The 72,089-nt window shown below is 44.5% G+C and overlaps 1 protein-coding gene across 1 annotated transcript; it reads left to right on the top strand.

The window, feature by feature from the left end:
- Positions 1–46,837: 46,837 nt before the first annotated feature.
- On the top strand, positions 46,838–67,712 carry LOC133823338 (protein STRICTOSIDINE SYNTHASE-LIKE 2-like). The gene is made up of 3 exons (XM_062256010.1): positions 46,838–47,222; positions 66,240–66,506; positions 66,975–67,712. The coding sequence occupies exons 1-3, from the start codon at positions 46,936–46,938 to the stop codon at positions 67,564–67,566; spliced, it is 1,146 nt and encodes a 381-aa protein (XP_062111994.1). The 5' UTR covers positions 46,838–46,935; the 3' UTR covers positions 67,567–67,712.
- The last annotated feature ends 4,377 nt before the right edge of the window (positions 67,713–72,089 follow it).

Raw genomic sequence — 72,089 nt, 5'->3', positions numbered from 1 at the left:
AAGCCTGCCACCTTTGGGGAGGCCAAAACTTTGGGCCTGGTACTAGTAGAATTCTTGGAAAGACCAAGCATATAGGAAGCCGAGGCAGAGGTCGAGATGATCGACACCAGGCCGACCTAGATGACTCCCATAGTCGAGTACCTCACAACAGGGAAGTTACCTGAGGAGTGAAACGACGCGAGGAGGGTACTTTACCAAGCTCCGAGGTATATAATGATAGACAAGACATTGTACCAGCGTGGCCTCTCTTTACCTCTTCTGCGGTGTGTTCTGCCAGGTGAAGCAAAAACCATTCTGCAGGAGGTGCGTGAGGGATTTTGAGGAGATCACGTTGGGGGGGCAAACCCTGGCCTTGAAGGTGTTGAGGCAAGGGTATTATTGGCCCACTCTATCGAAGGACTCGATCTCTTATGTCAAAAAGTGCGACAGGTGCCCAAGATTCGCCACGGTCGCCCGAGCCCCTCCAGTCGAGCAAAAGATGATCTCATCCCCGTGACCATTCGCGGTCTGGGGGATTGATTTAGTTGGTGCCCTTCCCACGGGAAAGGGAGGAGTTCGCTATGCTGTGGTGGCTATAGACTACTTCACAAAATGGGCAGAAGCAGAAGCCCTGGCGACGATTACTTCAAAGAGGGTCCTCGACTTCGTGGTCAAGAGTATTGTCTGCTGATTCGGGCTGCCAAAGAAGAACGTGTCGGATAATGAAACACAGTTCGATAGTGATCTCTTCACCGAATTCTGCGAGAGGCACGGCATAGTTAAAAGCTTCTCCTACGTGGCCTACCCCCAGGCTAATGGGTAGGTCGAGGCTGTAAACAAGACACTAAAAGCGAGCCTTAAGAAGAGGTTGGATGAAGCCAAGGGAGTTTGGCCCGAACAGCTCCCCAGGTGCTGTGGCCATACCGGACCTCTCACCGAACTTCGATGGGTCACACTCCTTTCTCCCTGGCTTTCGAGAGTGAGGTCGTCCTTCCTATAGAAACAAAGATAGCCTCACATAGGGTCTAGACATTTGGCCAAGACCAGAACGACAAATTGCTCTGCATGTCCCTCGACCTAATTGATGAAAAACGAGAAGCTTCCCAGCTACAGCTCGCGCCTTATCAACAGAAGATCACTCGTTATTTCAACTCAAAGGTCAAGAAACGCAGCTTTAGCGTAGGCGACCTGGTGCTCCGAAGATTCTTCTTAGCCGGTAAGGATCCCAAGGACGGAGTGTTGGGACCAAATTGGGAAGGACCCTCAAATAATAGAGGTTGTGAAAGAATGAACCTTTAAACTAGCTCGGCTTAATGGAGAAGCAGTCCCACGGACTTGGAACGCTGTACACCTGAAAAAATATTATCAGTAATACTTTTGTAAGGCTTAGTTAGGAAAGCCACCTTGTTTTATTAAATAATGAGAAGTAGTTTCTTCATATCATGGTGTATCTTCATGAGCATAAAGTTAGAAAAGCATGTTCCAAATAACCACAAAAGGTCCTTTCCTGGTTACTTGGGGGGCATATATCCTCGATACAACCAGGTCCTAAAACTTAGAAGTTTATTCAAATTGGTTAATCGATGTTTTTCTTAAAAAGCACGAGATATCAATAAAGAATTAACGCGAACTAAGTTTCTAAAAACAATGTCCTAGATACAACCAGGTCCTAAAACTTAGAAGTTGTTTCAAATTGGTTAATTGATGTTTTTCTTAAAAAGCACAAGATGTCAATAAAGAATTAACGCGAAATAAGTTTCTAAAATCAATGTCCTGGATACAACCAGGTCCTAAAAAATAGAAGTTGATTCAAATTGGCTAATCGATGTTTTTCTTAAAAAGCACGAAATATCAGTATAGAATTAACGCGAACTAAGTTTTTAAAAGTTAAGCGTCCTGGATACAACCAGGTCTAGAAACTTAGAAATTAGTTAATTGACTGAGTGCTTTGTGGTTTTAAGGAAAAAGTCAGTGAACTAACGCGAACTAAGTTTTTACCAATTGTGCTGAAAATGAATAACAATAATGATAAAAATAGATTAAAATGAAATTCGGGGAAACCAATTGTCTCGAGGAGAAAAAACCTCGTGGTAAAAGATTACAAGTAAATAAAAAAAAAAAAGAACAAAAGTCTTAGGCCCCCCCCAAGCCGCTCCGATGAGGTCACCCCTTCGGTCTCCTGCTCGCCTGCAGCGGAAGTCTCCCCAGTCTCACAGGGCACCTCCTGTTGAAGACGAGCCTTGAACTTCTCGAGGAAGGGCTCCCACACCTCCAGCGCCAGGAAGGAGAAATCGCCATCCTGGTTGAAGGCCCAGCAATGATAAAGCATGGCCTCCATGGAGGAGTTGGAAAATGCCCTCTCTGCCACAAGGGCGGCCTTGGCCTCCTCAAGCTCGACCTTCACGACAGCCAAGGTAACCTGTGTAGCCTCGGCCTCCATTTGCTTAGCCCAGATCACCTCCAGATCGGCCTTCCCAGCGACCAAGGTGACCTGCGCGGCCTTTTCACTTTCCTTGACGGCCATCAGGGCAGCCTTGGCATCACGCTCTTGCTGTTGTGCAGACGCGAGAGCGGCCTGAGCAGTCTGGAACTCGCCCTTGATCTCTTCAAACCTGGCCCTGGACCAAGCTATGCTGTGGTGTAGAGCCAAAGCCGCCTGCAAAGGCAAAGATAATAAGTCATGTGCTATAGAGAAAGCAAAGATAGTTAACTAAGTTAACTAAGTAAACTTACTGTGAGGGTCATCCCTAGTGAAGACTCCATAACATTCTCGGGGCTCCTCGTCTCGATCTCCCGCAAGTCCCTTGGGGTGGCATTGTAATAATGATCCACTGTATAGCTCGTGGTCTCGTAAACCGTCCCTCGAAAGGGCTCAGGGATTTTTCTCCAGGGCCTGAGTGTTAACCGGGATGCGCACGATGGGAGTGGGAGATGGTGGGGTTCCAGCTGGTGCCTCCAGTTCCCGAGTAGGGACCAGAGGTCGCGGGGGTGGTGGGGGCATGTTCTCTGCGGCGGCAGGGACCTGGCCCCTCCCCTTTGCGGGAGACTTGGAGGTGGTCCCAGGAGGAGGAGCCTTCTTAGTCAGCCAGAGTTTCTTGACCAATGGCCCGGACGACCCGGAGGGAGGATTCTCCCCATGGAAGATGGACTGCAGAGCGTTGTCTCCGGGCTGTGCCATCTCTTCGCCTGAAAAAAAAATAAGGGAGCTTTATTATACATGTAAGAATACGTTATCACAATAAAATTCTAAGGGTGTATTGAAAAGGTCCTACCTTCCAAGCTAGAGGAGGAATCTATTGCCACGACCTTCGACCGCGGAGCTTCTATGGGGGAGTCTAAGTTTATAACTTCGCGAATGAGAGGGGGCTCTGGGTCCGGATCCGCCTCAGGACTGGAGTCATCTACATACTGCCTAAGCCCCGGGGCGACTACACCTTCCAGAAGGGAGGGCCACAACCTAAGGTTGGTCCCATACTCCTCAAAAAAGGCTGACCTAAAAGCCAGGGTGGTGTCTACTACTATAGTGCCCCTAGGGCAGCCCATGTCATGGCGCAAGACTAGTTGATCAATGCACTGGAGTAGAGTTATGTTAAGGTCTGCGTCATCTTGGTGACGATGTACGAGCTGGCTTGGGTTAAACCTAGCAAGCCCTAGGTCTGTGGTTGCCCTGTCTAAGTCCCTAATAGGTATGGGTTACCTTGGCCACAAGGGCCGGCTGCTGCCCCGGACTGGGTTCGATCCGCGTCAAGCCCCTGGGAAATCACAAGAGCCCACTTCCAATGCACGATCAGTACCTCGTCTTCCTCCTCCTGCTTGTCATTGTCCGCAGCACCCCCCTCAGGGATGGGCACCAACTCGCGAGCTACTGGGATAGCCCGCGACCTCCTCAAGGACAAGGTCTGGCCCAGAGAAATTAACTGGCACGCCAGCATCGTCTCATCAGATACGAGCTGGCGGTTGTAACGCCCTACTACCTTAGATTTGTTACTAAGTGAGTTTAAAAACGTGCAATCACTTGCTAATCGAGGCTTTTAAAGCAAAAGTGTAATTAAATCATTAACGGAGTAGAAACTTTAGAAATAACTCTATTTCATTGAAAATCATAAAAGTTTAACACTTGGGATCCCAAAATACTGTTTAGAAATATTTACGACATATAAGTACAACCAAGTCGGCTAAACGACAAAATCTAGGTTTTATTACATTCATCTCCCAAAATCCACTGGCTGTGGTAGCCAGGCAGGCCAAACATGTACACACCGCTTCATGCTTGCTATACTCATGGTTGGTTGGCTTTCTCCTTGCTCTTACCTGCACCACAGAGCACCTGTGAGCCAAAGCCCAGCAAGAAAACCCACAAACAGATAACATATGCAAAACAAACACATAGCATACAAACAGGCCATCAATAGGCTAAACGCATACGGCCTAGCCGTCCCAGGCGCTTTACCAGGGGGTGGGTTTGCGGTCCACGCCGTGAGAATATCCCAGGTATCCTTTAGGGTCTTGCCCTGACAGCTCGAACTCCACGTGCTCAACGCTGCTGCTGGCCCCTTGTCGTACTCAGCCTCGCACTCAACGTACCCAACGCCGTTCCCGGCCCCTGTCGACCTCGGCCTGCGTCGTTCCCGGCTCTTGCCGAACATTCACATAATCGCATTAATAGCATAGTAAACATAAACTGAACACTAACAAATTCAATCAAAGGGCTACGTCCTGCAGTTCAAACATATTAGGGCTCAGCCCTGCATACAAGCTCTATGGGAATAGGGGTTTTCTTACCTGCATCCCGAGCTCTCCGAGCACCGATATCCCGAGCACAGTCCTCTAACTTGAGCATCGCCGAAAACCTAGTCACAACATGTTAACAATATTCATCCACGAAGTTCTAATCCATTAAGTAACTTTGAGACATATCTCTAATCTCTGGAACCTTGAATTCTATCAATCCGGGTGATAAAATCCACCCTAAGCCTTAACCTTTGAGTTCCCAAGCCTAAACACACTTAAAAACTCAAAATGTCACTAAGAGTCGTGGCCCTACCCACAAGTTCCATGGCACGCTTGGTCAAGTGCCGCGGCGCGCATTAAACACCATGTCCTCCCATGGCCGCGCACACACACGGGTCGTGGCATGCCCCTCATAGGGCCGCGACCCTCACCTCCAAACCTAGAAATCTCCATCTTTTCCTGCATTTTCTTCAGACCAACTCACCCAAAACCAAACTAGCAATTCCAGATTCTCATCACAAAGGTTCTAACCCAGTTTAAACATCAAAACCTATCAAAAACCTACTCCAAAAACTCAGCTAAACACCCTAGAACAGAACAAATCCTACTCACATGCATTACCTAAGAAAACATTAGAAATCAACCATAATTTCTCAAAGTTAAAGCTTACCCTTTCTGAGTTATGATTCAGAGTTGATCCCCTAAGTTCCAACTTTAATTCCCCAAGCTCCAAGCCCTGGTTTTCTGGTTAGAGTCTCCCAAGCTCAGCTCCTATCCTTAGTTCTTGACTATTTCCTTCCCTTTGCTTGTTTCAATGAGTTTATCTTAGAGAGTGAAAATGAGAGAGATTATAAACTATCTTCAGCTGGGAAGGGAAAGTGAATGTTGGTTTCTAAGTCTCCAAAAGCTTCCTAAACTTTGTTTTATTTAACTAAAGCTTTAAGGTTACCTCAAGGCTCGGGGTACCAAAATGTCCCCGAGGGGAAAATGGTAAATTTCCCCATTATTCCCTCCTAAACATTCTATCCTCAAATATATCTCCAAATATTTATTTCCATAACCCGATAACCCCATAATACATCTAATACCCAAAGTACCCCTCGACTTGCCCTAAGTTGGATTCTCAACCCCGTTGTGACTTTCTGGCTAACCGATCACTAGGATTGTCTCGGATCGTGCTACACAGAAATATATCACATGCATATCATATTTATCACATTTACGCCCTCAACAGGCTAAAATCACAAACATACCCCTAATATTCAAGCGGGGCCCACATGCACATTTAACTCAACTAAACATGCATCTCTATCACATACTCACATAAATTCACATATTAACATATTAGATCATTTGTTGCCTTCCAGGCACGCTAATCAAGTACCTAACCCCTATTAGCAAATTCGGGTCATTACAACTATCCCCTCCTTACTGAAATTTCGTCCTCGAAATTACCTGAACAACTCGGGATACCGCACCCTTATCTCTGACTCAAGTTCCCACGTCGCCTCCTCAACCTAGTTGTTCCTCCACAGCACCTTCACCAAGGCGATTGTTTTGCTCCGCAAGACTTTATCTTTCGGGTCAAGAACCTGAACCGGCTTCTCCTCATAGGACAAATCTTGATCATGTTCCAGATCTTTATAACTTAGAACATGCGTCGAATCTGACACATACTTCCGGAGCATGGACACATGGAAAACATCATGAACCCCTGATAAAGCTGGAGGCATCGCTAGTCTGTAAGCTACCTCTCCAACCCGTTCCAGAACCTCGAAGGGACCAACAAACCTAGGGCTCAACTTGCCCCGAACACCAAACCATTTCACTCCCCTCAAATGTGAAATCCTAAGAAACACATGATCACAAACCTAAAATTCCACGCCCCTGCGTTCCACGTCTGAATAGCTCTTTTGACGACTCTGGGAGGCGAGCATTCACGCTCTAATCTTCTCAATTGCCTCATTAGTCCTCTGAACCATCTCTGGACCCAGATATCTCCTCTCACCTATCTCATCCCAATGAACAAGTGATCTACACTTCCTTCCATAAAGCATCTCGTACGGAGCCACTCTGATGGTCGCCTGATAACTGTTGTTGTACGAGAACTCGATCATAGGGAGATACTTACTCCAAGATCCCCCAAAATCTAGCACAGAGGCTCGCAACATGTCCTCCAATATCTGAATCATCCTCTCAGACTGTCCATCTGTCTGAGGATGATAAGCGGTACTAAACCGTAACTGCGTGCCCATAGCCTTTTGCAGGCTCTCCCAAAACTTGGAAGTGTAGGTGGGGTCTCTGTCGAATACTATCGACCTCGGGGCCCCATGAAGTCGAACAATCTCCTTCACATACAACTCAGCATACTGCTCCACAGTATAAGTTGTCCTAACAGGCAAAAAGTGGGCAAACTTGGTATACCTATCCATAATCTCCCACACCGAGTCATGCTGTCCCACGGTCCTCAGCAAACCAACCACAAAGTCCATAGTGATATCTTCCCACTTCCATTCTGGGATCCCCAGAGGCTGCAGCAACCCCGCAGGCCTCTGATGCTCAGCCTTAATTTGCTGACAAGTTAAGCATTTGGCCACATAATCCACCACATCCCTCTTCATGCCTGACCACCAATACAAAGCTCTCAAATCCTGGTACATTATCGTTGTACTCGGGTGCAAGGAATAGGGAGTGGTATGCAATTCATCTAAGATCTCCCGTCGGATACCAGAATCCATCGGAACACAGATCCGACCCTTGTACTTCAGTAATCCCATCTCTGAAATAGAAAAGTCCTTAGTCGCTCCGACTAAGACATTCTCTCTATGACCTCTGAACTGGGAATCTTTTCCCTGCACCTCCTCGATCCTCTCAAGGAGTGTAGACTGAAGAGTGATGTTGGCCAACTGACCAACCACCAACTCTATACATGCTCTGGTCATCTCCTCAACTAGCTTATCAGATATCTGTCTCGAACTAAACAACTGTCCTGGGCCTTTCCGACTCAATGCATCAGCCACCACATTAGCCTTCCCAGGATGGTATAGGATATCACAATCATAATCCTTAACCAATTCCAGCCACCGCCTCTGGCGCATATTCAGGTCCTTCTAAGTAAAGAAATATTTTAGAATCTTATGGTCGGTGTATATCTCGCACTTCTCACCATAAAGATAATGTCTCCAATTCTTAAGTGCGAACACCACCGCAGTCAACTCCAAATCATGCGTGGGATACCTTTGCTCATACTCCTTTAACTATCTCGATGCATAGTCTATCACCTTACCAGCTTGCATCAACACGCACCCCAAACCCTGTCTGGATGCATCACAACAAACCACAAACTTTTCATTATCTGTCGGCAAGCTTAACACTGGCACGGTGACCAATCGCCGCTTCAACTCCTTGAAACTGTTCTCACATCTGTCCGTCCAAACATACCTTGTCTTCTTCTTTGTCAGTTCTGTCAATGGCGTAGCTATTCTGGTGAACCCCTCAACAAAGCGCTGATAGTTCCCCGCTAAGCTGAAAAAGCTTCTCACTTCAGGAACATTGCTCAATCTAGGCCAATCTCTTACCGCCTCAATCTTACTCGGGTCAACCAAAATCCCCTCTTTACTAACAATATGGCCCAGAAATGTAACTTATGGTAACCAGAACTCACATTTACTGAACTTATCATATAACTTCAGCTAGGAAGGGAAAGTGAATGTCAGTTTCTAAGTCTCCAAAAGCTTCCTAAACTTTTTTTTATTTAACATAAGCTTTACGGTTACCTCAAGGCTCGGGGTACCAAAACGTCCCCGTGGGCAAAATCCTAAATTTCCCCATTATTCCCTCCTAGAAATTCTATCTTCAAATATATCTCCAAATATTTATTTCCATAACCCGATAACCCCATAATACATCTAATACCCAAAGTACCCCTCGACTCGCCCTGAGTCGGATTCTCAACCCCGTTGTGAATTTCTAGCTAACCGCTCCCCAGGACTGTCTCGGATCGTGCTACACAAAAATATATCACATGCATATCATATTTATCACATTTACGCCCTCAATGGGCTAAAATCACAAACATACCCCTAATATCCAAGCGGGGCCCACATGCACATTTAACTCAACTAAACATGCATCTCTATCACATACTCACATAAATTCACATATTAACATATTAGATCATTTATTGCCTTCCAGGCACGCTAATCAAGGCCCTAAGCCCTATTAGCAAATTCGGGTCGTTACACGGTAGTCTTTTTCACTTGGTGGGAGCCCCGCCAAGGTCTCATATTGACCCCTGAGGGTCACCGATTTGGCCGTCCTCACAAAAATGGTTGCACGATGGTATTCAAGTCAATACACATGAAAAGAAATAAAGCAAACATGGCGATTTTGCGAGCTGAGGATAGAAGAAACTTACAAGGACAGTTGAATAGTGGTGATCGCAGTTGCGAAACCCCGTCAACATAAAGAACTGGTCCTTGAAGTCGTTGGGGTGGGTGGGCAGCTCGATGACTGCAGGAGAATTGGAAAACGGGTCAGGTTGTAGAACCTGTCGCCTCGCCCCCGTTGATCCGGGCTGGCTTTAAGGCAGAAGAAATAAAGGATGTCTGCTAGTGCAGGGACCTCCCACTCATGCTTCAGGAAGAGGTCCCTCAGCCCCGCTAGCAGACGGTAGGAGTTAGGGGAAGTTGGAAGGGAGGAAGGCCATGAAGTACTGGTCCAAAGGTAGGAAGGCCCCAGCCTAGAAGTGTTCATCGCTCCAGGCCGCGAACTCCTCGTCGAGGGGCATGCAGCTCCTCTCGCCCTCAAGGGGAGGTCGGGCAACAAGAGCGCCTGTCCCAATTTCGATGTTATGGGACAGTAGGATCTTGTTGACCCTCCCTTGGGTCGTAATCTTCGAGACTATCCTCTCTGCCTCGAAGAAGGCATCAGGTCCCACCTCGACCTCTTTCTCCACTGTGGGACCGAAGTGGGGGATTGGAGATTTCGCGACTATCTCTTTCCCCTTGCTAGCCTACTGGGATGATGAATCGACAGCACTCTTTTTAGGTATGTTCTTCCTGGGCCCCATCTGGTCGCCTAACGAACAAACATGAAGAAAGTTTAAAAAGGCGACCTAAAAATAGAAAATGGAATCTAGCGCGAGAAGTAATTTTCGCACACGGGCTGAGGTAATCTCAGCTCGCGGTGCGTGAGGCCACGCGATGCCATGATCACACACCCGTGTTTCCAACGGATCCCCGATTTCTCGGGATCTGTGTCAAGAGGGTTAGGATAATGCTTGCCTTGGAGGGAAAGTTTCATAAAGCAAAACTGCCTAGGAGGCGTGACCCCTAAGCTACTCGGTTTTGCACCCCAGAAACCTATCGCCTTCCCCTCTCCAAACAGGCATTCCATAAAGCTACCCAGAAAAGTTACCCATAAATTATTTTGTCCTATACGACAAGTTCCTAGACATATTCTCATATAGTCGACATACCTAGGATCAAAACCTATGCACCAAAAATCAGCCAAAAACAACCTACAGTGTGCGACTAAGAAAGAGGCTTACCTAACAAAAAAATAGAAAGATCAAAGCATGCAACAGGCAAAGGACTTACAGTGTATTTTCCGTATGGAAGCCGTAAAAAGTGTAGGAATCGGAATCCTAGTGGAGTCTTTAAAGCTGAACTGGTGCAGAAACTCTTATGGCAAGAGCGTAGGGATCTTTGGGATGATAACCGGAAGAAGAAAGACTTCTGAGGATAAAGAGGAAAGAAGATGAGGAAACAATTTCAAATAAAGGGTGGATAATGCGGAAGGTGGCCAACCTTATATATACGTAAGAGGTAAAAGAACGAGGACCGTTCGATCGCATTAATGCGATATATGAGGGTCATAACTCGAGAGGCGAAACGATGACCGAAGATAGGCTAGGCCATTTAATGCAATTCTCAGAAGCCGGACAGTCGCCAACCACGGCTTTCCACGTGTCTGATACCTGCGCAGTGGACAAGACATGGAGAGTCAAAAAGGAAACTCAAAAGTCCCCGCTGTGAAGGTCGCAGATGACGTCATGGATCACGAGCAGGGGTTTGGGGGGCAAATGTACGTCCTAAATATCCGCGAGCCATCGGCGAGCTGGAAAAGGGCCTAATTCGATCCGCCACGTGTAAATCGTCCACCCGGAGATGTTATTACGGGTTTCCACCTGACCAGCCCGAGCTGATTAGAGAGTTAGCAGTTCACTCGAAGGTAGCGGGTCAACGGTATGGATATCACGAGCTGGCGCTACATCAAGCTTGTGATGCGGCATAGGTCTGACATCCGAACCCTTGTAAAGACAACCACGCAATGTAAACGTGTATATATCAGACATCACGTGTCTTCCATTCCTGAATTCTCGGGCACGCAGTATAAACGTACGTATTCAGACATCCCACGACTGGTTTGGGCCATGTGGCCCATTATCCCTCCTTACCTATTGATTAGACCACACATCACTGTCAGGTTTTAGGAATTAATCATCAGTGTCACAGAGATGACGTGAAGGGAAAAGAAGTCACGGGATGACCCCCTTGCCAACCCAGGTATCCTCTCCCTATAAATACCAAGACCCTGGGCATTGCAAGGGGTTGGAGATATTGTTGCAAAGAAACACTCTGTAAGAAATAGTCAAGAGATATCAATAATATCGACTGGTGGACTAGAGGGATTTTAACCTTCGAACCACCTAAAAAGAAAGGAGTGATCACCTTCCCATGTTATTAACTTCCCAAGTCTAGAATTAAACTGTTATCCAGATTTTCGGATAGCGTTTAGATGGATAGCCTTCGGGAAGAAAAATTGTCACAGTCCTTCGCGGAGGGTGACCAGGGGTCGCGGATGGACAGGAAGGCTTCGCCTCTCCCGTTCAGTGCCTAGCACACGCTTTCAAGTAGTCGTAACCCGGAAGTTCGTCGATTCTCCCGGACTCCCGAAGGGATATCCTTCGGGGAAGGTCCTTCCAGGAGAAGCTCTTCAGGTTATCTTCGCAGATACGGTTCCGTGCTTCGCACGGAAGAAGACCTAGTGGTCGAGTCACGGAGGAGGCATAGTTGGGATGATATTCACCTGACACAGGATCCCGCCTAACACGCCTGACAGGTCAAGGCCGCACACATCCCAGCACGCCTAAGGGTACCTTTTCGCCTACTGTTCCGCTAACTGCCTGGAAGTGACGGCTGCCTTTTGCTATTTCCCATACTTTCATGTAATTATACCTGCGTACAGTCTGGTAGCCATGCTACTACAGTAATTGTATCCCCTATTTATGGCTGGTGTAATTAAGACTAAGGGGACAGAGTAAAACCCTAATAAAAAACCCTAGCTATAAAGACCCCCTCATTTTACGATAGGAGGGACGGCCAACAAATCACATAGCAAGAACTCTGCTAAAATCTCTCTAGCTTCATCTTCTCCAAGAGAACCCGAGAGAAACACTGTGAGGTTGTGAGGTTCTTGTACACCAGCTGTTTAACTGTAATTCTCTACAAGTATAATAACATCGACTCGTGGACTAGGGCTTGTTAACGCCTGAACCATGTAAAAACACTGTTTGTTTATTTACATTTCTGCACTTCTATAGTTCTTATCTTTTTATTATTCCGTTCGTATCCGTTTCCGAAAAACTCAGTAAACATTTTGGTGCTTTCATTGAGAGCTGTAGGAAGTTTTTAGTCAGCTCTTTTTCTGTGTACGTTTTTTGTATTCACTCCATGCTAAAAAGATGGTGACTACGAGAAAATCCACGGTTGACAAAAATGCTAGGGTCAACCCCGATACTATGATGGAAGACGCGGTACAAAATGAACCCTCGGACTACCAAGGTGAAGACCCGACATCCCGCCAGGATCGGGTCAGTACTGAAGATACGACATACTTAGAAGACGAAGAAGAGTATGTCCAAGACGGTTACTACAAAGACGGCTGCTACTACGAGAAGGATCCAGAACTGGTCCAAGTAGTCGAAGAACTGGCGGTCACTAAGGCTAAGCTTGCTGAGCAGGAGCGCGTCTCCGAAAAAATGCAACGCATGATGGAGCGCCTCCAAAGCAAGTTCGGAGATCTAGGCAACTCGGACGAGGATGCCTCTGTTCTAGGTGGTGCTGATGCCCCCATGTCGGATCCATCCGCTGCTAAACCATCCAAAGCCGCCCCTAACAAGGGCAAAGAAAAAGTTGGGGAGCCTGTGCGCACTAACGCCCCTGCACCTCCTAAAGGCATGAATCACCAGGCCGACTGCCCCCCCCCCCCCCGCGCGCAGAAGGTCTCTGGCGCTCCTAAGCCCAGACGTCCTTCAGCCCCAAGGGGGCACTCTGTGCCTAAAGGGCCCGGTGCTAAGGCACCCAGGCCTTGGGGAAGGAACAACCGCCCCAGTGATTCCGTCAACCAGGACGGTCGGGCTGCGGACACGCACTCCGAAGATAGCTGGTCCACGGTGGACCTAAGAAGAAGGTTGGAGGCCAAGTATGAATAGGCCAAAGGAGAAAAGGCCCGACCTCGCGGAGATGACCTGCGAAATCATCTCAATGACAAGCTCCGGGGACGTGACCTCCCGGAGAGCGATACAAAGAGGCTCGAGGAACAGATCGCTGCCTTGACCAAGCTGGTCCAGAAGCAAAGTGGGGCCCTGTCAGACTCTGAGGAGGAAGACCCGGAACCATGTATTCGGAGGATCGCGAAAACGCCCCTCCCGGAGAATTTCAAAATGCCTCACATAGAATTGTATGAGGGGAGGACAGACCCGCGCACCCATCTAGCTAAATATAACAAAATGATGCAAGTGGCGCGCGTCAGTGAGGATGCCAAATGCATGTGCTTCTCACTCACCCTTACCAAGTCCGCGGAGGACTGGTGGAAAAGATTAGCTCCCGGATCAATCTACAGTTGGAAGGAGCTACAGTCCGCATTCAGGAGGCAGTTCATTGCTGCCCGTGACCACGACATGGAGGTTGGTTCCTTAACCAACATCAAGCAGCTACCCAATGAGAACCTCAAAGCTTTCATTCAAAGAATGATGGAAGCTGCTGCTAAGACCAAGGTCAGCGATGATATGAAGCTGATCACCCTTCAATCGGGGCTTACCGTCGGCTCCCTACTGTGGGGGGAAATGCAAAGGAGACGGGCAGAAACCCTGTCCGAATTCATGTCAAAAGCTCAGGGAATCATCAACCTTGAGGATGCCTACCAACATGCCTTTCGAGTTCCTCCAGCTCCGACACCTTCCGTGACTGGGCCGAGCTTTGATCCGCAAGCTCCCGCACCAGCCCTCACGCTTCCAGGAGCCCAGTTCACTCCAAGCGTGTATGGGCCTTCCGCGTCTACTCAAACGCCGAGTCAAACCCATTTCTCTGGGTACAGAGCTGTACAAACCGAATGTAGTATTTCTCCTGGCCCGCCGCAGCCGCAAGCGGAAGGCCCAGAACGAAATCTGAGCCAATCGCGGAATAAACGAGGCGGAAGAAACTCCAACCGGGGAGACCATTCAAAGAAACCGCGGAAGGACTATGAACCCAAGTTCACGGAGTACACCAGTTTGATAGATTCACGAGAGAATGTCTATCGGGCGACCTGTAATATGGTCAACTACAGGAAACCCCCGAAAGTGTCTCACGGAGGAAGGCGTCCGCGAGACTCCAATAAGAGGTGTGAGTTCCACGGAGACGTGGGGCACACCACAAACGAATGTCTTCAGCTGAAGGATGAGATCGAGTCCCTAGCAAGAGCAGGACACCTCGGTCAATGGGTGAGGATACCCATAATCTATCCCGGACAGGGAGTAGTTCACGGAGCTGTATATTCCCCGGGACAGAGGGGGACCGCTAGCGCTCCTGGAGCCGGTCTCCCCCAAGCTCCTGGGTCTCAGTTCCCAGCGCTCCCTGCTCCAACCTCTCCGGCACCCATTGCCTTGTTGGCTCCAGGACCCGGCAACCCATATCTGCCCGGCCTAGCTCCGCCACCCGTTGACGGACACGTAGCCACCATTTCCGGAGGACCGCACCTTGCCGGAAGCACACGCAACTCCCAGAAAAGGTACTTGAGGGAGTTAGAACACACCGGGGAGATGTGCGCCCTGGTTCAGTCACCTGCACAGCGTCCCCGAATGATGGATCTTCCCATCACCTTCACGGAAGACGACGCCCGACATGTGCACTTCCCCCACAACGATCCCCTCGTGGTGGAAGCCCAGATTTCCAATAAGAAGGTCTCACGGATCTTGGTCGATAACGGAAGCTCCGTAAACATCCTCTTCAAAGCTGCCTTCCACGCGATCGGATTAACCGAGACAGACCTGACCCCATGCCCCATCCAGCTTCAAGGGTTCAATGGGGATGCACTCATGCCATTAGGCAAAATTCAACTTCCAGTCACCCTCAGAGGAGAAAGTGACGCTTGTGCCATCAAGCACTGCACATTCGTGGTGGTCGACTTCCCCACGGCGTATAATGCCATCCTAGGCCGACCGGTCCTAATAGATTGTGGGGCCATAACCTCGATTCGCCACTTATGCTTAAAGTTTCCATGCGACGATGGGCGTATCGGCACCCTCCGAGGAGACCAGCGAAGTGCACGAAGCTGTTATAACGTCTCCGTCCGATCCGTCTACACGGTCCAGGAGACGGTTGCTGCCGTACCTTTGGCGGAGGAATTACCAGAAACTAGGGGTGCTCAAGGGGCATGCTTTGACGAACTCGACCCTAGAGTGGGGATCGAGAAAGCGATAGAACCGATGGAGGAAGTCGAAGGGGTGATCCTCAACTCGGAAGATCCCACCAAAGTCATTCAGGTGGGGAAAAACCTTCCATCAGCCATTCGAGAAAAGATCGTGGCCATTGTGAAGAATAATCAGGATATCCTGGCATGGTGCCACGCTGATATGACGGGGATTAAACCTAATGTTGCATGCCACGCACTCAACATAGACCCATCTGCAACTCCAGTTCGCCAAAAGAGGAGGCCGTTAGACCCAGTGAGGGCCGAAGCAGTCAAAGCTGAAGTGGACAAGCTGATGTCCATAGGCTTTCTCCAGGAGTCACACTATCCCGTGTGGTTGGCCAACCCAGTTCTGGTCCCGAAACCCAATGGGTCCTGGAGAATGTGCATTGACTTCACGGACCTAAACAAAGCCTGCCCGAAAGATTGTTTCCCTCTTCCGCGAATCGATCAGAAGGTAGACGCTACTTCCGGGTATGAACTCTTATCCTTCATGGATGCGTACTCCGGATACAACCAGATCAAGATGCATGTCGCGGACCAGGAACACACCAGCTTCCTCACGGACAAGGGTGTCTACTGTTACGTGGTCATGCCTTTCGGTTTGAAGAACGCTGGGGCGACGTACCAGCGTCTGGTAAACAAGATGTTCAAGGACCAGCTGGGGAGGAACATGGAGGTGTATGTAGACGACATGTTGGTAAAATCCAAGACCTCCGGGGACCACAGTGACGACCTTGAGGAAGCTTTCGTCGTGATCCGAAAGTATGGAATGAAACTGAATCTTAAGAAATGTACTTTCGGGGTCTCGTTGGGGAAGTTCCTCGGTTTCATTGTCAGCTCCCGCGGAGTGGAGGCCAACCCTGAGAAAATTAAGGCGTTCATAGATATGCCTTCTCCCCGGAAGCATAAGGATGTCCAAAGCGTTACCGGAAGAATAGCTGCTCTCAGCCGCTTCGTATCTAAGGCCACTGACAAATGTGTCCCCTTCTTCAATGTGTTGCGAGGAAACAAGAGGTTCGAGTGGACCCCCGAATGCGAAGCAGCCTTCCAACACCTCAAGGAACATCTAACCCGAGCTCCCATTCTGTCCAAACCTGTCGAAGGAGAGGCGTTGTTCTTATACTTGGCTGTGACAAAGCACGCCGTTAGTGCCGAACTCGTCCGGGAAGACGGCCGTATCCAGCTCCCTGTGTATTACGTAAGCAAGAGGTTACTGGACGCCGAGTCCAGATATTCAATGATCGAGAAACTCTCCCTCTGCTTGCTAATCGCTTCGTGGAAGCTAAGGCCCTATTTCCAGGCGCACACAATCAGAGTACTCACCAACCACCCTCTCCGACAAGTCTTGCAGAAGCCCGAGTCTTCTGGCAGATTGCTTAAATGGGCCATGGAACTGAGCCAGTTTGACATCCACTACCAACCACGTGTTTCCATAAAAGGACAAGCTCTCGCGGACTTTATTGTGGAATGCTCAGGAATGAATGACCTCGCGGAAGATCCTGTCCCGGAACTTCCCACATGGAAGATCTATGTAGACGGAGCCTCAAATGAAAAAGGAGCTGGAGCGGGGGTCATCCTAGTATCTCCCCAAGGACATCAGCTCCAGAGCGCCATCCGTTTCGCATTCCCAGCATCCAACAATGAGGCAGAACACGAAGCCATGCTAGCTAGATTGCAACTGGCCAGAGAAGTCGGAGCCCAAAAAATCGAGGTATACAGCGACTCCCTACTTGTGGTAAACCAAATATCCGGGGAATACCAGACGAAAGGCGAAAAAATGGCTGCCTACGTGTCTCTCTCCCGCGGCCTCCTGCAGGATTTCAAAGGCTACCAAATCCGCTAGGTCCCCCGGGACCAGAACTCACTCGCGGACACACTGGCCAAGCTTGCAACAGACCCGGAGATTGAACAATATGGCCTAGTGCCCATCGGGCACTTAGAAGCACCTAGTACCGAGACACAGAGGGTAAATGCCATCATCGACCATTCCCATTCCTGGATAGGACCCATCCTCAGATTTCTCACCACCGGAGAGCTCCCCACTGATAAAGCTGACGCAAGAAAGCTCCAGTATCAAGCTCCCCGATACGTGGTTATGGATGGAAAGCTTTACCGCAGGGGGTTGTCCATACCCTTCCTTAGGTGCGTTGCCGGAACCGAAATCAGCACCATCATCCATGAGATTCACGGAGGCTTCTGTGGCGACCATACCTCCGGGCTGAGCCTCTCCAAAAAGATCCTTCGACAAGGATACTTTTGGCCCACCATGAAGAAGGATTGTGTGGATTATGTCAGAAAATGTGAGCAGTGCCAGAGGTACGCCAAGGTTCCGCGAGCGCCGCCTACAGAAATTACCTTAATGACCAGCCCCTGGCCGTTCGCCGTTTGGGGCATTGACCTAGTAGGTTCCCTTCCAACTGGAAGGGGCGGAGTGAAGTATGCCATAGTCGCGGTAGACTACTTCACCAAATGGGCTGAAGCTGAACCTATGAACACGGTCACATCTAAGAAAGCACTGGACTTTGTCATCAGGAATATAGTGTGTCGTTTTGGGCTTCCACGAAAAATTGTGTCCGACAACGGGAAGCAATTTGATAGTGAACATTTCACGGACTTCTGTGCTTCGCATGGAATCATCAAAAGCTTTTCCGCAGTCGCCAGACCTCAAGCTAATGGGCAAGTGGAGGCAGTAAACAAAATCTTAAAGACCACGTTGAAGAAAAAACTCCAAGCGTGCAAGGCTCACTGGCCGGAAGAGCTTCCGCGAGTACTTTGGGCCTATCGCACGACAGAGAGGACTTCCACGGGGCACACACCTTATTCCATGACCTTCGGTTGCGAGGCCATCATCCCAGTAGAAACTATGATCCCCTCTCACAGGCAGGACACCTACGACCCTACCCGGAACCACGCCCTTCTCCAGGAGTCCCTGGACATGATCGAAGAGCTCCGGGAGCAGTCACAGGTCCAACTCAAAATGTACCAAGGCAAGATAGCCCGACACTTCAACACATGAGTCAATAGCCGTACATTCGAAGTTGGGGACCTTGACCTACGGAGAGTATTTCCTGCTACGCAGGACCCGGGAGTGGGAGTCCTCGGACCCAACTGGGAAGGCCCCTATGAAGTACAAGAAAAAGTGGGCCATGGGACGTATCACTTAAAGAGACTCGACGGATCTAAAGTCCCGCGCGCCTGGAACGCAGAGCACCTCCGCCGTTACTATCAGTAGGCCCCGGACTATCTAGTCGAAAGTCCTTAGTGAACGTAGCAAAAGTGTAAAATGTGGAAATAATCCTCCCTGCTGTAAAACACGTGCCTAACAGGCTAATTTAATGAAACACGGAGAGATTCACTCTGCTTTTACAGCATTTTTTATCCCTGTGTTCAAAGCTGCGTTTTAACAAGTGACCACGCGGTCCGGAGACGTCCGGACCCCACGCTCACTTGGGGGGGTATACATGGCTAAGGCATAGCCATACGCCCCTTGAACAAAACATACACAGAACACGCCCCTTGAACAAAACATACACAGAACACCACTTATGTGCTAGCATTGTGTTTGAAATTTTTAAATTGTTAAGATTAGGTTAATTTGTTGCCATGAACATACTTGCATTACGTGTCATGTGTGCATTATGTGTTTATGTGAAAATTGCCATTGAAATGTCTGCCATTATGCATCATGAAAGTTATCTCCTGTGTAGCCCAGCGATGAACAGGACTGGGGGTTGGGGCACATTCAGAGAGCTACGCCGAAACACCCCCAACTTCCGGGCAAGTCCTTCAAAAAATATTCCGCGACCGCTGTAAAGCTTTGCTTCGCAAGCTCCAGCTCCGGGTCTCACAAGGTAAAGATGGCAAGATTCGCGACCGCTGTAAGCTTTGCTTCGCAGGATTCAGCTCCGGGTCTAACAAAATAATGCATGGCGAGGTCCTCGACCACTGCAAGCTTCGCTTCGCAAGCGTCAGCTCCAAGAGCAGATATGATCAATCCCCTGATTACAGCAGGCCTTGCTTCGCAAAGCCCCTGCCCCGGGATTGTACATGGTTGGCGTGGAAATCTCCCCGACCGTAACGAACCTTGCTTCGCAGGGCTTCGTGCCAAGCCCCTGAAGTCGGCCACCGTGTGGTTCGCAACGACAGTTAGTTTTGCTTCGCAAAGACCTAGCCCGAAGTCTAGCGACGCTCACCAAAAGAATTCCCGTTCTGGCACCATGGAACGGGTCACCCTAGCCATCCCAGTGGACGGTATAACTACAAGTCCCGAGATTGGCTATTTACCTTAGGAAGGCTGAGTACGATGAAAGAAGGAGTCTGGCCATTGGAACCAAGAATCCTCCGCAACCTAGAAACTACGTGGGAAAAGACATAAGCTTTTGGAGCTTCAAGTTGGAAATGCTTAGGTTCTGGCCGTTGGAACCAGAACCTCATGCGCCCCTACGGCAGTTTCTATCGTATAAAAGTATCTATGCTAAACGCAAAGCTAAACAAAGAACTCGGCAGAAAAAGAATGAAAAATGCTATAATTATGGAAAATACGTCTGCAATGAGAAAAGAGTACAGGGAGCTTCGCCCCAAAGGAAAAAACAAGTGACAAATGATAATCAGTAAAGAGTATTTTTTACAAATGATAAAACCCCTTCAAGCATTGGGGGTGGCTGCGGGTTCCACGACCGCGGCCTCGGGGACATCGGTTTCAACTTAGGACAGCGGAGTCGGCTCTTTGGAAGGAAGAACGGCATCACGGGCTGGATCAGAGGTCCCCGCCCCTTCAAGGACTTCTGCCTCAGGGGCTCCAGCAGGCTCGTCAATGTTGTAAGTTTGGACGTACACCTCTGGGCCTTGATCCCACACCTGTAGCTTCTCCCTCATGGCGTCGGCATCCTCTCCTAGATAGCCTAATACCTCCGGGTTCACTTTCCAGAGTTGATGCATGAGGACCACATGCGATATATTAATCGTCATGTTCAGTACCACCTCGGCATCCTCCTTCTCCTTCAAGCGCTCCGCCTCGGAGGTCGCCAGCTGTGCCTCCGCGATAGCTAATTGAGCCCTCAGTTTTTCCATCTCGGCCTTGGAGGCATCCCGCTCTCCCTTAAGAGAATCAATCTCCTTGCATTGCTCCTTATTTTGGTTCAGCACGGATTACTTCTCGGTCACATGCCCCCTGGCAGTGAATTGCAAGGCTCCGATCTCTTTATCCTTCTCGGCGAGCCCCAACTCCAGCATAGACACGAGATCCGTGCTCCTCTTATGAAGTTGCTCCTCCTCGTGCAGCTTATTCTGAAGAGTGGAATATTCCTCTTGCTGCTTAAGGAGGAGATCATTTTTCGATTGTGTTTACCGAGTTTTTCGGAAACGAATACAAACAGAATAATAAAAAGATAAGAACTGTAGTAGTGCTGAAATGTAATTAAACAAACAGTGTTTTTACGTGGTTCAGGCGTTAACAAGCCCTAGTCCACGAGTCGATGTTATTATACTTGGAAAGGATTACAGTAAGATGGCTGGTGTACAAGAACTTCACACACTCACAGTGTTTCTCTCGGGTTCTCTTGAAGAAGATGAAGCTAGAGAGATTTTTGTAGAGTTCTTCCTATGTGATTTTTTGGCCGTCCCTCTTCTTGTAAAATGAAGGGGTCTTTATAGCTAGGGTTTCGGATTAGGGTTTTTCTCTACGTCCATGAGTCTTAATTACACCAGCCATAAATAGGGATACAATTACTGTAGTAGCATGGCTACAAGACTCTATGTGGGTATATTTACGTGAAAGTATGGGGAATACACAAAGCCAGCCGTCTTTTCCAAGTTGTCAGCGGAACAGTAGGCGAAAAGGTACCCTTAGGCGTGCTGGGATGTGTGCGGCTTTGACCTGTCGGGCGTGTCAGGCGGGATCCTGTGTCAGGTGGATATCATTCCAAATATGCCTCCTCCATGACTCGACCGCTTGGTTTTGTTCCGTGCGAGGCACGGAACTGTTTCCGCGAAGATCGCTTGAAGAGCTTCTCCTGGAAGGGGCTTCCCCGAAGGATACCCCTTAGGGAGTCCGGGAGGGTTGACGAGTTTCCGTGTCGTGTTTGCTTGGAAGAGTAATCCGGACACCAAACACCAAACAGGAGAGGCGAAGCCTTTCTGTCCATCCTCGAGCTCTGGTCACCTACCGTGAAAGACATTGGTAATTCTGCTTCCCCGAGGATATCAATCTAAACGCTATCCGGAAATCTGGATAACAGATTGCAAGCGGGCTTCCAAGGTATCCTTCTCCTCCCTGGCTTGGGATAGCTCTTCCCGGAGCTTGGAGTTTTCGGCCTTCAAGTCATCCGACTGCTGTTTGAACTCATTCTCTACGCTGGCCCGGTACTCTCGATATTTGGCAAGATATTTCTTGTCCGCCTCTTCCTCAGCCGTGCGCCGGGCCTGGTCGATCTTCTCTGAAACCTCCCCCCTTATGCTCTCGACCTGTTGGGTCAGTTTCTGCTTCTCCGCCTCCAAGGCCTGGCGAGCCACCTGGCTCTCCTCTAGCTGAACCAGAACTGCACCCACCTCCCGGAACGAGCGTTCCGCGATGAGAGAGGCCTGCAAGGAAAGACAATAGAATGAGTTAAGCAGAACCAAATGCACTAAGATAGATGATCCCAGAACACAACAACTGACGGCTTACCCCAGAAAGTTGCTGCTTTACGGCATGCGTCAGCAACAGCGGGTCCTTACTGCTACTGATGGCCCATTTCTCAGAATTGAGCTCGCACAAGCTCAGGGCCATGTCCTCCATCATCTCCGCTCTGAACGGTGCCAATGCATGTCCGAGCCTGGGCACCAGCCTCTTCCCCAGGGCCGGGCCATCCAAGACCGCTCCAGCCGGGTGAAGAGATCTCACCCCTTCGGCCAACTCAGCTCTCTTCACGGCAGACAGGTTGTCTGCCCTTCCCTGAACAATAGCCTTCTCGGCCTCCAACCGCCTCTTCAAAAAATTATCAGCCCGTCTCACACCCTCCAGGAGGGTAGCGGGGAAACGGGTTGGTTTCTGAGGGAAGTGGAACTTCAGGCCAGGCAGCGGAAGGCTTGTTTGTTGAGAAAGTGGAAGAGGAGGAGAAGAAGGAGACCCCGAAAGGGTGGACTCCCTTTGGACCGGAGGAGGAGGTAGACGGGGTATTAGGGACGGTGGCGGAGTCACTACCGCCCCAGTTTGATGTTGCTGCTGATGTTGCTGTTGTTTCGGCTGCTGCTGTGGCGGTGTTGATTTTCTTTGTTGTTGTTGTTGCTTTTGCTGCTGGGAGAGGGTAGTCTGGCGAGGACTGCGCGCGGCCCGGAGGTCTCCGTCACCTCCGGGGGAAGAATGTCTGAGGCATTTCCTCTTGTCGCCCTCAGCCTCTCCTCCAGGACGCTTGCTCACCCCGGTCGTCTTCGCGGGGAACACAAGACCTTCCCCATCGCTGCTGCTACTCGAGACCATCATGGTCTCGGAAGGCCCATCGGCAGGAGACTTCTCTACCTCCGGAGACACTTGCGCCTCGCCACTTGTCTTCTTGGGAGTGGCAGCTTTACCTCCCCTACCAGCTTTGGCCTTTCGTCCTTTCCCCTTGGACGGGTCCTGGCTGGTGGCAGCCTTCTTAATAAGTGAGGTAGCTCTCCCCAACATTTTTGCTTCGGGATGTTCTGCAAGAAATGTACGAAGCAAGGTTAACGAACCAGCAAGCAAGGTGAAAGAAGATAAGCAGAAAACAAGACAATCAACAACATAAAAGCACAAACAAGTCCGCCAGCAGGGAACAAGGAACAAAAAAGAGAAACGTTTGAGAGGGACGACCATGCACGAGAAACGTGGATGGCCTTCCCCGAGCGAAACAAGACACCGCTTCCTGCTCCAGGAAGCTCCCGTACTCCTTGAAGTCCGGGAATGACATGCTGAGGGAAGAAGGGTCAACCATGGTGACACCTTCTGGCAGACTACCGTCACCCAAACACCCGAGGAGCTCATCTACCCTATCGCAATATCTGTCAAAGGGTATCCTACGCAGATCTAGCCTAAGGAAGCGGGGATCGAACCCCATCTGGGAGGTCCGGGAGACCTCAGATAGGCTGGGGGTGTGAATCAATCGAAAGCTAGCCTTACCTATCCCGGAGGTGCCAGCTCCCGGAGTCCCTTCATTGGGGTAAGCCGCGGCGTAGCGAGCCTCAATTTCTTCTTCCTCTGACTGGGGGTCGGGGAACCTCTCCGCCCAACTGGGGGACAAATTATTCTCGTCCTGGACTGCCTGGCAGATCACCTTGGACAGTTCCAGGGAAATCTGCTCCCGGACGTCAGCGGACACCTGACTTTGCCCCCTGCCACTCACTGGCCCAATATTTTGGAAGGAGGCGAGTAGCCCATACTCTCTCAGAGATTCGGTGGTCACAAGTCCTTCCACCTTCAGCTCTTCCTCCGAGAGCCCCTCGTAGAATTGCGACCTCCTTATCATCTCCGCACAGCGAGGCGTCCGTGGGATGGCTTCTGCAAAATTCAAACATGAGTATTAGAGATCCTCCCGAAAGGCAAACCAAACGTAAAGAAACAAAGTTAAAAAGGAGAGGAAGGAGCACTTACCAGGGACTTTGAAGTCCAAAGATAGGGCTGGCACCCTCTTCAATGGGAAACCAGTCGTCAGGAACCAGTACTCCCGGAGATCTGGAACCCTCGCGGTATGACAGGTGGGACACATCACGTCCGGGTGCCTCTCCAGCCTGTAAAATCCCACCTTGTCTGGATGACCTCTCATGGGCTGAGACTTCAACCCGTAGAAGTACAGCACCTCCTCCGGGGTAGGAGCCTCCAGGTCCCGGGACTTGCAAAAGATGTACCACCCCGCTAGGAGCTTGTAGCTGGGGGGAGTCAACTGGAAGGGGGCAATCCCCGCCTTCACACAGAAATTGGCAAAGTAACTTCTTAGGGGCAAGTGCGCCCCACACACTATGTGTGCCCAGCTCCAGGCACGAAAACCCTCGTGACTCTGACTAGCAGACTCACCCAACACCGACAGGCGGTGCCACATCAGGCCTGGGATGTTCTTCAGGCCTGCCTCTGAGGAGTACAGCTCCAGCATGCCGTAGTTCCTGAACAGGTTCGGCTTCTGGTCCATCTCCCAGATTGAACTGTTGGTAGTCGGTGGGCTAGCCGCGACCACTTTTGTCTTTCCTTTCCCCTTTGCGCCGGCGACAAGGGAACCTCGCTCCTGGGCGGACTCAGCCTCTACCGCAGCGATAGTTCGTTCCTTTGAGGTGTTCGTCACTGGACAAAAGAAACAAAGAAGAAAACACTCTAAGCAGTCAGCACCCTTGTCATACCCTAACGGTATCAAAGGCGTCGGGGAGAACCTCCCCGAAAACTGCTTGGAGAGGCTCCCACCGAGCTTGCCGAGGGGTTGGCACCAGGCCACCCGAAAGGCAGCAAGGAACCAAACTCAAACTCTTAGCCTAAGCCCGCTGAGAGAAGTGTTTTTCCAGAGAAAGACACCCTAAAGGCGTTCACGCTTATGCCCTAAAACAGCAAACCAGAACAGCACAAGCAAAACGGGGAACAACTTTCCAAACGCCAATCGTCAAAGCATGCAAAAAGATTACTTATTGACTCACATCAATCACATGCCTATCAAAGCCCTATTCACGCATGCATAAAGATGACACCGGCAGAAAACTCAACCCTAACAACTACCAACGATCTGAAGTTTAGAAGGAAATTTCAAAGTAAAAATACTTACTGGTATTCGAGTATTTGAAGATTGAGGGAGTAACCGGATCACTACACCGTACGAACACGTGAAGTGAAAGCTGCAAAGACAAGCAACGATTCAAACCTGGAACCTCGGCGAACAAACCTACTGCCAAAACGAAAGAAAAGTTTCTGGATTCCTTACCAAAAGAAGTGGCGAATTCGAAGGAAAGAAAGCTTGGAAGCTTGAGAGTTCGAAGATGTGGGAATCTGAGAATCTGAAAGCTCGAGAATTTGAAAGCGTAAAGAGGAAGAAAGGTCCGTTCCCTCGTTTTTATAGCAGGAAAGAAGTCGTTTCGAATTCCTTAAATGGACGGTCCCGATCTTCCCATTCCGTGTGCATCAGATCCAACGGCTGGGGGTAAAGGACCAGTCCTATTTATGGCTCCTCGGATAGGAATAAAGTATTTATTTCCCATCATTTCACCATCTTGGGCCCAACGTACCATTAAATACCATCAAATCACCACTCAGACGCCTGACGCACGTGAACTCAGCCAATCACCTCACGCGCACGTCTTGGTCACAGAACCAGTCCCTACATGACGCGTGGCCCTCGCCATACTTGAATACTTGAGTTCAAACAGAAGAGATTTCCTTCTTTTTTCGTACTAACACTCAGACGGGAAAAAGGAAATCTTCCAGGAACACAGGAGGTGACCCCTCGTCTAATCTAGAGACCCGAATACCCGGAGGACCGTACAAGCTCCCGGACCTCCCAAGCTCCGTGACCTTGGGGGGTAAATGTTATCCAGATTTCCAGATAGCGTTTAGATGGATAGCCTTCGGGAAGCAGAATTGTCACAGTCCTTCGCGGAGGGTGACCAGGGGTCGCGGATGGACAGGAAGGCTTCGCCTCTCCCGTTCAGTGCCTAGCACACGCTTTCAAGCAGCCGTAACCCGGAAGATCGTCGATTCTCCTGGACTCCGGAAGGGATATCCTTCGGGGAAGGTCCTTCCAGGAGAAGCTCTTCAGGTTATCTTCGCAGATACGGTTCCGTGCTTCACACGGAAGAAGACCTAGTGGTCGAGTCACGGAGGAGGCATAGTTGGGATGATATTCACCTGACACAGGATCCCGCCTGACACGCCTGACAGGTCAAGGCCGCACACATCCCAGCACGCCTAAGGGTACCTTTTCGCCTACTGTTCCGCTGACTGCCTGGAAGTGACGGCTGCCTTTTGCTATTTCCCATACTTTCATGTAATTATACCTGCGTACAGTCTGGTAGCCATGCTACTAAAGTAATTGTATCCCATATTTATGGCTGGTGTAATTAAGACTAAGGGAGGTCCCAATCCTAGCCCACCGGTCCATCCTTCAAGTCCGCAAAGGCCTGAACAGCCCCAGATGCCTCATGACGATGTTCCACTGGACCCCGAGGCAGATCCTCCATCCCACGTTGCTCGAGGTAATCCCCCGCAGCAAAGGCAGAATAGGGCCGAGCGACAGCCTCGTAGTCCTAGACACCGCGAGAATGATGGGCCACACCAAGCGAACAGGGGTCACTACCCTCCTGGTAACAGGAGAGACTCAGAGTTAGGCTCTGCGGTCCGTGGATCCCAACGGCATGATAATGCACGGGGACATCGCGACCAGCGCAGGCCACCCTCTAACGCTCGAGGTGTTTCTGCCAGAGACGGGAATAGAGGGAACAACCAGTCTTACCACAGCCAGTCAAAGTTCAAAGATGGCCACGGCTACAACGAGGCTGACTCAGGCAAGGACAATGTTGATGAAAGGAACGGAAATAGAGGCAAAGGCAGGAGCCAAATACCTCAAGATGATCAACCAAATAGACAAGATGCTGGGGGGCAACCCAGGCAAAATAATGTCTTCAACCGGTTCGGAGGTAGCGAGCAACGGAGAAGAGAGGAAGATCTAAGAGACATACTCAATGATCGTCGAGAGAAGCATGGTGAGAACATCCCCCCAGCAGCTGAGACCATAGCTATTCCTACTGCGTTGCAAGCCCAGATAGACGCACTAAATCAGGCTGTACAACAGCTGGTCGGAGGAAGGACCTCTTACATCGACCACGATAGAAGAAAAGGCACTCCATTTATCCAAAGAATAGCCAACGCAGAGACTCCCGGCAAGTTCAAGATGCCTACGCTCCCAAACTTTGATGGATACGGGGATCCCGTCTCGCATGTGAATAAGTTTGAAATCCAGATGGACATTCAGAAAGTGTCTGAAGACGCTCGGTGCAGGATCTTTCCTGCAACACTTTCTGAAGCCGCGCAGGAATGGTTCTTTAAGTTCCCACCTGCAAGCATAGTCTCCTGGGAAATGTTCGTAAGGGAGTTCTACGGACAGTTCTACGCAGGTCGTGTCCACCCGACCGAAGCAAACCAACTGGTTGAGATCCGCCAGCAAGATGGAGAATCACTAAAAGATTACATCCAACGCTTTATGCGAGCGGCAGCCGGAGCAAAGACAATCGGGGACGAAGGAAAAATGATGGCTATAACCGCGGGAGTGAAGCGCCGTTCGCCCCTATGGAAAAGTCTTCGTAAGGATGGGGTTAGAACCACCCAGGAGTTCTTAGACCGAGCTGATCAGTATATCAAGCTCGAAGAAGCCATTGCCGATGATGGAAAACCCTCGAACAAGGGTAAGAAGGCTGCCGAACCCGCCAATGGCACCAAACCAAATGGCAACGGCAAGGGCAACGGAAACGGCAACGGTAATGGCAAGAATGGTGGGAAACGGCCACACAATGAGCCTTCCACCTCCGACAATAAACGAGCCAAGGGTAATCGTTATGAACCTAGGTTCACTAACTACACTGCCCTCGTTGAGTCTCAAGGAGAGGTTTACCAGGCTACAAGCTCTAGTGTGCCCTACAAGAAACCTGGGCCCATTCGAAAAGACATTTCAAAAAGAGACACTACCAAATTCTATCGTTACCATAACGACTACGGACATGACACTAATGAATGCAACCAGCTAAAAGATGAAATTGAGTTCCTCATTAGACAAGGACACTTGAGAAGGTACGTACGGGCCTCGGGAACTTCCCAACGAGAAGCTCCAGGTGGCAACGAGCAGACGTCCACACGCCAACGCTCGCCACCATTACAGCCTGCCCCCATAGCCGGAACACTTTTAACCATCTGTGGAGGCCCGCACCTCGCAGGAAACAGCGGAAAGGCTAGAGAACGATATGCTCGAACTCTATGCCACGACCAGGACATCGAGATGATGACTGTGGAGGACCGAGCGCCGAAAAAGGCCCGCTCAGAGGAATGCGGGATAACCTTCTCTGAGGGTGATGCCCAACACGTCCGGTTCCCGCATTCCGATCCGCTGGTCGTGGACATCCAAATGGCCAATATGATGGTAAAAAGAGTACTGGTCGATACAGGAAGTTCAGTGAACATCCTGTATAAATCAACGCTGGAACGCATGAAGCTGTCCGTGAAGGACTTTTGGAGCCCGGAAATCATAGAGATATAGAAATTATCTGTGAAAACTTGTATTGTTTATGAGGAGTGTTGAAACTCATTGAACCCAAGTTCTCTGATCACACTTTTGATCCCATATCAATATCATTCTAAGTGGACGTAGGTCATTACCAGATTCTGGGGCCGAACCACTATAAATTACTGTGTTTTCTTTACTTTTGTCATTACGTTATTATCTATATATATTCGTCTATATCATTCATATTTTGACTCCGTGTCAGTTGGCTAAATCGTGGGTCAACAAATATCAATCTTTTAAATTCAAATCCAAATTGAACTTATCAGATTATTATCTCCCACACAAATAAAGATATTTAATTAATTCTACCAATTAATTAAACCCAATGATTTCAAAAATTAGATATTTAATTTATTATAATTTTGAAAATTATAATTAATTATTTATTTAATTAAAATTTGAAAATTATTTATTTATTTAATATAATTTCAAAAATTATACAATAATTAAATATTAATTAATTTTGTTAATCACAACTAATTTGTTATTAATTAATTAATCACTATCATCATATAATTACATATTTGGCCCGAAGAATCTTCTTAATTATGCCTTTCAACTATTTTTCCCTACATATCAACTCTTACCTTGAATAGTGTTGATATAGCTGATGTGGGGGACCTATGGACCTGTAATTTCAAGCTCCAATAAATTTGAGATTATTAATTAAACTCTTTAATTAAATAATCTTAATTTATTAATCTCATGATTATTCCACTATAAATATGAGACTGCACTCTTGTAATTATAGACATTTCATTTACTGAGTACTTTGTAATGATAAAGCGTCTATTGATATAATCATTGCATACAAATTGGCCCTCTAATAATGGTTCATAATTAATCGGGAATAAAATTACCACTTTACCCTTTTAATTATCTTTTGTTTCCTTAAGTACCATTGACTTTACTATTGAAGGTTAATTCATAACTAAATTATGAATTTGAGCTCAAGAACCTTTCTGTTCCAAAAGTTAACCCTTAAGAGAACCATTATTCAATCTCATGCGAGAAGGTATTGATTTCATATTTGTATATTATGTCCCAAGCCATTTACATTAATGAGTTCCCGAAACAAAAGTTTCTAGCTTGATTATTCTGACAGACCCTAACGAGTGAATCCAAGAACTCATATAACATAAACAGGAGTTCATAGTAACTTTAGGATTAAGATCTATTTGTATATGATCATCAGTTGATATATTTAATTAATACTTTGAAACTATATTTAACTAAGTATTAATAAACATATCTAGTCCAGTTCTATATATTCTCTAATATATAAAGTACCTCCACTAAAGTGTCCTACTACACTACTGATCCGGATCTAGATCACATATATTCATAATACTAGTGGACCGTAGTTGCAGTATTTAATCTAAAGATTCCATAATTTTATTTTACTGCGAACTATTCAAGTTCATTTATCTCAAACACAATCCTCCCGTATCAAAACGTGTTTGAGATCACATATATGAACTTAGGAATTTTTCTGATTTTTACATAATATTATCACAGAATAATATAGTCCATATGCATAACAAATTCAATTTATTTATTTCATAAAACAATGTCTACTATATATGCTTTCAGGGCACAATTCCCAGCAATGATTTGAGTCATTGTAGATAGATTGAACAAATTATCGCATTTCTTGCCAATTAAGATAACTTATTTTATGGAAAGTTGGCAGATATATATAGTAGAAATTGTGAGACTTCACGGGGTACCGATTTGATCCAGATGGGCACTTCACTTCGACATTTTGAAAAATAATGCAAATGGGATTGGGAAATAGGCTAAAGTTTAGCACCACCTTTCAAAATCCAATGGAGTGTCGAAGTGAATGAATAATTTCAACCCTGGAGGACATGTTAAGAGCCTACACGCTCAATTTTAAAGGGTCTTGGAACGAGAAACTTCCATTGATAGTGTTCAATTACAATAACAATTATCATGATTCGATCAAGATGGCTCTGTATGAAGAACTCTACGAGAGGATATTTCGATCACCAATTCATTGGCATGAAGTTGGTGCAAGAAATTTATTAGGATCTGACGATGCCGATCAAGTCACCGAAGATACCCAGAAGATACGGAAATGGTTGCAAACTTGAGTTGGTCGACAACTCAAATACACTGACCAACAAAAGAAACCTCTAGTGTTCGAGGTTGGAGATAAGGTTCTATTGAAAATATCTCTACTACAAAGAGCTATGCATTCTAGGAAGAAAGAGAAATTAGCCCAATATATTGGACCTTTTGAGATATTGGAAAGAATCAGAGAAGTAGCACACTGATTAGCTCTTCCACCCACCTTGTCTCAAGTGCATGACATGTTTCATGTTTCTATGTTGAGAAAATACATAGAAAATCCCACTCATGTACTCAGCTACGAGCAATTAGGTATGGATCCCCAGCTTAATGAAGAAGAAAAATCGGTGGTGATCCTGGACTGAAAAGACAACGAGTTGAGAAACAAAACTATTGTTATAGTGAAGGTGCAGTGGTGTAACAACTGCATCAAAATGTTAGGATTAATGCCCTAAAAGCATGTAAAGATATTTTATTGGTTTTAAATAAAAGTACAATTTTATTATATTTGAATGTTATAAATATTGTTTGAATTAATTATATAACAATATCAAGAAAATTCCCTATTCATTCATGATAATATGATATTGTATTAGTACGAGAGAATTAAGATCATAAATAATGAATAAAATAGTCAGTAACATATTAAAATAAGGCATCTTTAATGAATGGTTACTAGTACGGTTTGCTAAGCATACAAGATGCAAGTAATCTAGATTCAGATTACTGATGTGGATAGACATCTTAGTAAATGTGTTGTATATAATAGATATTATATATGATAGGAATGATGAGAATTAATTATCTTTATAAACTTGTCGTTTGACGTAAAGATTTAATTCTTATCATAACAGATGATCATTTGTAGATCAGTCTAAATCCCGAGTATTCATGAACTCCTATTTATGTTTGTTGGATCTTTTGATTCACTCGTTCAGGTCTCTTAGAATAATGAGGCTAATGACTTTTGTTTTGGAGATTCAATATCATGGATGGCTGGGAACATGAATTACAATATTGGAATCCATGCTTTCCTAATGGATCGAATATTAGTTCCCTTAAGGGTTGATTCTGGAACTGAATAGTTATTGAGCTCAAATTTATAATTAGATTATAGATTAATTATTCGCTAGTGAATTGATAGTACTTAAGGATCAAGAGGTAATTAGAAGGGTAAAAAGATAATTTTGACCAGCTCTAATTAACGAATCAATAATGGAGGACAGAACTACATGTATTGATTATATCAATGGACTACTAGAGAAAACTCTCTAAATATAATTCTATAAATATTTAAAGTGCAATTCCATAATTATAGTGGAGTAATCATGGAATTAATAAATAAGATTATTAGATTAAAGAGTTTAATTAATAATCTGGGTTATTGGAGCTTCGTATTATAGGTCCATGGTCCCCAGATCAACTTTGTCCTACACTGTCAATGGTAAGGATGTCAAAAGAAAAATTTGTTAAGAGAAAGGACTAAGTTGCAAATGAATTAATTTTCTAGGGCAAGGAAATAATTATTTGATAATTATGGGTAATTGATTAATTGTGAATTAATTAATCATTTAACCATATAGTTTTTATTTTGATAAACTATATGTTAGAACTAATATTAATCTTGTTTGGATTAATATAAATAGAGAAAATAATAAATATCTTATTAATAATATGATACTTATTTATTTAATTTAAAACTGATATTTTAAGATAAAGTTAATTTTAAATTAACTGATATTTATGTTGGAATAAATATCTTGTCTTAAAAGTTGATTAAATAAATAAATGAAAAAATTAGGGAAACCCTAATAGAGTTGGGCGACACACACTGTATAGTACATTGTGTGGTGCCTAGCATCATGGTTTTTATCCCTGGGATTTGAATTTTCAATTTTAAATAAATTTGTTTAATCAATTATTTAATTATTCTTTTTAAATATTATTTAAATAGATAATTAAATGAAAATATCTAATCAGTTTTAATTTGAATTGTATTTTAATTAAATAAAGATTATTTAATTAGATTAAATATTTTTATAAATCTGATATACGTGATATTCAGATAATAATGGTTAATCAGACTCTCTCTCTAAAGCGATAGTTTTCTCTAAACCTGAAAACTATTCTAAACTGTGTCTCTGTCAAAACTCTTTAGATCTCATGTGTTAAGTACATCTAGGGAGTCACATAAATAAACCTTTTGAATCCTATGTGCCCACACACGTCCTTGTGTGTTTGATGATTGATCTGGAAGATCAGGGTGTGAGATCTCAGAACACCGGATAGGAAGATCGTTGATTTATACAAAAAGACTCAAGGACACTTGATAGGCTACAAGAAGTAATCTCTGATCTATTTGTATGCGATTTAATATTTATATATGTATATGATCCTAGCTGGTATTAATATTTATTAAAATGGGTCCATATATTCCGCTGCGTACCTTTGATTTGATAATTTAATACCAACACGAAGAAGCAACTTGGGAATCGATTGACAAGAATAAGGAATTGTATCCTCATTTATTTTATGTTTCGAGGGCAAAACTTCTATAGAATGTACGTATTGTAACGACCCGCATTTCAGGCATTTTTTAGACAAACAAGTTGGGACAATGTTCCCTGTTGTGAATAGGTTTACAATATTTTATATTGGGAAACCAATTTTTATGATGAGATTGTTAGCCGAAAATATATATAGAGTAGTTGCAAGAAAATAGAAACTCTAGGTTTTAGACTGAACTCAATACCCTCGATTAAGGGAAAAATCTCAAATAATAAAATTTAAGGAATATATTATGCCAAAAATATTTTGGGCATAAAATTATTAACAAAATATTGAATGATTTTTAATTTGAATGAATTTTGGAAAAATAATTTTTAGTGCATTTTAATGAAAAATTCTTAATCAAGCCTAAGTGTGGAAATTTCGTTTTTCACAAAATCAAATTATAAGGGTATAAATAATATTTTGGTGTTACCATTTATTATTTACCTTAGGCTAAGTGGGATTAAAACAATTTGATAGTTTTGTGGTGGGTGTTATACCCAAAAATTGGAGAATGCATCCTAGGAGGCTAAGGAGAATGCATTCTAGGAGAGCTAAGGGGAGTGGTCCTAGGAGACCCCAAGGAGGATGTGGTCCTAGGAGACCCCAAGGGAGTGGTCTTAGGAGACCCCAAGGAGAAAGTGGTCTTAGGAGACCCCAAGAAGGATGTGGTCCTAGGAGACCCCAAGGAGGATGTGGTCCTAAGAGACCCCAAGGGTGTGTAGGAGGCAAGCCTCCCAAGGTTTCCTAAGTGTTGGCTCGAACATGTCCAAGGTAAGTAGCTAAGGAGGAGGAGTCTCATGCAAGAGGATGGAGACTTAGATTTTGATAAGGAGAGCCTATACAATGTTCGATCGGACATGTTTGGGAGATGCTAAGGAGGTTGCCTCAATGTTGTCCAAGGTGAGGTGCCAAGGAGGTTGCCTCAATGTTGTCCAAGGTGAGGTGCCAAGAAGGTTGCCTCGGACCACCTTGGTCCGAGGAGAAGCCAAGGAGATTGGTTCAAGGAGGAACATGGCATGCTAGAGGAGAGTGCCATGATAGAGGAGAGAAGTGCATGTCCTACCACCATGCACGTTCAACCCACGAAAGCATGTCCTACCACCATGCACGTCCGACCAACACTTGCATGAGTGGTCAGTAGGGGGTGGATCAACTAGCTAGAGGAGACTAAGTCAAGATTCCCGAAGACAGCTTCAACAACATACACGGGAATCTCTCATTCTTCCTACAAATGGGGGGTTTGTTACATTTCGAATTTTGAGTGTTTAAATGTAATAAATGTAATAAATATAATAAAATATCCTTATCATAAGGGGATATCAGTTGAGGATCCCAGGCCTATAAATAGAGAGCTTATGGGATGAGAGAGGGGCTTCTTCTACTTCTTCTTTCTAGAGAGAGAAAATTAGGACTGTGTATTCTAGAGAGAGATAGTTGGGTCTGAGTATTCTAGAGAGAGAATTCTTGTATTTTTGCCATCAGTACTGAAGAAACTCAGTTGGCTCAGTCCATCTGATCTTGAGTACAGATATATAAATCACAACTCTAAGTGGATTAGGCTATTACCGACAATCGGGGCTGAACCACTATAAAAATCTCTTGTGTTCTTTACTTTTTGTTGATTAAACCGTCTGTGTCGTTTTTATTTCTCTTGAAGGCTTGTCGTAATTGACGTTCTCACGTCGTTGGCTAAAAACGCAGTCAACAGTGGGTAAATATCATTAGTTGTAAGTGGTAAGTTTATTGAGCAAAGAATTAAAAAATATATATGAAATGGTAATTTTTTTTACCCAAATCGCCCTCTCCAAATTATCTCAGCCCATTCCCCCTCTTCTCACTCATTTTCTTTCTAAGAAAAATAAAAAGGAAGGAAAAACCAAAAGAAAAGTTTTGAAGCTTTGAACAAGCCTTTCTGTTCTCATTTCCTCTTCTTCTTCTTTTTTTCTCTTGGTCGAGCCCTAGTGTAACGCCCTACTACCTCAGAGCCGTTACTAAGTGAAGTTAAAATGTGCAATCAACTCGCTAAACGAGGTTTTTAACAAAAAGTGTGATTAAGTTAAAGTCTAGGCTGTAATCTTTAAAAGTTACTCTATTTCATTAAAAGTTTAAGAGTTTAACATTCGGGATCCCATAACTCAGTTTACAAAATATTTACAACTCAAAACAAGACTATAAGTAATTAACCATCAAAATTAGGGTTTATACAGCCATTTCTCAAAAATATCCCTAACCAAGACATTCGGGCAGACCGAACATGTATGCGCCGCCCCCACGCTCTCCGTACTCATGGCTGGTTGACTTTCTCTTTGCCCTTACCTGCAACACGCAGCACCCGTGAGCCGAAGCCCAGCAAGAAAACTAAAACAGTACATAACATATGCATAACATACAGTCATTACAGCAGATATCTCAAATCTAGTCACACAGTCCATATAATCTAACACACATACGGCCATGCCGTCCCAGGAGCGTTACCTGTAACGACCCAAATTCGCTAATAAGGCTTAAGGGCCTTGATTAGCATGCCTGGAGGGCATAATGGGATTTATGTGTGATTCTTTGAGATAAATGCATGGTTATGATTTAAAGCATGTTATATGACTAATTGAACATTGAGGCGCATGACTATGTGGTTAGTATGCATGTTAGGTGAAATGATATGCATGTGGACCCCGTTTGCATGATAGGGGTAAACTGGTAATTTTAGCCCGCTGAGGGCATATATGTGATAATTGTATTCTGTGAATTGTACCACGTGAGTGTGGTGTTATTGTTGTGATGCACGTGCCGAGACGGTCCTAGAGAGTTAGTCAACTTAAGAGTCACAACGAGATTTCTATACCCGGCTCGGGAGGAGCCTAGGGGTACTTTGGGAATTTTATGGCTAAGTTGAGAGTTAGCAGGTGATGGTTATTGAAGATTTAGTAACCTGGGTAACCGTTAGTTACTGCTGAGAGTAACAAGTTAGGTGAAAGAAATGGTAGAATTGCAATATAAGAGAAAGGACTAGAGTGCCCTTGAGGTGTAGTTAGCAAAGGGTTTTGATGAAGGGGTAAAATGGTCTTTTGGCTGGGAAATTGGTATATTGCAGCTGGGTATAAGGGGTACAAGGTTTGGGGACTTAGTCATTTGATGCTTTGAAATTTAAAGAGAAGACAAAGGAGAGGGAAAAGGCTAGGGCATGAAGAAGAAGAAGGGAGCAGAAAATTTGAGGACTTAGGGGATGAACCAAGGAAGCTTAAGGTTGGATTCTTCATTCAAGGTAAGGTTCTATGCAATTTTAAGATTTATTTCTGTTGTGGTTTAGGAATTTGATGCATGGTTTAAGCTTTTCAAGCTTTGGTTTATGTTTTTGGTTTATGGGTTTAGATTTCTTAAGTTGAGATTAAATGGGTGGATTTTGAGTATGATTGTGTTATTGAGTTGGGATATGATGTTTATGGGTTACTAGATGGTCTATGTGGGGTTTTGATTTGGTTTTGGGGCTTGGGTACCTTCTTGGGATGATTTGGAGTGGAGTTAGCTCGGGGAAAACGCAGGGAAAAACCCAGAAATCTGGGTTTCGCGTAGGAGCGCCGCGGCCCTGTTCTTGGGCGCCGCGGCGCAAGGCTATTTCTGGGCAGGGGGAGGCTTCTGACTTGCTGGGCGCCGCGGCCCTATTGGGCAGGGCGCCGCGGCCCTCTTAGGTAGCGCCGCGGCGCTAGGCCATTTTCAGGACTTGAAAGTTTGCATTTTTGAGCTTTTGCTCCGGGGGTTCGGGGGATGTTTCCGATGATTTGTTTTAGGAGTTTGGGAGTCCCGAGAGTGTGGGATTGGTCCCGAGAAGCGGTTTTTGATTTGATTAGTGTTGAGGGTGTTTCTTGTGTGTTGTGACTAGGTTATTGGAGAGGCTCGTGCTAGTGGACCGTGCTCGCGGCTTTAGTGCATCAGGAGGCTCGGAATACAGGTAAGAAAACCGTAACACCCGAGAATAGGGCATGGCCCCACTGTGTGATTGTAGGGCGTGGCCCCAGATTATATTATGTGCAAATGTTTAACCTTAAATGAATCATGATGTGTGTGAATGATTATTTCGAATGCACTATATGTGTGATTATGATGAAATGAACGGCAAGGGCCGAGTACGGCGTAGGCCGGGGCGGCCGTGGGCCGAGTACGGCGTAGGCCGGGGCGGCCGTAGGCCGAGTACGGCGTAGGCCGGGGCGGCCGTGGGCCGAGTACGGCGTAGGCCGGGGCGGCCGTGGGTCGAAAGTAACACCTAGCACATGGGATGCTATAGTCAGGGCGGGGCCCGGTGGATACATGTGTTATGCTATATTCAGGGTGGGACCCAAGGGATACATGAGTTATCCTCGCGGTGAGAACCGATACCCCAGGGCTTTGGTAAGGTCTCTGGGGCGGCATGGCCGTGTTTTCTTAGTCTAATGGTTGACTTGTTTATTTGTGGATTATCTGTTATGATAAACTGTATACATTGCATATGTTATGTTCTACATGAGTTTTCTTGCTGGGCTTCGGCTCACGGGTGCTCTGTGTTGCAGGTAAAGGCAATGGCTGAGTCAACCAACCATGAGTACGGAGAGCGTGAAGCGACGCGTACATGTTTGGCCTGCCCGACTGCTTTGGTTGGGGGTTTATTCGAAAATGGCTGTAATAATCTATGATTTTATGATTAAACAACTGTAAACTTATTTCAATATGTAAATAGTTTCAAACCTTATTTTGGGATCCCAAGTGTTTAATACTAGAAGCTTTTTAATGAAACGTCGCATTTTCAAAGATTACAGCCCTAACTTTTAATTAGTCACACTTTTGTTTCAAAACCTCTGTTAGCGAGTTCAGTGCACACTGCTTTGTCTTAAAACTCACTTAGTAACGGCTCTAAGGAAGTAGGGCGTTACAACTTGGTATCAGAGCGAGCCAAGGTTTATTGGTTCTGGAGATCGACCGAACATGTACGCTCGCTGTCAGTGACAAGCTCGACTCAGGGTTGGTTGGTATGAATGATTAATATGCTTGAATATATGTTTGATTGCCCTGTTTGCCTGCTTATCTATATGGAGCATGAGAAATGAGTTGACATATGCAGGAGATACTGTTGGGCTAGGCCCCTGATTATTGCATGTTGAGATTGATGCATGCTGAATAACATTATTATGCATGTGGATGAATATTGGCATAATGGTTCGCATATTGAGTGTATGTGGTTAATTTTCTGAATTAAATTCATAAGTTATATCCGTTTATTTGCTTGCATGAAGCATGTTGAGACCTGGATATACTTAGTGATGTTAAATCTGGTAGCTAAATGTGTGACATTGTGGATTTGAACTAGTATATGCTTGTGTGTGCATTATACCTGTGGATTTTTGGACCTAGTGGTGGTTTGGTTCAGAGTAGGAACCACAGAGTTCAGGAGTTTGGTCAGTTTTGACAGACGAACGCGAGTTGTTGGTTCCTAGAAGGGTTGTGGATCTGATATTGGGTTGAAAGGAGGATTCTAGATATAAGTTGGAGTGGAGATCTCCAGTTATCCCTGGAAGCAGCAACAGAGGGTCACTAGTGTGTGGGTAAGCTGTGGAGTTTGTTAGTCAAGATGGGATAGGTGAACAGCGGATTTCTCTGGGGAAATAGCTGATTTCGATGTTTTAACAGTAAGGTTACAAGTGTTGGTTTACTGTGAAGTATGGTCAGATAAGGGTACTAAATGAAAGGCTTAAAGGGTGTTATCCTCGGGTTTTGAGGAGAATTCGGAGTGAAAAGGGGTTTATCAATAGACGGGCAGAGTTAATTCCACCCATGGTCAAGAGGATGAGAGACCCTGATTAGAGGGTTATGTTAAATGTTGAGGCAGAGGGATGCCTGGAATTGATACTCGGGCTGAGGTACTGGCTTAATGGGCTGGAAAGAACCTAGATGACGAATGGTTAGAAGAGATTTTAAAGACATGATTTGAACTGTGGAGACTGGTGGACTTATAAGTTCGGTTTGGACTGATAGGGTAACAACAGCGTAGATCGATGGGTTTGGTGATTTGGGTAATTCATTTCGGAAAGTTATACTGATGGTTGATGATTAGAGCATGAGTGCTAGAGCCGCAAGGGCGGTGCTTCCTTTGATGGAATTAGTAAAGATAGATTCGTGATAATCAAGTTGAAAGAACCCCGGATAGTGTTGTGGCTTCTGGATTGCCAAGAAATAGGGGAAAAGTCTGACTGATAAGACGGTACTTTTGTTGATAGAACGCAGCGAGGTCGGATTCTCAATTTTGAAGTAAAAGGACTCCAGACAGTGCTTGGGCACCTAGATTGAGATTGGAAAGAAGCCTGATCGAAAAGGTAGTTATTGAGATGGCGACAGGAACCAGGAGGTTAATTGGTATGCACATGAGGAAGAGGATGCCACCTGAGAGGAGGTCAGGTGAGGACATGACTTCTACGTAGAATGACTCGAGATGTTAGGATGGATTTTCCATGGTGCGGGAAACGGAGAACTGGAATGCATCGATACATTCGAGGTTCGAGGCTGAGTCCTCAAGGATGAGTATTTAACTGACGAGCTTATGCTTTGGGCATGTAACGAACTGGAAGGGCTCGGTGTTGAGAATGTTCCGAGGGGGAGATAGACATAGAGAGGTTGCCTCAAAGGTGCCATTTGAGAGGCCGAGGACAGTAATACTTATTGAGAAGGAATTAGAAACTCTGGTAGATGGATTGTTGAGGATATTATCTGGAGTATGTAAAGGAGTACTTTAAGGTCAGACTGCAGATAGGATTGGTATAAGGAATGTTGTAAAAGGAGGTTTTGGCTGACAGAAAAGTCTATTGAAGCAATCGAAGGAATCTGAGCCTGGTGTAGTTAGTGTGTTATACTGCGAGGATTGCTAGTATCGTCGGGTTAGGATGAAAAGTACAATGTTGGATACAAGATGGGACGATGTCCCCAAGAGTTGATCTACGACCTGGTTATTGCCAGTTGGAAACCAAGGATAGAGACATTTCGTGGATTGTCTAGTTTGCGCCGGCTAGAGTGTGAAGAGTTGGTAACAAAGATTCTGGAATGGTTCAAGCTACAACAGCACAGGTAAGTTCTTTAGACAGAGAATGCATGAACAGTGTGGGCAAGTCCCCTTCAAGCTCGCGAGCAGTGCATGTGGATTACTCCCAGACGGAAGTGGTGAGCAACTGATTATTATGCTGAAGACGTTAGTACCCAGAAGGCAGAGTCTCAGGTAAGGTTCTACGGAGTGTTAGTTGGGTGTCGTCAGGAGTTCTCAGATTACAGCTGCAAGAAGAAAGGACGGGTAAGAGAAGAATTGATCTGAAGCCGCAAAGAAGCTAATGAAGAGTGTCTGAAGAATTGGAAGCATAACAAGACTGGTAAGCGCGTCATCTATTGCACAAGCATCTCCGGGGACAACTACATCAGAGATGAGGAGAACAGTAAAACTCGAGGTTAGACGGACTGAGTGGTGTCACATCAGAAAGAAATTCAGAAGACAGGTAAGAATTTATTGGTATCTGGTGATGCTGGAATATGCGTATGTTTTGATTAAGTAAAGAGTGATTGCATAAGGACATGATCTATGGTAGGGTTATGGAAATGTGGGATTGCATCACGATTTGGGCACGCCCAGGAATAAATTGACGCGAGGATGGATTGAACCTAGCGGGAGGCGACTGAATGGATCATGGTTGATACACTTGGGACGTTAAGTCGACTGTTATGCATGGCATAAGTTACTTAAGTATTGGGTATTAGTAAGAAAGATAGCGTTGAGACACAGAGGTGGTGAAAAGTAACAGACAGATGATCAGTGTTTGAAATCCTCGATTGAGCGAGGGGGGATATAACTGGGGGCGGAACTCCTAGCTGTGAGGCGTGTGTCAGTCAGGGGATAGCGCCATAGACTGTAATAGAACGGACAAGGCGACGACTGAGATTGGCGTAACGCTAGTAGGTATGATTAGCTGGTGAGTGTCACTGAGCTATGGAATCCGAAGTGTCGGCTTCGGTTGAAGCAGGGAAGGACCCCGCTAAGGTGGTACAAGTTGGGATACCAGGAATGGATGAAGGATCCAATTAGATTCGGTTTATGAATGAGAATTCTGAATGGACATCATTCCACCTCCTAGGGTACGTCATACCGGGAGGGTCGAGCGGGTGACAGAACCTAGTGTTTTCCTTTGGACCCTGAGGGGTTAGGTGATGTGATGGTGCATCGTGGGGATAGACCACAATAGACCTTAAGTAAGGTGTTTGGACATGAAAAGTTTTAACTCGGTTGTTTGAGTTAATGTTGTTGGGGCAAGTGAACTGGTTTCGGGATAGAACGTCGATGACATTGAATTGAGGCCCTATAGTATTTTAAATTCTGGAATGGATTAAGAGAACGAAAAGAACAAAGTGGGAACCTGGAATTATCAGTTGATTGCAAGTGGGGTGGCAGTCTGAAAGTTTATCGGATATCTTAAAGAATTGAGCGCCGAGTAGGGGAATACTTGAAGTATTGAGGGAAGTGTAATCCCTGATGAGTTAGTCGTGGTGGCAGTTGCTGGTGTCTTGTTAAAGTAACACGACATATGACATGGTAGGAGACAAAGGGTAGTGAATACTACGATTTGGCATCGATTCAGAGAGAAGCCAAGTGGTTGTTGGAACTCTTAAGGCAGGAGCGTTTGCCTATTTGAAAGGATTAGCAGCTTGTAAATTGATAAGTGCTGAGGAAATAAAGTTCCGGAAGGAAAGAGTTGCGTCTCTGCGTTATAACAGACGAGGATCTGTAAGGTGTTCAGAGAAAGAAGGGAGAGTTCTGACTCTTAATTCAGCATAAGATTCTGAAGTTTTACCAAGGATTAGGCCAACGGGGCCTACCAATTGATCCCACCTAGTAGAGGTGACGAATTTTGAGTATCTCTGGAGTCAGGAATAAGACGATGAATTGGTCATTGTGATCTAGGCAGACCCTGAGGTTTCTGCAGGGTTGCGGTGTAAACAAGAAGCTATCGAGAGTATGGCTATTAGACGAAATCTTGAGGGGCAAGATTGTTACTCTTGTGAGAGTGTTGTTGAAAAGTAGAGTAAAGGCGGTGGGCCTTGGAAGTTATGGTCAGAATTGCGGGTTTACTGACTGATATGTTGGATAAATTTCGAGGACGAAATTTTTATGAGGAGGGGATAGTTGTAACGACCCAAATTCGCTAATAAGGCTTAAGGGCCTTGATTAGCATGCCTGGAGGGCATAATGGGATTTATGTGTGATTCTTTGAGATAAATGCATGGTTATGATTTAAAGCATGTTATATGACTAATTGAACATTGAGGCGCATGACTATGTGGTTAGTATGCATGTTAGGTGAAATGATATGCATGTGAACCCCGTTTGCATGATAGGGGTAAACTGGTAATTTTAGCCCGCTGAGGGCATATATGTGATAATTGTATTCTGTGAATTGTACCACGTGAGTGTGGTGTTATTGTTGCGATGCACGTGCCGAGACGGTCCTAGAGAGCTAGTCAACTTAAGAGTCACAACGAGATTTCTATACCCGGCTCGGGAGGAGCCTAGGGGTACTTTGGGAATTTTATGGCTAAGTTGAGAGTTAGCGGGTGATGGTTATTGAAGATTTAGTAACCTGGGTAACCGTTAGTTACTGCTGAGAGTAACAAGTTAGGTGAAAGAAATGGTAGAATTGCAATATAAGAGAAAGGACTAGAGTGCCCTTGAGGTGTAGTTAGCAAAGGGTTTTGATGAAGGGGTAAAATGGTCTTTTGGCTGGGAAATTGGTATATTGCAGTTGGGTATAAGGGGTACACGGTTTGGGGACTTAGTCATTTGATGCTTTGAAATTTAAAGAGAAGACAAAGGAGAGGGAAAAGGCTAGGGCATGAAGAAGAAGAAGGGAGCTGAAAATTTGAGGACTTAGGGGATGAACCAAGGAAGCTTAAGGTTGGATTCTTCATTCAAGGTAAGGTTCTATGAAATTTTAAGATTTATTTCTGTTGTGGTTTAGGAATTTGATGCATGGTTTAAGCTTTTCAAGCTTTGGTTTATGTTTTTGGTTTATGGGTTTAGATTTCTTAAGTTGAGATTAAATGGGTGGATTTTGAGTATGATTGTGTTATTGAGTTGGGATATGATGTTTATGGGTTACTAGATGGTCTATGTGGGGTTTTGATTTGGTTTTGGGGCTTGGGTACCTGCTTGGGATGATTTGGAGTGGAGTAGCTCGGGGAAAACGCAGGGAAAAACCCAGAAATCTGGGTTTCGCGTAGGAGCGCCGCGGCCCTGTTCTTGGGCGCCGCGGCGCAAGGCTATTTCTGGGCAGGGGGAGGCTTCTGACTTGCTGGGCGCCGCGGCCCTATTGGGCAGGGCGCCGCGGCCCTCTTAGGTAGCGCCGCGGCGCTAGGCCATTTTTAGGACTTGAAAGTTTGCATTTTTGAGCTTTTGCTCTGGGGGTTCGGGGGATGTTTCCGATGATTTGTTTTAGGAGTTTGGGAGTCCCGAGAGTGTGGGATTGGTCCCGAGAAGCGGCTTTTGATTTGATTAGTGTTGAGGGTGTTTCTTGTGTGTTGTGACTAGGTTATTGGAGAGGCTCGTGCTAGTGGACCGTGCTCGCGGCTTTAGTGCATCAGGAGGCTCGGAATACAGGTAAGAAAACCGTAACACCCGAGAATAGGGCATGGCCCCACTGTGTGATTGTAGGGCGTGGCCCCAGATTATATTATGTGCAAATGTTTAACCTTAAATGAATCATGATGTGTGTGAATGATTATTTCGAATGCACTATATGTGTGATTATGATGAAATGAACGGCAAGGGCCGAGTACGGCGTAGGCCGGGGCGGCCGTGGGCCGAGTACGGCGTAGGCCGGGGCGGCCGTGGGCTGAGTACGGCGTAGGCCGGGGCGGCCGTGGGCCGAGTACGGCGTAGGCCGGGGCGGCCGTGGGCCGAGTACGGCGTAGGCCGGGGCGGCCGTGGGCCGAAAGTAACACCTAGCACATGGGATGCTATAGTCAGGGTGGGGCCCGGTGGATACATGTGTTATGCTATATTCAGGGTGGGACCCAAGGGATACATGAGTTATCCTCGCGGTGAGAACCGATACCCCAGGGCTTTGGTAAGGTCTCTGGGGCGGCATGGCCGTGTTTGCTTAGTTTAATGGTTGACTTGTTTATTTGTGGATTATCTGTTATGATAAACTGTATACATTGCATATGTTATGTTCTGCATGAGTTTTCTTGCTGGGCTTCGGCTCACGGGTGCTCTGTGTTGCAGGTAAAGGCAATGGCTGAGTCAACCAACCATGAGTACGGAGAGCGTGAAGCGACGCGTACATGTTTGGCCTGCCCGACTGCTTTGGTTGGGGGTTTATTTGAAAATGGCTGTAATAATCTATGATTTTATGATTAAACAACTGTAAACTTATTTCAATATGTAAATAGTTTTCAAACCTTATTTTGGGATCCCAAGTGTTTAATACTAGAAGCTTTTTAATGAAACGTCGCATTTTCAAAGATTACAGCCCTAACTTTTAATTAGTCACACTTTTGTTTCAAAACCTCTGTTAGCGAGTTCAGTGCACACTGTTTTGTCTTAAAACTCACTTAGTAACGGCTCTAAGGAAGTAGGGCGTTACATTACCAAATCATGGAATCTCGGTCTACACCGTAAGGATAACCCATGTATCCATTGGGGTCTCACCCTAGCCACGAGCACTCCATGTGGTAGGTGGTATTCCCGGCCCCACTGCCGTTCTCGGCCTTTCGCCGTTCCTGGCCCTTCGCCGTTCATTCAGCTATTTCCACATTTAGCATTCTCAAATAACAACCAAATACATAATCACTCATGTAATGCTACATCCTAGCAATAATACAATCTAGGGCTGCGCCCTGCAACAAAACTAAGGGCCCGAGCCCTGCTCTACGGGTGCTACAGTTCTCTTACCTGTATCCCGAGCTTTCCGATGCACCACGGTCACAAGCACGGTCCTTTAGCACGAGCCTCTCCAAAATCCTAGTCACAACACATATAAAACACTCTTTGATGCTAGCCACTCCAAAACCACTTTTCGGGGCCAATCCCACACTCTCGGAACTCCCAAATCCCTAAAACAATATACCGAAGACATCCCCCGAACCCCCGGAGCAAAGGCTCAAAATTGCAAAATCTTGTGTTCTGAAAATGGCCTAGCGCCGCGGCGCTGCCCTAGAGGGCCGCGACGCCCAGCAAGTCAGAGAGCTTGCCCTGCCCAGAATCAGCCTTGCGCCGCGGCGCCCAGGAACAAGGCCACGGCGCTCCTTCACGAGCCCAGAAATCTGGGTTTTTCCTTGCGTTTTTCCCGAGCCAAAATCATTCCAAATCATCCCAAACAAGTACCTAAGCCCCAAAATCAATTCAAAACCCCAAATGAACCCTTTAACAACCTATAAACATCATAAACAACCCCAATCACACAAGCACATCCAAGATCCTATCTTGAGTTTCAAATTCCTAAAACTTAAACCATGGCTTCCAAAACTATAAATCATGCCTCTAAAGTCTTAAACCACACCAATTACGAAAATTAAACATGATAAACTCTTACCTAAGTCAAGAACCCAGCTTGAATTCTCCTCAACTCTAGCTTCAAGTCACCTTCCTTTTGAGAGGTTTTTCATAAATTATTGATTTGGTTCCTGAAAAAATGTTTATTTTTTTTCAAATTTTTCGGTTTCCAAACTTGAAAATGATTTTTTTTTAGGTTTTATTTGTTTGCAGCTGTATAGATATCGAAAAAAAATACCCAATTTATATAAAAAACACCCAAAATAGACCACCGACCACAAAATTATACTTGTTTAAAGTTTTGAAAAATTACAAAACTTTTCTCAGTGGTTTTTTAAAAAAACCACATAGAAAAGTCTATGTTTCTTTGCGATTTTTTAAGAAAACTGCAAAGAAATAATTTTTTCGTGGACTTTTATCCCTGCCCGATTACACTGCGATACTCGTTGCTCCCAAAAAATTGCAGTTTATTGAGGAAAAAAAACTGCAGAGTAACCCAAATTTTTAGTAGCATGAAGTGTTTCGGATTGTCTGAAAACCCCCTGAGTATTATTTCCCATATTGGAAAAATTTAAACCCAATAGAAAAGTGTTCTAATTACTATTCCTATGTCCAATGAAAGGATCCCTAAAATGTTATCATCACAACATTGGCAGAAGGACGAGCACACTACATGTCAAGACTGGAGGACATAAAATAATTATGGACCACACGACATTCGTTTTTTATTCCTTGAAAAAATTGAGATTTGTGTGTTGTTAGAGCTACCATTACTATTTTTATCATGACGAAAAGATATATTATTAATTATTAATTATTAATTGATAGAGTATAGTAGTTGAACTTTCTAGAAAACGATAGAGGATATTTTAAATATTTTATAATATCTAAATAGATGTCTTTGCCACATGTACGTTATGCAGCTTAACAAGCATTAATTACTGAATATATATAGACGCAGAATAGTGCTCTCCTAGAAAGGAAAGGAGAAGCCATCGCATGTCTTACCAACCCATCTAAAGTTGAAGTTAATGTGTTTTCTTCCATGCCAAAAGTATGGCCTCCAAACTCTTTCCTACGGCAACCTTAGGAGCCGTTCTCCTCTCAGCTGTGCTTGCTGCCAACTTCTTCGAGTTCTCATACCCTTCTTCTTCTCATGATTTTGATCATGCTGATTTCGGAAGTTTTGAGTTCATCCCAATCGATGGCGCTCTTGGCCCTGAGAGCTATGCCTTTGACAGCCTTGGTGAAGGCCCATACACCGGCGTATCCGACGGCCGGATCATCAAGTGGCAAGAAAATAAACGGCGGTGGTTTGATTTTGCAGTAACGTCTTCAAACAGGTACGTACTTCATCATCTTAATCATTGTTTTTCTGAGTAGAGCCAGATAAATATTAAATAATACTTTGAAATGTAAGTAACTGCAGGGATATTATCATATATATATATATATATTTACTACAATAAAAAAAACAATTGGTGGCTAATTTTTTAACTTTATTATTTATGATAAAGAAAGGTACACGTACAGAGTTTTTTTTTTTTCATTTTATTGATGGTTTTTAATTATACCGATACAAAATAATGATATCATTACACAAGAGTGACAGTAGTTTTTAAAAAATTATTTTTATGAACCCAAGAAGGTAGGGCATCATTATGTAAATATATAGATTGGTCCAGCTATATAATGCTTGGAGTAATGGGAAGGAGTTAAAATTAAAAATAATTGCCCATCTTTATTGCTACCAACAAAATCTCAAAATTATTTTGGTGGTGGTAATTTATTTTAGTTGATGCTAAATATTCAGTGCCATTGTTCATCAAATTCAGGGCTAAAGTTAAGAAAAACAAAATCACAAAAAAGTCGAGAATAACGGAAGGGATATATTTGAAATGATAAAGAAACCTAAAGGAATTGGAATTTCTTTTCCAATTGTTTGTTTGGTGACTAGGAAAGAAGAAATTGTTTAAGGTAAAGGGCAAATGGATGAATAAGGATAATTATTGACAAATGTAGGAAAAAAAAGATATAACGGGTAAATAGAACTTGAGTCTCCAAGCTTTAGGTCCTTAATTTTTATTCTGTAGCTGTAATTTTTATTTTTTAGCTCACGTATATTCATAATTTATAAGGGTAAAAATGATTTTAACAAATTTTTTTTTTCTATTCAAACACTTCTTTATTAATTAAATATTATAAAATGTATAACTTTTGGTAATTGACCTAGATATTCGCTTGAAGCATTAAGAAAAAATATTTTGCATTAAACCTCTAAAATATATAATATATCAATTAATTTATCATTTTTAATAAAAAAAATTACAACCTTTCAATTTTAGAAATATAAAATTTATTAAAGGTATTTTATCTCTAACATCATTTTTTTTCTAAATTCTTGGTAAATTGTTTTAAAAAAAATTCCACACATATTGCATAGAAATGTGTGGAATTTTTTTTAACAATTTATGAAGAGTATAAATAAAAATAAGTGTGATAAGAAAAAATTAAGTTATAAATAGAAGGAGCTTTAATAAATTTCACATTTGTAAAATTTAAAGGATATAAATATTTTTATTAAAGAAAAGTAAACTAATTAATATATATAAGTAATATATTAAAAATGTTAGAAGTATAATAAAAAATATTTATTTTATTATTTTTTAATATTTCAATAGAATATTTAAGTAAATTATGAAAAATGGTAATAAAAAAAGGTATAAAGAAAAAAATATAGGTTTTATTTTTTTTAAATCTTATAATTATTTTAATTTTATAAATTAAAATTTATTTAATAATATATAATTTTATGACCTATATTATCCATAAAGCAAATGTTAGGATCTAATTATTATAAAATAAAGACTGAGAGCTTAAGGGATACAATTGGTAAATTATGTTACTCTAAATGTTATTTACTCAAAATATAATTGAAAGGTAATGAAGATATGATTCATTAATTCCTCTTTTGTATGTTTATTTATTTATTTATTTTCAAAGGGTTTATCTTTTATCTTTATAATAATCTTAATTGATTTTTGTGTGGTTGAAAAGATTTTGTATCTTTTTGTCACCTCTGTTCCTATCTTAATCAGCTCATTAAATGTGATTTGTCCTTTTACTCTTGCATAAAAGCTATTTTCACGGTTCTTGAAAAATAATATATAATGATATCTTGTTGAGCAACCTGATCGTATCATGTTGTTGAGGAACTGGCTTTTTATTTGGTTCCAATTTAAAGATAATTAATACAAGACAAGTAATTTCATGGTCTAATGGGAGGGAACCAGTTGGTTTTTCAGGGTGGGTTTTGTTAGATAGCAAATATATTCATACAACTTTTTCATTCTAATTCAACTATCAAACAAATAATTAGTATCCCTACCAAAAATAAAATAAATGTTTAGTAGAGTGAATTAATTATATAGGTGCTGTTTGGTAACACTTAAAAAAATAATTTTTTTATTTAATTAATTAAAAATTTGATTATTAAACATAAAATGTCTTTGGTAACTCTATTTTTATTTATTATTTTTTAAAATTTTAATTAAAACTTATTAAATTTTGAAAATATAATTTTTTTACTTATAATTTTTTCTTAAACCGTTTTCGATTTTTTTTTTTTCTCTTCTTCTTCAAATCAACACCTATTGTTAAACAAAAAATAAAAATAAAAATTATCAAACGCATTTATTATTTTTTATTTTTAAAAATAAAAAACAAAAATAATTACCAAACATATTTTTATTGTTTAAAAATAAAAAAACAAAAATAAAATTTTATTTCCATTTTTGTGTTTAAAAATTCAAAAATAAAAATATTTCCAAACACAACCATAATTATTAATTGATTAGTATTTTTCTTTTTCTAAAAGAATATTTTTCTAAGCAGTAATATTTTTTTCATCATACAGTATTATGTTTCTTTGTTTTTTTAATACAAAAGAAAAAGAACTGGAATGACAAATCATATTCTCCATCTCCAGCTCTCAGAAGTACCTACTAAACTGTCCTTTCCCTCATAAATATTAGGCGAACTTTTATAGCTACCAAAGTTTTTGGTACATAAGCCAATAGCCACGAGTTTTGCAGAAAATTTACCCATGGTACATGCATCGTGCAAGCGTATCCATTTATTTCTAATGTATTATTTATTATTAAAATGGTGTGTATCATTACAATTCATTTACTCGATACTAAATGATTTTTGTGACATTAAATTTTAAGTGAAATTGTGGTGGGAGGAGTGACAAATTCCTCACCTTAGTAAAATAGTTTGTCTTTTAACAAGTCAAATTACTATGGTGCCGTTTGGTTCAAAGATAAAAATAGAATGAGAATGGAAATAATAATAGTAATAGTCATAAGAATGGAATAGAATTTTGATTTTTTTTGTTTGGTAGAGACTTTGGAATTAATTCGTGAATAATAATTATTGTGTTTGGTATAATATAAAATGTAACGAAATGAAATGAAATTTATATTATTTTGACAAAAATGTCTTTACTCTAAGATTCTTTTTAAATCAAATTATCAATTCTATGTTAGTTTTTAATTATATACCAAATTATCTTTTTTTATTATAAATTATAATTTTTTTATTAAATTACGCTAATATACAAATTAAATAAATAAATAATATATATTACTATATACATTGTGTAGAACAAAGTACAATAATACATAAAAATTGTACTTAATTTAATAGATTTTTTTATTTTATTTTATTTTTTAAAAAAACTTATAAAATATAATTTTATACTAACGAAATGTATTTCAATTTTCATAATTTTTAATTGATATATATTTTGTATAATTTAAACTTCTAGTCGGAATTTTTACTTTTGTTAAATATGTTACATACACATATAGAATTTAAGCATATAATCCATATATATATTTGTATAAGTTGATCTAACTATATGTTATAACCATATTTATAAAAATAAATAATGATAATAATATACATAAAATATGAAAATAAATTTGAAAGAAAAAATATTTAATAAAATATCAAAGTTATTATTTAACTAATATAGTAAGTGAATTTCAAATAAAAAAAATAGCATTTATTATTTGACAAAAATTATCAATAAAGATTGATGTAGAATCATAAATAAGCTAATTATTTTTTTTAAAGAAAAAAAAAACGATAGTGCAGAAAGAAAAACGAAAGAGAAATGAAAATGATAAATATGTGTATAGTTGAATTGAATGGCTATTCCACTAGTTTTTAAATGGAATAACAATTCTAAGACAGGATTGAATAACATTTCCTATGGAATAACCTTTCGAATTTGTATTTATGAACCAACCAAACGAAAGCCAAAAAGATTCTTTCCTTTCCATTCTATTCTTACCCATTCCTATTAACCAATTATCATAGAGTAATCTCATTCACCAAAATTTTACATCATTTAAATATTATATATATATATATATGTTATAGGATGGTTCTTCGGTGCAACCCCACATCGGTGCATCCCCTCTAGTTGTTGGCTCAGGAAGTATTTTCACCATAATTTTTTTTATAGTCGTGTATATTGTAATTATTTAGAGCATCCTGCAAATTTTCGAGAAATTCCAAATAATTTACAATGTAGAAAACAAAGTTCAAATAATTTATTCCACGTGTGGCTGTTTTTTTTTTTATGCATATGAAAGGTAACTTCTTGAACCTTATTTTCGACCCTCTAAATTATTCGAAATTTTCTAAAAATTGAAGGGTGCTCTAAATAACTACAATTTACAAGGTTATAAAAAAATTGCTGAAAATACTTCCCGAACCAAAAATATAAAAGGGGTGCACTAGTATGCCCCTTTTTGGGGGTGCACCGAGAAACCTCCTAGATAAATGATATACATCAACAAAATATACATAAAACATTGTGTAGAGAATGGATAGTATAAATAAGCACTGTAGCATTCTTTAAAACTAATAGGATGTAAGGTGTTTTGACTACTTTTTTATTCTTCTATAGTCTATTGAAAAACATCATTATAACACATCTAGTAAGAGTGCTTCAAATAAACTTTTTTTAGCCTTATAATATAACTATACCCCCTGATTTTTCACGGGCTATTAGTGAGCTGAGATATGGCATAATTATATCAGCCACGTGGACGCTACGTGGCCGGAGCTGCTGTTGTAAGGTCCTACCTCTTTAGCTCGAGGTAACCAAAGGCTGACCAAGATTATTTAAGGGCCGAGACAGGGATATGAAGACCGCAAGCCAAGAAGGCATCCAGCTCGAGGTACGAGCTGGAGTGGGAATCCATGACTCCTTATAAAGTCAACCACGCAATGTAAACGTGCATATATCAGACATCACGTGTCTGATATATCCCTGAATTCTCGGACACGCAGCATGAACGTGCATATTCAGGCACCCACGATTGGGTTGGGCCGTGCGACCCATTATCCCCCTTACATATTGATTAGACCACACTTCATTTGTCAGGTTTTAGGAATTAATCATGAATGTCACAGAAGTGACATGATGGGTAAGAAGGTCACAGGATAACCCTCTTATCAACTCCCAGGTGCCCTCTCCTATAAATATGGAGACCCTGGGAGTTGCAAGGGATTGGAGTCTATTATGTAACGAAATACCCCGTAAGAGAATACCAGAAGCATAGCAATAATATTGGCTGGTGGAGTAGAATGATTTTAACCTTTGAACCACCTAAAAACGTAGTTGTGTCATCAGTCCATTTTAAGATCATTCATCTGTTTCGGTTCATTATTAAGCACTAATCTCTTTCTCTTATTTTCTTAATTATCTGTTGGCGAAGAACCGCGTCAACAGTTTGGTGCTTTCATTGAGAGCTTGTTAGATTGGTGCTATCGCAAACATCCAACTATGGTGACCACTCGATCAAGACACGGTAACGAGGCGGAACAACATGATGGGCAGGAGGCTCATCATGCCGCCATCTCCGGTGAGCAAAACCTTGAAGTTCAGCAGCGGCCGGGCAAGCAGCCAATAGGCCAGGATGACACTGGAAGTTCGGCACCCCAGCCATCTAATCCAAACCCAGACTTTTACACGGCGGTAGAGATGGAGAACGCTCAGCTGAGGAGTCAACTGGCGAAAGCTAATCAGCAGATTAAGGAGGTGTTGGCCCGACTACCCCCTCTTACAATCGACGCTAACGTCGGAAAGAGGCAAGGCGAGACTCGTAAGTCCTGCCGGGGTAATCGGTCTAGGCCTAGCCACTCGATCAGACCTCTGACGTCCAACTCTACTCCCTCATCGCACCGCCGAGAGGCAAACTTTGAAGAAATACCCAGGGCTGAACAACAGTATAGCCGCTCAGTCCGAACTTCAACTCCCAGCTCACAGCCAGCCTCGAGTGCACCCAGGAGGGCTCGAAGGAATTCTAGAAGGAGATACGGGGAGGGCTCACAGCACTAGCCCGTCCTGGCCAGCCGTCCTGCGCCTCGTCCAGATCGCTAGGAGCAAGGCCCGCAAGTTGGCAGGGCCGAAAGCCCCCCACCTAACCTGATCCGCCGTGACGGAACCAGTTTTGCATCCCCGGTCAGACATCCTCCTTCACCAATAAGATATCTGTCTCCTCCTCGGCCTATCCGAGATATTCCAACTTATGGAAGCAGCAGGAGAAACCCGCCATCCGCAGGACCTTCCCATCGTAGCAGGGTGCCCAGAGGAAGCCCGGATCCTCACCCCTAGAGGCGGGCTCCAAGCTTCTCTAACAGGAGTTACTGGACCGGAAGTCGCCGGAGTGACCTTTCTGGCGGAGACCTGCTCCAGCGCCTAAGCTCGGCGCAAAGTCCTCAAGCCACCCCGAGGGGCGACCTACGGGATCGCCTTAACTCTCATAGGGGAGACCCAGTAGGAGGTGGCAGCCATGCTCACTTAGGGGGAGACCTGTCCGAGGTACATAACGGCGGGAATGTCCCAAATAACCTATCTCAAGGTAGGAGGGGTAATAACCCACCAAACGTATACAATGGATCCGGAGCTGTTGAACAGCCCCGGAATAACCAAGGAAATCAAGACAAAACCCTTAAGCGCCTGGCTCAGATGGAGGAGCTAATGAGGAAGCTCCTATCGGAGAAAGAGAAAGACAAATATGATTCAGGGGATGAGTTTGAGCTCTTCGCCCCCAGCATAGCAGCAACGGCATACCCGCCCGGTTTCCGTATGCCGCACCTGTCCAAATTCAACGGAGATGGAGATCCGTCAGATCATTTGGGTATGTTCAATACACTGATGATGGCCCACAACATTGGCCCCGAGCTGAGGTGTCTGATATTTCCCTCCACACTGACTGGGACGGCCAAACAGTGGTTCAAACAGAACAAGAAGCAGTCAATCAGCTCCTGGAAAACTTTCTCTGCTGACTTCAAAAGAGCATTCCGAGCCTCCTAGGCTGCTCGCGTCAAGGCCGACTCCCTGGCTAACGTGAGGCAACAACCCGACGAGCCTTTGAAGGCTTACCTGAGCAGGTTCGCGAACGTCGCTGCTCGGGCCAGAGACGCAGATGACAGCTCCAAGCTCATGACTTTGAGGACTAGAATCCTCATCGGAGGGGGACTCTGGAACGAAATACAAAGGAAGAAAGTCAGCTCAGTAAACGAATTCCTAAATAGGGCCCAAGGGTGGATCAACTTGGAGGAGGCCCAAGCCTCAGCTGCAGGAACCAGCCAGGTCCTTGAGCAGCCTGCTGGAGTGGGAACGGAGGTCGTGACAGCGACCCAGAACGTTACACAGAATAACCAGTTCGGTGGAGGCAAGAGAAAAGGGAACGGCGAGGGCAACCAGCACGGTCCAAAGAAGAATAAGTCCGTAGAAAAATTTAAGCCGGTCTACGCGACTTATACGGAGCTCATCCACTTTAGGGAGAAGAACATCTACCTAGCAAACTCTGCTCGCCTCCCTTGGAAGAAGCCAGAGCCGTTAAAGCACCAGAAGGGGAAGAGAGACACCTCCAAATTTTGCCGTTTCCACAACGACGTTGGCCACAATACCGATGATTGTAGACACCTGAAAGATGAGATCGAGACTCTCATCAGAACCGGCCCCTTGGCTCAGTATGTGCGGAACAGAGTTCCAACAAGCCGACCTGCTCTAGAAGTCCCGGTCAGTCAGCTCGGGTCTCGGGTAGATCAAGACGTCCCTCCTCTAGTGATAGGAGGAGAGATATCCACAATCTCGGGAGGTCCGCATTTGGCTGGCACGAGCAGGGGTGCCCAAAAGAGGTACGTCAACGAACTCAAGGCTCATAATGGAGTAGAGTTCGTCCCCGAGCAGCATCTACCAAAACAGCAGCGATTGGAAAGACAACCAATCATTTTTACTGAAGAAGATGCTAGCCACGTTCAGTTCCCTCATAACGACCATTTGGTCGTAGCAGTGCAGCTCGCTAATCGAAGGGTTAGGAGAGTGCTGATCGATAATGGGAGCTCGGTAAACCTTCTATTCCGGTCCACGCTGGAGAAGATGGGTTTGACTGTCGCCGAGCTGAAGGCGACCTCCATGATGCTGTATGGTTTCTCGGGAGAAGGATCAGCGGCTATAGGGACGATCGAGCTGGTGATCACCTTAGGAGAGGGACCTCATATAGTCTCAAAACTCCTCGAGTTTGTGGTCATCGATTGCCTCGCTGCATACAATGCTATTTTGGGCCGACCTACACTTATAGCTTTTGAAGCCGTCACCTCCGTTCGCCACCTCGCGCTGAAATTCCCTTCTTCCACGGGGATATGCACGGTCCGTGGCGATCAGCTTGCTGCCAGGGAATGCTATAGCATTTCCATGAAGGGAAAATCGAAACCCGGGCAGTTGACGATGGCCATCCAAGGTGGAGAAGAGGAATCTCAGGAACCTTTGCCTAATCCTGAGATTGAAAAACCTCAGAGCACCGAGGGGGAAAGTATTATCCTAAGTGAGGATATTGACTCTCGAATAGGCGAGGACAAGTCCAAGCTCTAAGCTATTGAAGAGCTCGAGGAAGTAAATATCGATCCACAAAATCCTTCACGGATGGTTTAAGCTCGAGAAAAACCTCTGTGGCAAGAGGAAGGCGGAGCTGATCAAATTTCTGCAAGATAACCTAGATGTGTTTGCATGGTCACACGAGGACATGGTGGGAATCAGTCCAAATGTCATCATGCACACCCTTCATTTGGATAAGAGCGTTCTTGCAAAGTCCCAGAAACAAAGGCGCCTGGGAACAACTCGGGCTGAGGCCTTAGAAGAAGAAGTAGCCCGGCTCAAGAAATGCGGCTTTATCTGCGAAGCCAAGTTCCAGTTTGGGTCGCCAACCCCGTGCTGGTCCCGAAGCCCAACGGGAAATGGCGGACCTGCATCGACTTCTCCAACATGAAAAAAGCCTGCCCCAAAGATTGTTTTCCCTTGCCAAGGATCGACCAATTGGTGGATGCCACGGCAGGGCATGAGCTCATGTCCTTTATGGACGCGTACTCAAGTTATAATCAGATCGCCATGAACCCGGCGGACCAGGAGCATACCAGCTTCATGACCCCAACTAACGTCTATTGTTACAAGGTCATGCCGTTCGGACTGAAGAACGCCGGTGCTACATACCAGAGATTAGTGAATAGAATGTTTGCCAACCAGATCGGGAAGAACATGGAAGTGTACGTTGATGACATGCTGGTCAAGTCAAAGACTGCCGATAACCATGTTTCCGACCTGGAAGAATGCTTCAAGATACTAAGAGAATACAGCATGAGGCTTAACCCTCAGAAGTGCACTTTCGGGGTCGCGTCTGGAAAATTCATGGGTTTCATTGTCAACACTAGAGGAATCGAGGCAAACCCCGATAAGATCAGGTCGTTGCTCGAGCTTCCTTTACCCAGGTCTCGTAAGGACGTTCAAGGCCTGACAGGAAGGGTGGCAGCCCTTAATCGGTTTATTTCAAAATCCACCGACAAGTGCCTGCCGTTCTACAACCTACTCCGAGGAAATAAGAAATTCGAATGGACAGAGGAGTGCGAAAGTGCTTTCCTCGACCTGAAGGCACATCTAGCCGAGCCGCCCGTATTGTCCAAACCAAAGCCAGGAGAGCCTCTTTTCCTCTACCTAGCTGTCACAGAGGATTCAACTAGTGCCGTATTGGTCCGTGAAGAAGACCGGGTTCAGAAACCGGTTTACTACATCAGCAAGAGACTTCTCGGGGCCGAATCTCGATACCTGTTGATGGAAAAGTTGGCGTTCTGTCTTATCACGGCCTCCCGAAAGCTCAGGCCGTATTTCCTGTCCCACTCAGTACAAGTCATGACCGATCAACCTTTAAGGCAGGTTTTGCAAAAACCTGAAGCATCGGGACGCCTGTTGAAATAGGCTATCGAACTCAGTCAGTTCGAGATTTTGTACACCCCATGAACTGCTATAAAGAGTCAGGCCTTGGCCGATTTTGTGGCAGAGTGCACAAGATTCAGGGAGGATCCTGTGGAAGGGTCACCCCAGGTCACCTCGACCCAAGCGTCATGGAAGATCTTCGTGGATGGCTCATCCAATGAGAACGACTTCGGGGCTGGAATCATTTTGATATCCCCAGAAGGGCATAGATTCCACTCGGCTTTGAGATTCGGATTCAAGGCCTCCAACAACGAGGCTGAATACGAAGCTTTGCTGGCCGGGCTAAGGGTAGCCCAAGCGCTGAAGGCGAGCTCCGTTCAATGCTTCAGCGACTCCCAGCTCGTGGTAAACTAGGTGCTAGGTGAATATCAAGTACGGGGAGCCAAGATGGCTTCTTACCTGGCCAAGGTAAAAGTCGAACTGTCCGCGTTTGAACAAGGCTCAATCGAGCGGATACCTCGGGAGCAGAACGCTAACGCAGACGCTCTTGCCAAGCTCGCTACCTCCGGGGAGACGGAGGCTCTGGGGTTAGTACCGGTAGAGTTCCTGGAGAAACCATGTATAGAAGAGGTCGGGGCGGAGGTCGAGATGATCAACGCCAGACCGACCTGGATGACTCCCATCCTCGAGTATCTCACCGATGGAAAGTTACCCAAGGGACGTAATGACGCACGGCGGGTACTGTACCAGGCTCCAAGGTATACGATGGTAGATGGGGGTGCTGTACTGACGTGGGCATTCCCTACCTCTCCTACGATGTGTTCTGCCAGGCGAAGCAAAGGCCATCCTGCAGGAAGTGCACGAAGGTTTTTGCGGGGATCACACTGAGGGGCAAAGTCTGGCCCTAAAAGTCTTAAGGCAAGGGTATTACTGGCCCACTCTATCAAAGGACTCGATCTCATACGTCAAGAAATGTGACAAGTGCCAGAGATTCGCCACAGTTGCCCGAGCTCCCCCAGTCGAGCTGAAGATGATCTCGTCCCCATGGCTATTTGCGGTCTGGGGAATCGACTTGGTTGGTACACTCCCTACTGGAAAGGGCGGGGTCCGCTACGCTGTGGTGGCCATCGACTACTTCACGAAGTGGGCAGAGGCAGAACCTTTGGCAACAATCACTTCCAAGAAAGTCTTCGACTTCATGGTCAAGAGCATTATCTGCCGATTCGGGCTGCCCAAGAAAATCGTATCCGACAATGGGACTCAGTTCGACAGCAACCTCTTCACCGAATTTTGCGAAAGATACGGAATTGTGAAAAGCTTCTCATCCGTGGCCTATCCCCAGGCAAATGGCCAGGTCGAGGCTGTCAATAAGACGCTAAAGGCGAGCCTTAAGAAGAGACTAGACGAAGCCAAGGGGGTCTGGCCAGAACAGCTCCCCAGGTTCTGTGGGCATACCAGACCTCGCATCGGACTCCTACGGGTCATACTCCTTTCTCCCTGACTTTTGGGAGTGAGGCAGTCCTCCCTGTTAAGATTAAGGTATCTTCGCATAGAGTCCAGGCATATGACCAGGACCGCAACCACGAACTACTTTGCGCCTCCCTCGACCTAATTGATGAAAGAAGAGAAGATTCGCAGCTTCAGCTCGCACATTACCAGCAAAAAATCACTCGTTATTTCAACTCAAAGGTCAAAAAACACGCTTTTAGCATTGGCGACATGGTCCTCAGGAGTCTTCTTAGCCGGTAAAGATCCCAAAGATGTAGTATTGGGACCGAACTGTGAAGAGCCATATCAAATCACCGAGGTCATTAAGGAAGGAACTTACAAATTAGCTCGGCTCAATGGAGAAGCAATCCCACGAACCTGGAACGCTATTCATTTGAAGAAATATTATCAGTAGCACCCTTGTAAGGCTTAAAGGCCACTTTTTTTTTAAGCAATGAGAATTAAATCTTTGTTTATTATTGTGTATATTTGTGGGTGTAATCTCAAGTAACCACGAAAGACCCTTTCCTAGTTACTTGGGGGGCATATGGTGCCTGGATATAACCAGGTCGCCTTAAAAAGGCTTAGAAGTTGATTCAAATTGATTGATCGTTGTTTTTCTTAAAAAACACGAGATATTGATAAAGGATTAACGCGAACTAAGTCCTATCCTGGATATAACCAGGTCGGCTCAAAACTTAGAAGTTGATTCAAATTGATTAATCGGTGTTTTTCTTAAAAAGCACAAGATATTAGTCAAGAATTAACACGAACTAAGTTTTCAAACTAACGTCCTGGAGATAACCAGGTCATAAAACTTAGAAGTTGATTCAAATTTATTAATCGTATTTTTCTTAAAAAGCACAAGGTATTAGTCAAGAATTAACACGAACTAAGTTTTCAAACTAACGTCCTGGACATAACCAGGTCATAAAACTTAGAAATTAATTTAAATTGATTGATCGTTGTTTTTCTTAAAAAGCACGAAATATTGATAAAAATTAACGCGAACTAAGTTTTCAAACTTACGTCCTGGACATAACCAGGTCATAAAACTTAGAAGTTAATTCAAATTGATGGATCGTTGTTTTTCTTAAAAAGCACAAGATATCAATAAGAGGTTAACGCGAACTAAGTTTTTAATGCAATGTCCGGAGTGCAACCGGGACTCATCTTAGAAGTTGGGTCAAGATTGGTTAACATGTTTCTTCTAAGAAAAGTATAAAAGCATCAATCATAGCACCAACAAAAAGAAAAGTGTATAGAAGCAAAAATGGATAAAGCAAATTGTCTCACGGTGGAAAAGCCTCATACAAAAGTTACAAATAATAATAATAATAATGTGTTCAAAAAAGAAAAAGTAAGGCCCTAGGCTCCACCAGGCTGCTCCGCTGAGGTCGCCGTCTCGCCCTCCTGCTCGGCCGCTATAGAGGTCTCCCCGGTCTCAGAGGGTGCCTCTTGCTAAAGGCGAGCTTTAAACTCCTCCAGGAAGGGCTCCCAGACTTCTGCTCCTAGGAAGGAAAAGTCGCCGTCCGGGTTGAAGACCCAACAGTGATATAGCATGTCTTCCATGGCGGAGCTGGAAGTCTCCTTCTCCTTTTCCAAGGCGGCCTTAGCCTCCTCAGCCTCGGTTTTTGCAGAGTCCAACGCGACCCGGGCAACCTTGGCCTCCTCGAGTTCAGCCGTTACAGCGGCTAGGGCAGCCTTGTTAGCCTCGGCCTCTTGTAGCTTGGGACGGGACACGTCCAACTCGGCCTGCGCGGCCGCCAAGGCATCCTTAGCCTCCTGTTCTTGCTTTTGGGCAGTCTTCAGGGAGGCCAAGGTAGTCAGCTGGGCGGCCAAAATAGCCTGATGCTCGCCCCTCATGTCCTTGAGCCGAGTCTTGGACCTGGAAATGCTCCAGTGAAGAGCCAAGGCACCCTACAAAGCAAAGAGGCAACTGCCTTAGAAAAAAAAATATAGAAAGAACGCGCGATGCATGATAACCAAAAAAGTACAAAATGTAAAGCCAGCTTACCGTTAGAGCCATTCCCAGTGAAGACTCCATCACGCTCTCCGGGCTCCTTGTTTCGATCGCCTGCAGGTCCTTTTCGGTGGCGCCGTAGTAGTGGTCGACGGTGTAGGTTGCCGTCTCGTACACCGTCCCCTGAAAGATGTCAGGAATTTTCTCCAGGGCTTGGGGGTCCACCGGAATGCGCACCTCGGGGTCTGCGATTGCCAAAATCCTGGGCTCCGCCCCCATATCCCGAACAAAGGCCGGAGCTCGTGGAGGGGGCGAGGGCATCTTCTCCTGCGGCAAGAGGTGGAGGAACCTTGGCCTGGGAAGCTGGGGTCTGGTCTTTCCCCTTTGCAGGGGACTTGGTTGGGGTCCCAGCGGCTTTCTTCGCCACCCGGAGCTTCTTCATTTTGGGCCCAGAGGCTCCAGCAGAAGAGTTTCCTCCGGTGAACATAGCTCGCAGGTCTTTGTTCCCGGGCTGAGACATTTCCTCTGGCAAAATAAAGACAACATTAGTATACAAGTAAGCATTTATGCAAGAACAAAAATAAAGGGGAAAAAGCGGAACTCAAGTATATATATTGAAAAGGATCCTACCCCCTGAGCTAGAAGAGGAATCTATGGTCACGACCATCGGCCCCGGAGCTTCTGCGGGGGAATCTAAGACAATGACCTCGCGAGCTGGAACAGGTCCTGGGTCCGAATCTGGCTTGGGGCTAGACTCTTCTACATACTGTCTAAGACCCGGAGCTACAGTACCCTCCCGAAGGGAGGGCCACGACTGGAGATTAGTCCCATACTCCTCAAAGAGGGCCGACCTAAAGGCTAAGGTGTTGTCTACGACTACAGTACCCCTAGGGCGGCTACTCTCGTAATCCAGCACGAGCCGGTCGACGCACTGGAGTAGGGTTATGTCAAGGTCTGGGTCGTTTCGATGGCGTTGGACGGGCTGATTGGGATTAAACCTAGCTAACCGAGGTTCGGCGGTGGCCCTATCTAAGCCCCTGAACATGTAAGAATTACCTTACCCAGAGGGACCTGCGGCTGCTCCGGACCGGATCCTCTACTCGTCCGTTCTTTGGGCGACCTCCAGCGCCTGCTTCCTCCTTATGAGGTGCACCTCGTCCTCCTCGCCCTCATCCTCACCTCCCCCCCCGACCTCCTCCTCGGGGATGGGCCTCATCTCGCGAGCTGGGGGAAGCCCTCGGGGTCTCCTCAGGGCCAAAGTCTAGCCTGGAGAGATCAGTTTGCAAGCCAACATCGTCTCGTCTGTCACAAGCTGGCGATAGTCCTTTTCACTGGGGGCAGGCCCGCCAGTGTCTCGTACTGACTCCCGAGGATCACAGACTTATCTGTCCTCGCGAAAATGGCTGCAGAATTGTTCTAAGTCAGAAACTAATAAGGGGGAGATAATCAATACTTAACTTACGAGCTAAGAGAAAAAGGTACTTACGAGGACGGTTGAAGTAATGAAATTCGCAGTTACGAAACCCCTTGGACATAAAGAATTGGTCTTTGAAGTCATTGGGGTGGCTGGGAAGCTCGATGACCGCAGCCGTGTTTGGGAAGCGGGTCAGGTAGTAGAACCTGTCGCCTCGCCCCCGCTGTTCCGAGCTGGCCTTGAGGCAGAAAAAATATAAGATGTCCGCCGGAGTGGGGACCTTCCATTCCTGTTTGAGGAACAGATATCTCAACCCCGCCAACAAACAGTAAGAGTTGGGGGGAGCTGGAAAGGAGCCAACTTCACGTAGTTGAGGAAGTCGGCGAAGTAATTGTCCAGCGGGAGGAAGGCCCCAGCCTTGAAGTGCTCGTCACTCTAAGCCACGTATTCCTTGTCGAGTGGCGCGCAGCTCCGCTCACCTTCAAGGGGAGGTCGGGCGATCAGGGCGCCCCTCCCCAGCTCGATGTTGTGGGAGAGGAATATTTTATTCACTCTCCCCTGGTTGGTGATTTTCGAGACGATCCTTTCGACCTCGAAAAAAGCATCGGGCGCCACCTCGAGCTCCTGCTCCACGGCCGGCCCAAAGACAGGGATTGGGGAGTCTGTCATCACTTCCTTTCCTTTGGATTGTTGGGAGGACGAGCTGCCTGCATTCTTCTTAGGAGCGTTTTTCTTGGGTCCCATCTGGTCGCCCAGCAAACAAAAGAAGTAATTTTAGAAAAGGCGACCTAAACATAAGAAAGGATCTGAAGAGGTGTTTCCTTTGCACGGGCTGAGGTAAGCTCAGCCCGTGGAGAGTGAGACCACGCGGTTCTATAAACACGCGCCTGTGCTCCCAACAGATCCCCGATTACTCGGAATTCATGTGTCGGGGGTCAGGATAAAAGTTTGCCTTGGAAGGAAAGTTTCAGTAAGCAAGAAGTGCAAAACCGCCTGTGAAGCGTGTCCCCTAAGCTACCCGGTTTTTCACCCAAAATGCTGGATATTTTAAACAAGCATACAAAAAAAAAATCCTACCCAGAAAATTTCCCTAGAAAACGCACCCTATGAACCATGCTCCTAAATTGTTTTCTTCTGGAATCATACCCACAAAAAACCAGCAAAATATTGCATGCAGCTACAGTAACTATTTACCTAGGTTAGTCAGAAAACTTACGAAGTGTTTTGCTGTGAGGGGGATGAAGGGGTCGTCTGGGTTGGGGCCTCAACGGAGTAACTGGTACCAAAACCTCAAAGGAGCCCTTGCACCTGATCTTCTGGAATGCTGGGAACTGTCACCGGGAGAAAAAGATGGTTTTTTGAGGATGAGAAGAGAGAAGAAGATGGGAAATTTAGAAAATTTTCAAATAAACGGGTGGCCCATGCGTAAGGCAGCCACCCCTGTTATATACGTGAAAGGCCGTGTGAGGAGGGCTGTTGGATTGCCCTGATGTGGGATCCGAGGCTCTCCACTCGAAAGATGAAACGACAACTGAGTATAGGCTAGGCCAATTAATGCGGATCTCGGAAGACGTACCGTCACCAACTACGATGCTCCACGTATTCGACGCCTGCGTAATAGGTGGAATATGGAGAGTCCATGGAGAAGCCTAAAAACCTCCACTGTGGCCCCAGATGATGTCGTGTGCAACGAGCAGAGGCTTGGGGGGCAAATGTACGCCCTAATTTTCCACGGGCTATTAGCGAGCTGAGATATGGCATAATTATATCAGCCACGTGGACGCCACGTGGCCGGAACTGCTGTTGTAAGGTCCAACCTCTTTAGCTCGAGGTAACCAAAGGTTGACCAAGATTATTTAAGGGCCGAGACAGGGATATGAAGACCGAAAGCCAAGAAGGCATCCAGCTCGAGGTACGAGCTGAAGTGGGAAGCCGTGACTCCTTATAAAGTCAACCACGCAATGTAAACGTGCATATATCAGACATCACGTGTCTGATATATCCCTGAATTCTCGGACACGCAGCATGAACGTGCGTATTCAGGCACCCACGACTGGGTTGAGCCGTGCGGCCCATTATCCCCCTTACCTATTGATTAGATCACACTTCATTTGTCAGGTTTTAGAAATTAATCATGAATGTCACAGAAGTGACATGATGGGTAAGAAGGTCACGGGATAACCCCCTTACCAACTCCCAGGTGCCCTCTCCTATAAATATGGAGACCCTGGGAGTTGCAAGGAGTTGGATTCTATTGTGTAACGAAATATCCTGTAAGAGAATACCAAAAGCATAGCAATAATATTGGCTGGTGGAGTAGAAGGATTTTAACCTTTGAACCACTTAAAAACGTAGTTGTGTCATCAGTCCATTTTAAGATCATTCATCTGTTTCGGTTCATTATTAAGCACTAATCTCTTTTTCTTATTTTCTTAATTATCTGTTGGCGAAGAACCGCGTCAACAATAACCATATATGCTCTTAAAAGATTTTCACAAAACTAACATTATAACCCTGTGAGAAGTCATCAATGTCGTTAGAAGAAATAATATCTCTCTTTCTTCTCACTTCTCTTCTCCCAAATCTTTCTCTTCTCCTTTCTCATGGTTTTGCACCCGCACCCACTATCAATTTTCGTATTCTTTCTTTCGACTCACATCACTCACGAATTGCAACTAACATCTTCATCTATTTGAAGGAAAAAATAGTTTTGATAATGGGTAAATGTTATTGTTGTGTATAGATTATGAGTGTAATATAATGGTTCATAGTTACTTTTCGAACTATTTTGGGCTAAAATATTTGTCAAAAAATGAATTTTATGTTGGGAGGACAAAATTTTAAGTGATTTTTGTGAACTGCGATTTTTATATTCAGACATGGTTTTCACATAGTTCGGATATGGTTCAAACATTATTCGGACATCGTTTGGACAAAAATTACTTGAAAATTTGTCCTCTCAACATAAAATTTATTTTTTGACAAATTTTTAACTTCAGAATAGTTCGAAAAATAATTATAAACCATTATATAACAGACTCATAACTTATACACAATAATAACACTTACCCATCATCAAAAACTACTTTTTTTTCCTTCAACTTTGATAAAATTTGAAGAAAAATATAAAATATTTGAAATAGATAAAGATGTTAGTTGGACTTCCTTTGTGAGGTGAGGAGAAAAAAATAATACAAAAATTGATGGTGGGTGGGTGCAAAATCTTGAGAGAGGAGAGAGAAAGATGGGGGAGAAGAGAATAGAAAGAAAGATTATTTCTCTGAAGGGCATTGAAGACTTTTGACAACTGTATAAAGTTAGTTTTGTTAATAACTTTTAAGATACTATATGATTATATTATAAAGTTAAAGAAATGTTATTTGGTGGAGTTTCCCTATTATAAATATGTCATACTGTAAAATCTCTCAACATATTTATGGCCCTATCAATACGATGCGTTCTACTTAGAAGTGCTTATATTGAACACCTATTTTTCTCATTTAAAAGATTGAAAACTTTGTTTATAAGATTGAAAACTTTGTTTGGGCATGTGTAATGTTGAAACATAGAAAATAAAATAAAACGTAGACACATTCCAGAACATGATCAGCAACAACTCTTTTTCTAGGGTCATTCACGATCACAGGCTTTGACTGTCCCAATGCCCTTTATTTCATTTATGCTATTATGTAATTTTAGATAAATATCTGTTAGAATTCAATTCTTATATATCGACAAGCTACCACGTAAAAGACGTAAAAATAAAAAGATGAGAGAAACTATAGAATTGGATTACACCCTGGGAAATTAGATTCAGCCATGTCTTATTTACCAAATAAGGAAAAAGAAATGTACTGCGATGACATTTAAAAATTGGTAACGTAAGAAGGTGGTATGCTACTGATAGTTGAAGTAGGTAGGTCACTTTGGTGAATTATTGTGGGTCACTTAATTAAATTTCTCCGAAATTGTGAATGATTGTGGGTCACTTAAATAATTGGTTTGAGGTCACCACACATTTTTTTTATAATAAATCTGACCTCCTTTATTTATTTATTTATTTTCACTCTTATAACAAATTGGGTACATTATCGGTTAGGAAATGATTGTTGAAATGATTAGTTATTTAAATAAATTGTTAACCTACTTAAAAAAAAAGAAAAAAAAACTTACCATCTGTAAACTTTATTTGATGGAATCAGATCAAGATGTGAAGGGCCACATGATCACCATGAGACGGAGCACAGTTGTGGACGACCCTTGGGACTAAAATTCAGCAGAAAGAGCGGTGATCTCTACATTGCTGATGCATATATGGGACTGCTCGTAGTTGGGCCTGAAGGTGGGCTGGCCACTCGGGTGGCCACCCAAGCACAAGGAATTCCATTCGCATTTCTAAACGGCTTAGACATCGATGAGCACACTGGACTTGTCTATTTTACTGATAGTAGTTCTCGTTACCAGAGGAGGTATACTTAATATCTTACATAAATTAATAATTTCTTAATTGCCATTATATATATATATTTATATTTAAAAGATTTGTATATGAGATATGACCACAAACTAGGCTCGTCTGTCTCTTTTTTCATAGACTTCTCTCTCACCGTTAATTAACTTCCCCAAGGACTTGGAAAGCTATGTTTATATTGGGACTTATACAAGCATGAACCTTGAGTGCAAGTCTTATCAACTAATGTGGTTCATGAAACTAATTAGCTAGTAGATGTTTAGTTGATATATATTAGAGTAGTTGAACAACGCTTATTTCCTTATCAGCACATACAATGCAAGAATGAAATCTACATGAATTTGTCATTTAAATAAGATATATTTGCCATAAACCTGAATTAATGCGTGAATTTTAGGGACATAGTTCCCTTTGCAGCATCTACTTTCATTTTTGTGATATGAATATATTTGTACACTTGTTTCAGGAACTACCTTACTCTTATATTAAGCGGAGAGAAAACTGGAAGGCTAATGAAATATGACCCTCAAAGAAAACAAGTAGATGTTCTAGTTGAAAACCTCTCATTTCCGAATGGCGTGGTAGTAAGTGAAAATGGCGATTTTCTCTTGGTTGCAGAGACCACAACTTGCAGGATCATAAGGTACTGGCTTCAAACACCTAAGGCTGGAACTTATGAAATATTTGCTGAGGTACCAGGATTTCCAGACAACATTAAAAAAAGTCCTAGAGGAGGATTTTGGGTGGGAATCCATGCGAAGCAAAAATGGATATTCAAATGGATTCTTTCACATCCTTTTGTAGCAAAATTCTTTCTTGAGCTTCCTTTTGACATTACGGAGGCTTATACATATGTATCTAAGTGGAGAGGAAGAGGATTGATAATGAGGTTGAGTGAGCAAGGTGTTGTGTTGGATATGGTTGAAGATAGAAGTGGCGTGAATTGGAAGGCTATTTCTGAGGTTGAGGAGAAAGATGGGAGTCTTTGGATTGGATCCATACATAAAGCTTATGCTGGGAAGTTGAAATTAAATGACACAAATTACGTGAACTTGTAATATCTACATAACATAATGTAATAATATTTAGGCTTTGGTGACCAACACAACATCATTGAAATGATTTAATATTTCATTGATCATGATGTTCAGAATATTGGTTAACCCTTTAATTGTGTGTATAGAAAGATTTTTTTTCCACTCAATTTCCTTAGTTGTTTATCTCCTCTCACTACAACAATCAGGGGTATTAACGACGATTTTTTTTCGTTGCTAGATCCTCTAGCAATGATTGTGTCGTCGCTATATGTAGTCGTTGGAGCCTGGTCGCTAAATGTTTGTTATTAGTGACAACTCAGGAAATGTCGCCGCTAGAGCTTCTAGCGGCAACAAATGTTGACGCTGGAGCCCCTCAGATTTCGTCGCTAGAAGGCTTTATTTGACTGTATTTTCAATGCTTCTAGCGACGACTTTTCCTTGATTTTTTATTTAATTTGCATTTTTTTTGCTATAATTATTATATATTTTGTTGACCCTCGATTTGGTCAATTGACACGGAGTCAAATACTTGATGTGATGTAAAGTGTTGAAATAGATCTAATGGAAAAACAATAAACGACACACAAAGTTATAGTGGTTCGGCCCCAAGAACTGGTAATGACCTACGTCCACTTAAGCTCTTATTGATATCAGTTCTCAAATGAGTGATCAAAGAACTAGGGTTCTCTAAGTTTCACAGACCTGAGAGAGATGAATAATACAATCGTAAGATAATCACTCTAATTCTCTTGCAAAGCGTAAAACTTAAATCAGCCAAAAGTCCCTTCCTTGAGCTATTTCTCTCTATTTATAGGCTCAAGGAGGGTTACACGAATTAGTTACAGATATTCTTTCATAAATAATCGGATCATCATGGATCATGGGAGATAATCTCGGATATGATCACAATTGTACAAAATTATCTCTAAATATATGGAGTATACGACCAGGCTGGTCGTATATAAGCTTCAAATGTTTCGGCAGGGGAATCTCACTGGTCGATGGTCGAACAGAACTTCTGCCAGGTGTCAGCCACGTGCTAAAAAAGTCTGCCACATCACCTATGCCTGCTTTTTGGATAACATTTGCCCCCCAAGTTTATTTATTATGACCAGTAATAAATGAACTTTAAGGAAAACGACTCTTCGATTACCCCACCAAATCTGTCAGAGTAGTTCGTGCCTTCTTGGAAAAAGTGACCTACCCCTATCTAATCATGGCTTTTCGGTTCCCAAGCAATCCATTGACGGCTATCACTCTTCCCCATGCTTTGAAAAGAGGGAGCTGATGATTACCTCTTTTTTCATGCCACAGACAAAATATATATAGCCTCCCCAGAGCTTCCTTTTTCTTTTTACGCATGCTATTTCTCCATCAAGAAACCATAAGTCAGAACCTCTATTTTCTCTGAAGATCACCTTTCGACATTCCAAGAACCACCAGCCGTTCGCTCGCCTACGCTTGGAATTTCTCCAAACCTCCATAATCTTTGCTTCGGTAAGTTTCAGAACTTTTCTACTCTTTATTTTTGTTGTGCATGTCGCTGTGAGTTAGCTTTTAGGTTCTGATATTGCCTGTGTTCTTGGGTTGAGATGCATGAAAATAGGGGATTTATCGAGTGATGCTAGATAGGATGGTGTATCTTTGCCATTTAGGAGTTGTAAACAAGTTTGATAATCGAGATCATACATTTAGGACGTAAAACTGAAGTAGAAATTCGATTTTTATGCTAGTTGAAAAACTGAGTTTTTCCCGTCCTAACTGGAGTTGAAAAAGCTTTTTCAAAAAACTTTTTGCTTCCACTTTTTGATTTTTTTTTTAAACTGTTTATGTGGAAAATTTTGTTTTCGTTAGAATGCTGTTGTATAAAAGTTTGACTTTTATACATGAACAACGTTATTCTAACCAACTTTCTAGGCTCTTCATCCTCAATTCCCCATTTTTCTGTCCGCAGATTTTAATGCCAGATTTGTGGGGAGGTGAAAGACCGATCGAGGACAATCTTCTTGCGCAACTGCTTGAAGGCGAAGAACTGCCTGCTCAGCGTGTTCACGAGATTCCGTTCTCTAGACTTTCTTCTTCCCGACCACAACCTTCTCCAGCCAGAATGGCTCGTTCCAAATCCACTGGCCAAAAGAAACAAAAGCCTGACCACACTTCAAATTCTCCAGCTCAGCCTGATTCGCAGGCTGGGGTTCCCTCGACCAGTGGTCGAGAAAACATTGTCTCAGATCCTCGCATCCAGGTTAGGGCTCGCCCTCGGCATTCAATTCTTCCTGATGTCGAGTGGTATCTTTCTCCCCTTAGTCAAGTAACCCCTAGGATGCTTGCCAATTATCTCAGGAAGTATCCCCTCACTGGGGTAAATCTCAAGATCCCCACTGCGGATGAGAGGGCTAATTTTCCTGGAGGCGTTTACAGCGCCTGGTCGAGGTATCACATAAAGGCGGGAGCTACCCTTCCTCTACATCCATTTTATCAGGGGGTGGCGAACTACTTTGGTGTCGCCCCATTCCAAATTACTTCCAACGGATATAGAATGCTTGCTGCACTCTATATCCTTTACAAACTTAAAAAATGGCCGAAGCCTACTCCTCATGAGGTCAATTACCTTTTTGACCTTAAGTCCAACCCCCAACAGTCCAGGACAGGGTTTTTTCATTTTTGTCACCAAGAGACGAACCGAACATTTCTGAGTGACACCACCCACATCTCCAATGTGGGGAAATACAGTCAGGAGTATTTCCTCACGCCTGACATGGCTGCAAATAACCTGGCCTTCGCTCGAGGAGGTAAATGCCCTTTTCCCCTGGTCGCTGTTTTTACTTAGCAATTTCCTTATTCTTTTCTTAAACATATTGTGACTTTCAGGCCCATGGTTACCACCAGACCCGACACCTGACATGGTGTTGAGGTCCAACACGCTGGCCAGAATGACGGATGCTGAGAAGAGCGTCAAGTCTCTGGTCACCGAAGAAAACTTGAGGCTGTCTGGCCTCCTAACCCCTCATCAGGATATGAGGGAACCCACGGCAGTTAGTGCCACTGCCAAGGGGAATCCCGGCCAGCAACCCCCATCATGTCGTCCTCAACGGAGACCGACTGGGGTTACAATCAGGGAACCCACTGGCACTCCCTCAGCAGAAAGGCCTTTTGCCCCTCAAGGGAAGGGAAAACAAAAGGCAGTCGAGACTGTCGTAGACTTAGACGAGCCTTCAGACAAAAACGGTATTGTTATTTCACTCTTAGATAACTTTCCAATTCCCTGTCATTTATTTGACGGGGACGACAATTTTACATATACTCCAAATCTAGGGCCAGACTTCTTCGTGCCAAAGAGTGAGTGTATGACTAGTAGAGTCAATAGTGTAGTGACAAGTAGTAATAGCTCGGGTATTGGTCTTTGTAATTTTCTTTATCTCTTTTATGATGTGCCATAACTTGTCATCTACTTTTTGCTTACTGTCTGCATATTTATCTCTTTCTGCAGAAATGGCCTCCGCAAACGTTTTCAACTTATATAACACTTAGGAGGAGGAAGAGGTTCCTTTGGTCCGAAGGAGGAAATCGGCCAGGAAACACGATGGTGAGTCCAGCCAAGTACCTCTGGCCAACCGTCTGCCCAACCTTCCGCTCCTGCTGAGAAGGAAATCCCTCCTCCTACTGCCACAAATCCTTCACATGCGGCTCCAAACGAACAGGCCCAGCAAGTCGATCTCCCTAGGGCCAAACTATCGGGCCGCTCCCTGCGGTCAACTAAGGATCACCTCGCCCATATCCTTAAGCATGACCATTGCAAAGAGGCCATGGCTGAAGCTGAAAACATGGGGGTCGACCAGATCCTCAACATGGCCCTTAATGAAGTGGCCAGTGTAAGAACTGATTTTCCTCTTTTGTGATTATAGTCTTGATTTTTCCTTCTTTGAAGTTGGCCTAACTCTTATTTTTTGATTGCAGGCCATGCTGCCAATGACTGCTGCTCGTGCCCACGCGGGTGCAAGCATCGAGCAGTCCCGAGCGAAGCTTACTGAGGACCTTCAAGCCGCGGAGGCTAGGCACGCTGGGGAGCTGGAGATGGTGACCCAGCAGAAGGATTCTTTGGCCGCGCAGCTCGCAGAAAAGCAAGCCTCTCTAGAAAATGCCAGAAAGCAGAGAGATGACTACCAGGATGCTAGCCGAACCCACTGGCGTGAAGTCAAAAGACTTCAGGAGGATAATCTTGTTAAGGACAAGAACATTGCTGTCCTTAAGAGCCAGGTGGAGCAGCTCAAGCTTACAAATTCCAAGGACCTGGAAAGGTACAAGAACATGACACTTCGGTGTTTCTATGTCTTCTGGAAACAAAACCAAAGTGCCAACTTCAACTACCTTCCAGAGGATGCCAGGAAGGCTGAGCTGGCTCGCTGCACTGCTTGGTTAGCTGCTGAAGAAAGGGCCAGGATTCCTGCCTCCCCAGACATTCCGCTGGCCGCCGGAGAGGAGGGAGGGGAAGTCGCAGGAGACGTAGTCGATCAGAATGCTCCCCAGGATCCTCCTGCTCCTCA

Source organism: Humulus lupulus, chromosome 3, assembly GCF_963169125.1.
Source record: "Humulus lupulus chromosome 3, drHumLupu1.1, whole genome shotgun sequence".
Lineage (NCBI taxonomy): Eukaryota > Viridiplantae > Streptophyta > Magnoliopsida > Rosales > Cannabaceae > Humulus > Humulus lupulus.
This window is presented reverse-complemented; position numbering and strand designations above follow the sequence as displayed.

Excerpts from the sequence above, each read along its gene's own strand:
- LOC133823338 (XM_062256010.1), top strand. The coding sequence starts at position 46,936 with ATGGCCTCCAAACTCTTTCCTACGGCAACCTTAGGAGCCGTTCTCCTC. Across the intron at positions 47,223-66,239 it reads GCAGTAACGTCTTCAAACAG|ATCAAGATGTGAAGGGCCAC; the intron begins GTACGTACTTCA and ends TGATGGAATCAG. Across the intron at positions 66,507-66,974 it reads AGTTCTCGTTACCAGAGGAG|GAACTACCTTACTCTTATAT; the intron begins GTATACTTAATA and ends CACTTGTTTCAG.